General features: G+C 39.4%; 3 protein-coding genes across 3 annotated transcripts; 2 read left to right on the top strand and 1 right to left on the bottom strand.

The window, feature by feature from the left end:
* Positions 1–34,411: 34,411 nt before the first annotated feature.
* Positions 34,412–38,308, bottom strand: LOC110895378 (probable serine/threonine-protein kinase PBL7). The gene is made up of 6 exons (XM_022142692.2): positions 37,503–38,308; positions 36,824–37,081; positions 36,561–36,733; positions 36,384–36,463; positions 36,142–36,289; positions 34,412–35,090 (listed from the first exon to the last, which is right to left on the bottom strand). Exons 1-6 carry the CDS (start codon positions 38,059–38,061, stop codon positions 34,734–34,736), a joined length of 1,575 nt encoding a protein of 524 aa, XP_021998384.1. The 5' UTR covers positions 38,062–38,308; the 3' UTR covers positions 34,412–34,733.
* Positions 38,309–48,000: 9,692 nt separating this feature from the next.
* On the top strand, positions 48,001–50,309 carry LOC110893129 (craniofacial development protein 2-like). Its single transcript, XM_022140248.1, has 3 exons — positions 48,001–48,107; positions 48,637–48,700; positions 49,476–50,309. The coding sequence occupies exons 1-3, from the start codon at positions 48,001–48,003 to the stop codon at positions 50,307–50,309; spliced, it is 1,005 nt and encodes a 334-aa protein (XP_021995940.1).
* A 62-nt stretch (positions 50,310–50,371) lies between these two features.
* On the top strand, positions 50,372–50,978 carry LOC118485081. The gene is made up of 2 exons (XM_035981325.1): positions 50,372–50,816; positions 50,890–50,978. The coding sequence occupies exons 1-2, from the start codon at positions 50,372–50,374 to the stop codon at positions 50,976–50,978; spliced, it is 534 nt and encodes a 177-aa protein (XP_035837218.1).
* Positions 50,979–72,089: the final 21,111 nt, after the last annotated feature.

Here is a 72,089-nt window from a genome sequence, read left to right as displayed (position 1 = left end):
CTAGAGATAAAAACGGGTAACATCTCACTGTTGCAAAAAGTTCAAATTTTTTTTACAGATGATATGTTTCCTTTGGAGGAGATAAGAGAATTAAGAAATGATCAGCAAAAGGTACCGTTTAAATTCAGTACTTTGATATGATTTTGATTAGTCTTCAATCTGATGATAGAACGGTTAAACAAAAATATTTTCTCTCTTTCTTAGTTCATTATTTTGTAAATTTGCGCAAAAATACAAGATTTATGCATAAATTTAGGGGGAGAGAGGAACATATAGATAGATATAGAGTTTAGGGGGAGAAAATGAGAAAAATACAAAAACATTAAAAAAATGAAAAAGCCAAAAAGAGAAATTGCATGATATGGGAAGTGAAATAAATGTTTGTGTTAAAGGGTTTGACTAACACATGTAAGGTGCCATAGCTGAAAAGACTAGGATCTACTGCGATATGTCGATAGGCTTGACGCTCAAAATGATAAAAGATACTAAGTGATATAAACATAACGAACTATGTACCATGTGGGTAACATACCAATGGCGTATGATTTTATGGTCTTAATTCTTGCGTTGATAGATAGCCAACATCTGAGGTTTCGGGTCTTTATATTGTTGAATCATCCGGGGATATCTTGGTTGTCCTTCTGTTCAGAACTAAAATTGTACATGACCCCAGGAAAGAAAGTCACTTGGAATTGGCTCATTTCTATTTGAATGTCTGTATGTTGTCCCGATACACACAATTTTGATCTGATTCTGAAATCTTCTCTGAAAAAAGTCGTGTACCTCCTCTGCTGCATCCAGATACATGCTGACCTGGAGGTGCTAGGCAACGACAGTTTCTGATGCATCCAGATACATGCTGACCTAGCTGTACGTTGTCGCGCTATAGATCTAATACACCTGAAAGAGGCCCTCAAGTGCCCAAAAGAAACCCAAGAAACCTATATCAAATTGAGAAAAACTTATTTGATTTGTATATTATATCATCTCTACAAAAGATCTATTCTGTTCTTTTCTCAACCTATTTCCAGTTAAGATTTTAGAAATCTGGATTGGACTTGTGAAATATGTGGTAGGGAAGATACTTGCATGATAGAGTGTGCTGTTTATATTTCCAGGATTTGATTAGTATTTATTTGGGTGTTCATTGTTAAGAAATCAAAACATGATAAAACAGATTATATGCAGACCTAGACACAGTCAGGATATCTTAAAGGATGACATCAGTATACTCACCTGCTACGATGAATCGTTGTACTTACCTTGATCGCGGGGGTATGCCTTGGAATGAGACACACGGGTATAATAGTATAATATTATCTTAAGCATATCACGAAGTTGAAAATTGAAAGTTGAGCGTCAAAGTTTAAGTGGACAAATATATTGGCAATCGCATAGACCAGTTTGATTAGGCTCGTACTGAAAAGTGTTCCTTAGTCTGCCTAAGAACGAATTTTGATCCCATTGCAATTGTAATTGTATATTATGGTAGTTGTTTATATTTTGAGTTTTTATTTGTTTTTAGTTCTTAAAATTAAAAACTAAAAAAAAAGAAAAATTCAAAAATACAAAAAGAGTGTCTTGTTTTTCCATAAAACCAAAAATCCAAAAATAGATTGTTTTTTTTTTAAAATTAAAAAATTATAACCGTTCTTGAAGATTTGACTGATCATAAAAATTTGAAAGAGTTTGAATTGTGAAATCCGAGTACAAGTACTTGGATGTACCTAGTGTTCATATGGTACTCTCCCTGTTGCATAAGAAATGTTTGCTTATAAGTTTGTGAGCATGTGCAGAACTTGATTTCAATCAAGAACAGGGGTTGATGAAGACTGAGATGCTGTTAGTTGCTGAAGAAGCCTGAAGCAGAAAAACAACAAGATGTACCTGAGTCAGAAGAACCGGATACGAAACGTCGTCTGACAGTGAAAGTACATTTGAAGAAGTACCGTGAACCTGCTTGAAGAAAAAGACTGAAGAAGAAAAGAGCTGTTGAGAATCCTCCTCTCACATTCTTATTAACAAAGACTTTCAAGTTAAAGCTGATCATGATCCTAGTATGAAGCTAACCACAAGAGCTGAAGAAAGAGACCCAGTGCTGAGAGTTCAGAAGTCAAGCACTTCCATAACATCTGCAGCATAGTGACGACCATAGACTTCGTTGAAGACGTTGCTGAATTCATGCTATGAAGAAAATTTGATGGCATCAGTCTAGGGGGAGATTGTTAGGCCCTAAAGTGTGAGACTGACGCATCAAATTAACACAACGGGTTATGGTTACGAACTGGGCTTTACCGGGTTAGTTTATATTATGTTTTGGACCTTTATAGGTCACTTGGGCCAAGCTTTAGGCCATGTGGGCCAAGCAGGCCCAAGGGGAGCCCATGTAGGGATATGGGCTTGAGTTAGTATATATACAAGTTTCTAACTTGTTTTAGGGTTTGAACCTCATTGTTATAAAAGTTCTAAAGAAGCTAGAGAGAGGCGATTGTGGGGTAGGAACTTGTACCAGACGGTTTTGCTAGTTGATAGTAATAGAATCGTGTGCAAGTTTGAAAGTGATTCTGTATCGTGTTCTTCATATTTTCAGTTTTTCGTTTTGATTCTTGAATCATCAATTGATTGGATTCCGCACAATCAATAGGTTTTTTGATATCATTGAAAGATCCGGTTCACGGGACTTACAAGGAACAAGGGCCAAACCAAGCACCCAAGAATGGAATCGCCGAGCGAAAACACTTGACAACCTCCAGGAAGCAGCTATTGTTGCCATCAGACCTTTCTCCATCAATTAGGAATCTGATATCGTCAGTAAACACATTCCTTAAATTGTAGCAATTTTTTGAGTGTCTATTTTTTGGTTTCTAATCTGCATATATATCACCATTGCTCTTGATTTTCTTGACTGTATATCTCTTAAATGTCAACATATACACGTGTGATTTAGTTTACGAAGATTTTTCAATGCCGAGAACCTCGATCAGAGAGTAAAAAAGGTGTAAGGTTCACAATGGTGTAAAAATAAAACGGGATATACCAGGCTAGGATTTGAGTTACAGGAACAAGGGCCTAACCAACCACCCAAGAATGGAATCCTCGAGCGAAAATACTTGACAACCTCCTGGAAGCTGCTTTTCTTGCCACTAGACCTTTCTCCATCAATTAGGTATCTGATGCCGTCATTAAACACATTCCTTAAATTGTAGCCATTTTTTGAGTGTTTATTTTTTGATGTCTAACCCGCATATATATCGCCATTGCTCTTGATTTTCTTGACTATATATCTCTTAAATGCCAACATATACACGTGTGATTTAGTTTACGAAGATTTTTCAATGCCGAGAACCTCGATCAGAGAGTAAAAAAGGCGTGAGGTTCACAATGGTGTAAAACTAAAATGGGATATACCGGGCTAGGATTCGAGTTATAGGAACAAGGGCCAAACCAAATACCCAATTATGGAATCGTCGAGCGAAAACACTTGACAACCTCCTGGAAGCACCTTTTCTTGCCCCCAGACCTTTCTCCATCAATAAAAAATCTGATGCCGTCACTAAACACATTCCTTAAATTGTAGCCATTTTTTCATTGTTTATTTTTTGGTGTCTAATCTGCATATATATCACCATTTCTCTTGATTTTCTTCACTGTATATCTCTTAAATGTCAGCATAAACACGTGTGATTTAGTTTACGAAGATTTTTCAATGCCGAGAACCTCGATCAGAGAGTAAAAAAGGCGTGAGGTTCACAATGGTGTAAAACTAAAATGGGATATACCGGGCTAGGATTCGAGTTACAGGAACAAGGGCCAAACCAACCACCCAAGAATGGAATCGTTGAGCGAAAACACTTAACAACCTCCTGCAAGTAGCTTTTCTTGCCAACAGACCTTTCTCTATCAGTTAGGAATCTGATGCCGTCACTAAACACATTCCTTAAATTGTAGCCATTTTTTTAGTGTTTATTTTTTGGTGTCTAATCCGCATATATATCAGCATTACTCTTGATTTTCTTGACTGTATATCTCTTAAATGTCAACATATACACGTGTGATTTAGTTTATGAAGATTTTTCAATGCCGAGAACCTCGATCAGAGAGTAAAAAAGGCGTAAGGTTCACAATGGTGTAAAACTAAAATGGGATATACCGGGCTAGGATTCGAGTTACAGGAACAAGGGTCAAACCAACCACCCAAGAATGGAATCGTCGAGCGAAAACACATAACAACATCCTAGAAGCAGCTTTTCTTGCCACCAGTCCTTTCTCCATCAATTAGGAATCTGATGCCGTCACTAAACACATTCCTTAAATTGTAGCCATTTTTTGATTGTTTATTTTTTGGTGTCTAATCCGCATATATATCATTATTGCTCTTGATTTTCTTGACTGTATATCTCTTAAATGCCAACATATACACGTGTGATTTAGTTTACGAAGATTTTTCAATGCCGAGAACCTCGATCAGAGAGTAAAAAAGGCGTGAGGTTCATAATAGTGTAAAACTAAAATGGGATATACCGGGCTAGGATTCGAGTTACAGGAACAAGGACCAAACCAACCACCCAAGAATGGAATCATCGAGCAAAAACACTTGACAATCTCCTGGAAGCAGCTTTTCTTGCCACCAGATCTTTCTCCATCAATTAGGAATCTGATGTAGTCACTAAACACATTCCTTAAATTGTAGCCATTTTTTAGTGTTTAATTTTTGGTGTATAGTCCGCATATATATCACCATTGCTCTTGATTTTCTTGACTGTATATCTCTTAAATGTCAACATATACACGTGTGATTTAGTTTACGAAGATAGTTCAATGCTGAGAACCTCGATCAGAGAGTAATAAAGGCGTAAGCTTCACAATGGTGTCAAACCAAAATGGGATATACCGGGCTAGGATTCAAGTTATAGGAACAAGGGCCAAACAAACCACCCAAGACTGGAATCGTCGAGCGAAAACACTTGACAACCTCCTGGAAGCAGCTTTTCTTTCCACCAGACCTTTCTCCATCAGTTAGAAATCTGATGCCGTCACTAAACACATTCCTTAAATTGTAGCCATTATTTCAGTGTTTATTTTTTTGTGTCTAATCCGCATATATATCACCATTTCTCTTGATTTTCTTCACTATATATCTCTTAAATGTCAGCATAAACACGTGTGATTTAGTTTACGAAGATTTTTCAATGCCGAGAACCTCGATCAGAGAGTAAAAAAGGCGTGAGGTTCACAATGGTGTAAAACTAAAATGGGATATACCAGGCTAGGATTCGAGTTACAGGAACAAGGGCCAAACCAACCACCCAAGAATGGAATCGTTGAGCGAAAACACTTAACAACCTCCTGCAAGTAGCTTTTCTTGCCAACAGACCTTTCTCTATCAGTTAGGAATCTGATGCCGTCACTAAACACATTCCTTAAATTGTAGCCATTTTTTGAGTGTTTATTTTTTGGTGTCTAATCCGCATATATATCACCATTGCTCTTGATTTTCTTGACTATTTTTTTCTTAAATGTCAACATATACACGTGTGATTTAGTTTACGAAGATTTTTCAATGCCAGGAACCTCGATCAGAAAGTAAAAAAGTCGTAAGGTTCACAATGGTGTAAAACTAAAATGGGATATACCCGGCTTGGATTCGAGTTACATAAACAAGGGCCAAACCAACCACCCAAGAATGGAATCGTCGAGCCAAAACACTTGACAACATCCTATAAGCAGCGTTTCTTGCCACCAGACCTTTCTCCATCAATTAGGAATCTAATGCCGTCACAAAACACATTCCTTAAATTGTAGCCATTTTTTGAATGTTTATTTTTTGGTGTCTAATCCGCATATATATCACCATTGCTCTAGATTTTCTTGACTGTATATATCTCTTAAATGTCAACCTATACACATGTGTTTTAGTTTACGAAGATTTTTCAATGTCAAGAACCTCGATCAGAGAGTAAAAAAGAAGTAAGGTTCACAATGGTGTAAAACTAAAATGGGATGTACCGTGCTAGGATTCGAGTTAAAGGAACAAGGGCCAAACCAACCACCCAAGAATGGAATCATTAAGCGAAAACACTTGACAACCTCCTGGAAGCAACTTTTCTTGCCACCAGACCTTTCTGTATCAATTAGGAATCTCATGCCGTCACTAAACACATTCCTTAAATTGTAGCCATTTTATGGTGTCTAATCCGCATATATATCACCATTGCTCTTGATTTTCTTGACTGTATATCTCTTAAATGTCAACATATACATGTGTGATTTAGTATACGAAGATAGTTCCATGCCGAGAACCTCGATCAGAAAGTAAAAAAGGCGTAAGGTTCACAATGGTGTAAAACTAAAATGGGATATACCGGGATAGGACTCGAGTTACAGGAACAAGGGACAAAACAATTACCCAAGAATGGAATCGTCGAGCGAAAACACTTGACAACCTCCTGGAAGTAGCTTTTCTTGTCACCAGACCTTTCTCCATCAATTAGGAATCTGATGCCGTCACCAGACGCATTCCTTAAATTGTAGCCATTTTTTAGTGTTTATTTTTTGGTGTCTAATCCGCATATATATCACCATTGCTTTTGATTTTTCTTGACTGTATATCTCTTAAATGTCAACATATACACGTGTGATTTAGTTTACGAAGATTTTTCAATGTCGAGAACCACGATCAGAGAGTAAAAAAGGCGTAAAGTTCACAATGGTGTAAAACTAAAATGGAATATACCGAGCTAGGATTCAAATTACAGGAACAAGGGCCAAACCAACCACCCAAGAATGGAATCGGCGAGCGAAAATACTTGACAACCTCCTGGAAGCAGCTTTTATTGCCACCAGACCTTTCTCCATCAATTAGGAATCTGATGCCGTCACTAAACACATTCCTTAAATTGTAGCCATTTTTTGATTGTTTATTTTTTGGTGTCTAATCCGCATATATATCATTATTGCTCTTGATTTTCTTTACTGTATATCTCTTAAATGCCAACATATACACGTGTGATTTAGTTTACGAAGATTTTTCAATGCCGAGAACCTCGATCAGAGAGTAAAAAAGGCGTGAGGTTCACAATGGTGTAAAACTAAAATGGGATATACCGGGCTAGGATTCGAGTTACAGGAACAAGGGCCAAACTAACCACCCAAGAATGGAATCGTCGACCGAAAACACTTAACAACCTCCTGGAAGCAGCTTTTCTTGCCACCAGACCTTTCTCCATCAATTAGGAATCTGCTGCCGTCACTAAACACATTCCATAAATTGTAGCCATTTTTGAGTGTTTATATATCACCATTGCTCTTGATATACTTGACTGTATATCTCTTAAATGTAAACATATACACGTGTGATTTAGTTTACGAAGATTTTTCAATGCCGAGAACCTCGATCAGAGAGTAAAAAAGGCGTGAGGTTCACAATGGTGTAAAACTAAAATGGGATATACCGGGCTAGGATTTGAGTTACAGGAACAAGGGCCAAACCAACCACCCAAGAATCGAATCGTCGAGCGAAAACACTTGACAACCTCCGGGAAGCAGCTTTTCTTGCCACCAGACCTTTCTCCATCAATTAGGAATCTGATGCCATCACTAAACACATTCCTTAAATTGTAGCCATTTTTTGAGTGTTTTTTTTTTGGTGTCTAATACGCATATATATCACCATTGCTCTTGATTTTCTTGAATATATCTCTTAAATGTCAACATATACACGTGTGATTTAGTTCACGAAGGTTTTTCAATGCCGAGAACCTCGATCAGAGAGTAAAAAAGGCGTGAGGTTCACAATCATGTAAAACTAAAATGATATATACCGGGCTAGGACTCTAGTTACAGGAACAAGGGCCAAACCAACCACCCAAGAATGGAATCGTTGAGCGAAAACACTTGACAACCTCCTGGAAGCAGCTTTTCTTGCCACCGGACCATTCTCCATCAATTAGGAGTCTGATGCCGTCACTAAACACATTCCTTAAATTGTAGCCATTTTTTGAGTGTTTATTTTTTGGAGTCTAGTCCGCATATATATCACCGTTTCTCTTGATTTTCTTGACTGTATATCTCTTAAATGTCAACATATACACGTGTGAATTAGTTTACGAAGATTTTTCAATGCCGAGAACCTCGATCAGAGAGTAAAAAAGGCGTTAGGTTCACAATGGTGTAAAATTAAAATGGGATATACCGGGCTAGGGTTCAAGTTACAGGAACAAGGGCCAAACCAACCACCCAAGAATGGAATCGTCGAGCGAGAACACTTGACAACCTCCTGGAAGCAGCGTTTCTTGCCACCAGACCTTTCTCCATCAATTAAGAATCTGATGCCGTCACTAAACACATTCCTTAAATTGTAGCCATTTTTTGAGTGTTTATTTTTTGGTGTCTAGTCCGCATATATATCACCGTTGCTCTTGATTTTCTTGATTGTATACCTCTTAAATGTCAACGTATACACGTGTGAATTAGTTTACGAAGATTTTTCAATGCCGAGAACCTCGATCAGAGAGTAAAAAAGGCGTAACGTCCACAATGGTGTAAAACTAAAATGAGATATACCAGGCTAGGATTCGAGTTACAGGGACAAGGGCCAAACCCAACCACCTAAGAATGGAATCGTCGAGCGAAAACACTCGACAACCTCCTGTAAGCAGCTTTTCTTGCCACCAGACCTTTCTCCATCAGTTAGGAATTTGATGCCGTCACTAAACACAATTCTCAAATTGTAGTCATTCTTTGAATGTTTATTTTTTGGTGTCTAATCCGCATATATATCATCATTTTTCTTAATTTTCTTTACTGTATATCTCTTAAATGTCAACATATACACGTGTTTTAGTTTACAAAGATTTTTTAATGCCGAAAACCTCGATCAGAGAGTAAAAAAGGCCTTGGGTTCACAATGGTCTAAAACGAAAATGGGATATACCGAGCTAGGATTCGAGTTACAGGAACAAGGACCAAACCAACCACCCAAGAATGGAATCTTCGAGCGAGAACACTTTACAACCTCCTGGAAGCAGCTTTTCTTGCCACCAGACCTTTCTCCATCAATTAAGAATCTGATGCCGTCAATAAACACATTCCTTAAACTGTAGCCATTTTTTGAGTGTTTATTTTTTGGTGTCTAATCCGCATATATATCACCACTGCTCTTGATTTTCTTGACTGTATATCTCTTAACGTCAACATATACACGTGTGATTTAGTTTACGAAGATTTTTCAATGCCGAGAACCTCGATTAGAGAGAAAAAAAGGCGTAAGGTCCACAATGGTGTAAAACTAAAATGGGATATACCAGGCTAGTGTCACACCCTGGCTTTGCGGAAATGTGGTTAATTTTGGTGTGACTTCTTAATACCATAGCTTAACCATAACAAGCTATATGAAATAAAAACCATGCAAGATCATCCATAGGATTAAGTTTTAAAAATCAAATACAACAACATTGTCTTGGGACGTTGACTCAAGCAACTGAAACTACAACCTGATAACATATATCATTGTTCAGAAAACACAAAAATTAACATGAAACAAACACAGTTTAAGGACTGTGACTCGTCCAGGAAAAAGTCACATCCCCTAAACCCGGATGACCTCGTAACACCGTGCAGCGGGAAAACATAACATACCGCGCCAGATCTTTAATTTTCTGAAATACATATAAGTTAAAAAATCAACAATAATCTTGAGCGAGTTCATGCGTAAGTGAGTAAGTAAAACCTTTGTATGTATAAAATCCTGGTATGTAGCAAATAAGGAAAAAGAGATCACCAATTGTTTGCAAGGCCATTGATATGTGTGAAGTGCAAGTAGGAAGACTCAAACCTAGCGGATTTATGCGTTGGGCACAAAGTCACCCCGAGGTCCGTACTGTTGGGCCTGGGGCTGGGCTCGCTACACCCAGATAGATCTACCGCTCCTGTCCCTCGGTCCTACCCTGAGGATTAATGGCCTCAAGTTTCCGCCTGCCCACTCACATGATCTAAGTAGTAAACCTCCTTACGCTAACCATACCATGTATAAAGTACTCATAAATATAGTAACATGTATTTCACCCCCGCAGTTTAGAAAACTGAAAACAGTTAAGAGAAAAGGGGGACATGAACTCACAGTGGTGCGTCTCTACCAAGTATATCTCCTGATCAAGCAGCTGGGCGACGACCTACACGTACTAACTCTATTAGACGGACGGCCGTGCCTTAGCTTCATGGATTAAGTTTTTGGGAAATAGTTAGACAACTATTTCGTGTTTACATTTTGTAAATACTTGGTATCTATTTTCCTTCCCAAGGATGGGGGATTTAATACATGTGCGTTCGTATTACGTTATTAAGTCTCACTTAATATATATTTTATTTCTTACTCCAAAATATAAATATTCTTCCCAAAAATATTATATTTTAATATATATAATTTTCCCAAAAATAATACCTTGACAAAATACGCGTTCATAAATATTTTCTTAAAATGCGTAAGTTACGTTTTAAAGATCGGGTGGTATTAACTATACCGTTGTAACTTAAATATTTATCGTGAAGGCGTTCGTATTATTTTGGAGTTGTTAACCTTTGGTAATATTATTTTTACCCTAAAAATAATATTTGTATATTTCACAAAATAATCATAAACATTTTACAAGTGACGTTATGAAAAATATACATATCAAATATATATTTACCCCGTTTTATTTTGTGAAAATCCCACCTCTGATATTTTGTAAATAAAGTCGTGGCGAAATTTACATGTTGAAAACAAGTCAAAAATACATTCGTAACACTTGTGATGAAAATACTTTTAAGTGTTAGGTTTTTAGAAAAATTTCACCAGAGTTTCCTCTGTAACTAGAGGTGGCCACGCTTTCAAGCGTATCATTTTCTTTTATAATTCAAATCAACAATTTTCTCATTCAACCAAAACAATATCCAAAGCATCAAACTAGTCAAAATATATATAAATCGCATAAATTACATGAACTTGTGGTTTATCCAAAAATATGTAGTAATCCCATTACTTTTAGTGGATCTTTATATAAATCAACTTCGTTTCTTGAAAGTCTCGTTTTTAAAGGAATTTCATCTTTACAACTTCTTGTAAAATTTGACAAAATTAGTTCTTTGTCGAAACTTAGTGTTACACAAGTGTTTACACACTTGTGTGCTTACAAAAATCACTTTTGTTTAGTAAAGATCCGGTTTAGAAAATATGATTTCACTTGACACTTGGTTCTTTGAAAATACCACTTGTAGATCCGTAGATCTACTAGTTTTGAACACTATTTCATAAGTAAAATCGATTTTACACAAGTTCATGTTTAGTGTGTGGTAGAGTTTCATCATTTAACCCTTTTTACACTTAAACAAACTTTATGCCATGATCCATGAACATGACTAATCCGGGTTAGATGATGATCCGAGCTACCACAACACAGATCGGCACTAAATAATCACCACAAGACAAGTTTTGCAAGATTTACACAACATCATAGCTTTTAACCAACATCTTTAACTTTTTAGTAGACTTTTACATATCATCTTGCAAGTTCTTGAGTTTTAACCGTCACATTTCATTTTAACCACTTTAAAATAGATCGAGAGGGCGTTTATAGCAACTTACTACTAGCTCGAGGCTAGGGAAGAATCTAGTCGAAGAATGAGTGGATAAAAGCAATGAGAAGAGGTCCTTCACGTTTCGAATGCACCAAGTTTCCTCGTATGTGATCCTTGACACTTGAATACCCTTGAAATTGCTTGATCAAAATCGAAAGATGGATGGATGGTTGTTGTTGTTCTCGGCCGAGAGGAAGCAAGGAGAGGGAGAGAGAGTTGTTGAGTGTTGTGTGTGTATGTTATGGTGGATTATGTAGGCTACTTATAGACAAAGTTCAAGATCATTAACCAATGGATTCCATGTCTCCATGATATTAGGCAAGAGTGATTAGTTTAATCAAAAATAGGACAAGAGGTGGTCACAATGTGACCGAACTCGGTTAGGGGGGGGGGGGGTAATCCGGTTGGTTTTCAACTAAGTGTTAAGTATTAGTTAAGTTAAGTGGAGGTTAACTCGGTTACTGATGTGTTATGCATTATAGCGGGTGTTAGGGTATTCAGGGACCCTAACTGGCTCAGAAAAAGATAAACAACGTTAATGGCAATATTTTTATGTCCCGGGTATAGTCCGGTTGTTCGGTTGGATAGTGATCCGTTAAAGCGCTTAACAAAGCTTTAAAGTGTCGTTATTATTATTTTTTAGTGACACAACTTATTCCCGACACTTTGGAAAGTGTCTAGTAATATGTTTCTCATGTTTTGGCACTTTATTAGTTAACCAAATGCTGAATTTTTAGTTAAAATGCTGAATTTTGTACTTAGAGTACGTTTTAGGCACATCCGGCCACTGTAACTTATTCCTAGTGACACAGTTCTTCAACCCTTATATCCCTACACTCTCTACTAGTGTAGCAAAATATCTCTGGCTCATACAGGCCTTAGAGGCAATGTCTGCCTGATGCTGGCTATATCAGCATGTTTAATAGGTTATACGTTCATAGTGCTACTGTGCTTTTGTGCATCAAGATTGTCACTAGAGTTCAGTATGTAAATAATGGAGTGACAGCAAATAAGGTATGATGCAAGTAAGTGTACGTATCAGAATTCAAGTAGCAGTTTATCCACAATTTCAAGTAAGCATAGTAATTAAGCAGTAATTAATTATTAATTAAGTCGTACGGATACCTGATTTAGTGAGGGTTGTCACATTCTCCCCCCGTTAGAAAAATTTCGTCCCAAAATTTTAAGTTCTGCTTCTAGTAGCAGGGTTCTTGGGAAATAAGTGGGGGTATTTCTCTTTCATCCGGTCCTCACGCACCCAGGTGTATTCAGGACCATGTCTGGCATTCCAACGAACCTTGACGAGCTTGACACTGCTCCGGCGGGTTTTGTTTACTTTCCAATCCGTAACCTCAACAGGTTCTTCGACAAAATGGAGCGTGTCGTCGATATGGATCTCGTCGGTGGGAATGACAACGGTATCTTGCGTTGGACTTTTCTTCAAGTTTGATACATGAAATGTATCGTGAACACCATTCAGTTCAGCAGGTAAGTCCAGCTTGTATGCTACTAACCCAATTCTTTCCAAAATCCTGAACGGACCAATATACCGCGGATTCAACTTTCCACGCTTCCCGAAGCGTGCCACACCCTTCCAGGGTGATACCTTCAACAAAACCATATCACCTACCTCAAACTCTAGAGGTTTCCTTCTTCGATCCGCGTAACACTTTTGTCGATCACGAGCCGCCTTGATGCGATCTCGGAACTGTGCAATCTTGTCTGTGGTTTCCTGGACCATATCAGGACCAACCAATTGCCTATCACCTGCATCAGACCAACAAAGCGGTGATCTGCACTTGCGGCCATATAGAGCTTCAAATGGCGCGGCACCAAAACTGGTGTGGTAGCTGTTGTTGTATGAAAATTCGACCAATGGCAAATGCTTATCCCAGCTACCGCCCAAATTCATAACACATGCTCTCAGCATATCTTCCAAAGTCTGAATAGTTCGCTTGCTTTGTCCGTCGGTCTGTGGGTGAAAAGCAGTGCTCAAATTCAATTGCGAGCCAAAAGCTTCTTGGAAGGATTGCCAAATCCTTGATACGAACCTTCCGTCTCTATCAGAGATGATTGAGAGAGGTACTCCATGGCGCGTAACGATTTCTCTCATGTAAATTTCAGCCAACTTGCTCGTATTATCCTTCTCTCTGATAGGTAAGAAGTGCGCTGACTTCGTTAATCGGTCCACTATTACCCATATAGTGTCTTGGCGTTCTTGGCAACTTTGTAATAAAATCCATGGAGATTTGTTCCCATTTCCACTTGGGAATTTCGGGTTGTTGCAGAAGTTCCGAAGGCTTCTGGTATTCCTCTTTCACTTTAGCGCACGTTAAACACTTGCTTACATAAACAGCAACATCGCCTTTCATCCTAGGCCACCAATAATAATCCTTAAGATCTTGGTACATCTTATCCGCTCCTGGATGGATAGAGTACCGTGATTTGTGAGCTTCATCTAAAATAACCTTCCTTAAACCACCAAACAGAGGAACCCAAATCCTTTTCTCAAAACATAACGTTCTTTCATCGTTTGGCACCAATTGCTTCTCCATCCCACGGAGATATTCTTCTTCAAGGTTTCTTTCCTTAAGGGTTTCTTTTTGCGTGGCACGAATGCGCAGAGAAAGGTCTATCGGAATAATCATCTCCAAAGCCCTAACCCTTATGGGCTTGATCCTTTCTTTCCGACTTAGGGCGTCGGCGACCACATTCGCCTTCCCTGGATGATACTTTATCTCGCAGTCGTAATCATTCAACAACTCAACCCAACGTCTTTGTCTCAAATTCAACTCCTTCTGATTGAATATGTGTTGTAGGCTCTTATGATCTGTGAAGATCGTACATTTCGTACCATAAAGGTAGTGTCTCCAGATCTTTAAAGCAAATATCACTGCGCCGAGTTCCAAATCATGCGTGGTATAATTCTTTTCGTGTACCTTCAGTTGACGCGATGCGTAGGCTATAACCTTTTGGCGTTGCATCAACACGCAACCCAAACCTTGGCGTGAGGCGTCACAGTATACCACAAAATCATCCGTACCTTCCGGTAGTGCTAAGATTGGCGCATTGCAGAGCTTATCTTTTAATAACTGAAACGCTTCTTCCTGTTTGATTCCCCAATCAAACTTCTTATCTTTCTGCGTGAGGAGCGTCAATGGTTGAGCGATCTTCGAAAAATCCTCAATGAACCTTCGATAGTAACCGGCCAAACCCAAGAATTGCCGAATCTCGGTTGGCGTCTTTGGCGTCTCCCAATTCTTGATCGCTTCGATCTTGGTGGGATCCACATGAATTCCATCTCCATTCACCACGTGTCCAAGAAATTGGACTTCACGTAGCCAAAACTCTCACTTCGAGAATTTGGCGTACAGCTGCTCCTTTTTCAGCAACTCCAAAATAGCTCTTAGATGCTATTCGTGCTCAGCCTTTGTCTTTGAATAAATCAAAATGCCGTCGATGAACACAATCACGAACTTGTCCAAATACGGCTTGCAAACTCTGTTCATCAAATCCATGAAAATTGCAGGTGCGTTTGTCAACCCAAACGGCATAACTAGGAACTCGTAGTGTCCATAGCGAGTTTTGAAGACTGTTTTCGGGATACTTTCCTCCTGTATCCTTAACTGATGGTATCCAGATCGAAGATCGATCTTAGAGTAAAAGCTTGAACCTTGCAGTTGGTAGAATAAATCATCTATCCTTGGCAGAGGGTATCTATTCTTGATCGTCAGCTTGTTCAACTCCCGGTAGTCAATACACATACGGAAACTACCGTCCTTCTTCTTGACAAATAGGACCGGAGCTCCCCAAGGCGAGAAGCTTGGTCGGATAAATCCTTTGTCTAACAACTCTTGAAGTTGTGTCGATAATTCCTGCATCTCAGACGGGGCAAGTCTATAGGGTGCCTTAGCCACAGGTGCGGCGCCTGGAACTAAATCGATGCGAAACTCTACTTGCCTCTGAGGTGGCAGTCCAGGCAAGTCCTCTGGAAAGACTTCTGGATATTCCCTCACGACAGGGATGTCTTCGATATTTGGTTCTGCAGCTTTCTTATCTACAATGTGTGCCAGAAAGGCAGCACATCCCTTCTGCAAACACTTTCGCGCTTTCAGGCAGCTGATAATCCTTAATGGTGTATCACGCTTCTCTCCATGAACCACAATTGTTTCACCATCTTTGGTTGGGATACGAACAACCTTTTCGTGACAAACTATCTCAGCCTTGTTGCCTGATAACTAATCCATTCCTACTACCACGTCAAAGCTTCCCAGCTAGATTGGTAGTAGATCCAAAGCAAACTCACGCTCTCCCAATTCGATCACACAACCTCTGACCACTTCATTGGCTTCTACCAACTTTCCATTCGCCAATTCGATTGAGTAGGGAGTATCTAACTTACTAGCGGCTAACCCAAGCATATTCTTAAACTCTAACGATACGAAGCTATAATCGGCACCAGTATCAAATAAAACGGATGCATAGCGTTGGTTTACAGGGAACGTACCAGTAACAACATTGGGATCCTGGCGTGCTTCCCTCGCTTCAATATTGAAAACTCTTCCACGGGCTTGGTTCAATTCTGGGCAGTTCCTCTTATAGTGCCCAATATCATCACAGTTAAAGCATCCAGGTCTTTGCCCGTTTCCACCTCCATTTCCAGCTTGATTATTCCTTTGGTTACGATTCACAGTGCCCGCTTGATTCACATTGTTGCCTCGATTCCCATTACCTCCATTGTTTCCTTGTGGGCGATTTCCATTTCCACCCCAGTTATTGTTTCTGTTTCCAAATCCTCCTTGGCCTCCCTGGCTAACAGTGGCCCAACAAGAATCCTTCGAGTGGCCAGGTTTCCCACACGCTTCACACACTTTCAAACCACATCGGCCAGAATGGTGACGCTGGCAGGTGTTGCACTTGGGCTGAGTGCCCATATATCCCTTTCCTTTCTTTCCACTACCAGCTGCAACTTGAGCTGGCACGCTTGACTCTCCTTTCTTAACAACCCCACTAGTGCCTTGTTTGAAGTTCGAGAACTTCCGTTTGTTACCTCCTGATGACTCGACGTGAGTCTCCTTCTTTTTAGTCTCGACATCATCGAACTTGTTGAGGCGGATAGCCTCCTCAGTGAGAGCCACGCTCAGATCAATAGCCTCAGTGATTGTTGCAGGCTTGGATGAGGTCACCATACTTATGATTTGAGGAGCTAATCCCCAAATGAAGCGCTCAATCCGCTTGAATTCTGGAGTGACCATATAAGGTACCACATGCGACAAGTCATGAAACCTCTGAACATACTCTGCGATCTTCGGACCTTCCATCTTCAAATGCCATAATTCAGTTTCCAACCTTTGAATTTCAGCGCGAGAGCAATACTTTCGGCGCATAAGCTCTTTCAGTTCGGTCCATGTCATTGCGTAGGCTGCGGCTTCTCCAAGAGTATGCACTTGCAAATTCCACCAGGACAGGGCTCCATCCAAGAATAGCCCAGAAATGTAGGTGACTTGCTGGTCTGGTGCACACTTGCTCATGCGGAGAACAGATTTCGTCTTCTCGGCCCAACGAACAAAAGCGACAGCACCTCCAGTGCCATCAAAGTTGACAGGCTTGCAGTCTAGAAACTGCTTGTAGGTGCACCCTGTACATACGTTACAACATGAATGGCATTAGCAACCTTTGCTAGAGATATCCGATTAGATCATGGTATGTCTTAATGACTTAGTATTACCATGAGGTGGATTGTTGTTGCCAGTATTGCCAGAATTACTGCCACTAGTCCCTCCTTGAGAGGCGGCGTACTGTGCGATGGCAACGGCGATGACTTGCTGTAGCTCTGCCTCATTAGTAGGCATTCGCGTTTGACGTCTCGGCGGCATCTTCTAAAAGATGAGTTCACGCGGGTCAGGTCATAGTAAAGCGTACGTATATAATGATAGTAATAGTATATAACATCTCATGTTATAAACACACCAATCACATAACATCCCATGTTACAATCATATCAATCACACAACATCCCATGTTATAAATATCAATCACACAACATCCCATGTCATAAAACATAAATAATCAATCAAACAATCACATATGATGAGAATACTGCGATTGCATTGCTATAAATCGAGACCACATGGTAAAGTGTACAAGTACATAAATACATCATCATCGACTAAGGGCTACATCACCCCAGTCTAAAAGAATATCAAATCAGTGTCAATACATCCCATATACATGATCAACAAAAGTCAGAATCAGAATGCAGTCTCCAAAAGTAGCTGTGTAGTCAGAGCAATCGCCGTCTTCTCACCAATGTCTACCCATGCTGTACTAAAGATGCCCTATACTGATGGCGGTGGAGGAGGGGGAAAATGGGAATAAAACAGACGTCGCAAATGGAGCCAGTCCTCCTCCATGGCTCTCTGGGAACGCAACCAAGAAGCAACCTGCTGCTCTAGTGGCAAAAGGCGTGCAGCATAGTCAGGTAACAACGGTCGAGGGTGCTGCGAAAAAGCAGGGTGGGTCTGACCCTGACACTGGCATGGCGGTGGCTGAGCTCTCTCAAGCTCCTGAATGCGCCGTGTGAGTGCCTCCTGCTGTACAATAAACGACATCAGAACGTCCTCAATGGAATACCCCATGTGGAAAGGATGGTAGGGGTCGGTCGGTGGCATAACAGGTGGTGACGTCCAGAGAAATGGCTCACTGGCTGGATCGAAAGGTGGCACAGAGAATGGAGGAACAGGGGGAATAGCAGTAGAAAACTGTGGTATAACTGGGATAGATACCGGTACATGTCCAAAGGGATGAGCCGAAGAACCCTCTCCAGGTCGAGCTGGAGGTGTAAACTGAGGGAACGAAAAAGAGGTACTAATGTGACGTGCATCGGTGGTATGTGGGGGAATAGGTGGGAGCTCATCATCAGCGTCAATCCACCCATTCTGGGTGTGCGCATACCTGGGATCAATGTGGGTCGCGAATAGTGCATGCTTGGGCTCCAGGGGAACAGGATCAGGTAGGGGAGCAACAACAGGGTCAACGGGTGCATCAGCGATGAAAGGGGCATCAACATGATCTGCAGCAACAACATGGTCACCCTCCAATAGTGGAGCATCAACAGGGTGATCATCAATGGGTGGGTCAGCAATCACATGATCAATAATGGGTGCGCCAGCATGAACAGGGTCATGCTCAAACACTGGGTCGAGAGCGGCTACCGGCTCGGGGGCCATGGCAGGCTCGGGATCATCGAACGCCATCTCAAAATCAAACGCAGGGTCAATGGAATCAACTGGACCAACTGGGTCAACCGGGTCCTCCATAGGCTGATCCAGAGGTATAAACTCTATGTCCTGATCTGGGTCGAACCCAGGGGGAAAGACAGGATCGGAATCCTCCTCAACATCGTGGTCGAAAGCAAAGCTCGGGGCAGGGGCAACAGAGGATGCCCTATCAGGATCTGAACCGTGGGAAAAGTGCTGCGCATCCTGAGTATGCGATGGTGCGGAGGCCACAGACTCGAAAGAGTCTGGGACCGGTGAGTGTGCAGGTGACTCCTCAGCTGGAGCGTCTGCGAGTAACAAAAGATCACCAGCAGCTAGAAGGGCCTCGCCCGGAACATCATCCTCTAGGGGCTCGTCATCAAATAGATCGACGTCGTCGTCAGCGTCGGCGTCGAGGAGCATATCGTAAGCAGGATAAACGGCCAAAGGTATGGGAGCAGGGATCTCTACGAGCGGTAGGTCCCCAGCAACAGGGCCATCAGCGGGCTCGTCGACAGCGTCGGGTAACGCAAAGGGCTGGAAGTCATCCTCGTCGGTGCTAGTAACATCTGATGTGTGAACCTCGTGCTCCGAAGACTCTAGGTCGTCTGATACAATGGGTCTAGGGCCCGTGGTGTCCGAATCACCAGTGCCAGACGAGTCCATGGTGTCTGTAACACAAACACAGATATGCACAAATAATCAATCATACAATCAGATAAACACATTAGTCACCAATTAAATAATCAAATAGTTCTCCTAGTCCCACTAGCCTCCCAGCCTCCCAGACTGATCTTCCTAGTCCCACTAGCCTCCCAGCCTCCCAGACTGATCTTCCTAGTCCCACTAGCCTCCCAGCCTCCCAGACTGCTCTTCCTAGTCCCACTATCCAATTCTCCCAGCCTCCCAGACTGACTCCCTAGTCCCACTAGACAACTACCTCGGCCTCTCAGATCGAGCCTTGGCCTCCCAGACCGAGCCTCAGCCTCCCAGACTGAGCCTAAAATAATAAATAAAACGTGCTCAACATTTGTTTATAAAAACGTTTTGGATCTGGACTTAAATGGTATGCAGTAAAAATGTTTTCGTGAGAGCCCTAGTGATCATAGTCAAGACTCGAGAAGGAATCCTAGTTCGCTATGATCAGAGCTCTGATACCAAGCTGTCACACCCTGGCTTTGCGGAAGCGTGGTTAATTTTGGTGTGACTTCTTAATACCATAGCTTAACCATAACAAGCTATATGAAATAAAAACCATGCAAGATCATCCATAGGATTAAGTTTTAAAAATCAAATACAACAACATTGTCTTAGGACGTTGACTCAAGCAACTGAAACTACAATTTGATAACATATATCATTGTTTAGAAAACACAAACATCAACATGAAACAAACACAGTTTAAGGACTGTGACTCGTCCAGGAAAAAGTCACATCCCCTAAACCCGGATGACCTCGTAACACCTTGCAGCGGGAAAACATAACATACCGCGCCAGATCTTTAATTTCCTGAAATACATGTAAGTTGAAAAATCAACAATAATGTTGAGCGAGTTCATGCGTAAGTGAGTAAGTAAAACCTTTGTATGTATAAAATCCTGGTATGTAGCAAATAAGGAAAAAGAGATCACCAATGGTTTGCAAGGCCATTGATATGTGTGAAGTGCAAGTAGGAAGACTCAAACCTAGCGGATTTATGCGTTGGGCACAAAGTCACCCCGAGGTCCGTACTGTTGGGCCTGGGGCTAGGCTCGCTACACCCAGATAGATCTACCGCTCCTGTCCCTCGGTCCTACCCTGAGGATTAATGGCCTCAAGTTTCCGCCTACCCACTCACATGATCTAAGTAGTAAACCTACTTACGCTAACCATACCATGTATAAAATACTCATAAATATAGTAACATGTATTTCACCCCCGCAGTTTAGAAAACTGAAAACAGTTAAGAGAAAAGGGGGACATGAACTCACAGTGGTGCGTCTCTACCAAGTATATCTCCTGATCAAGCAGCTGTGCGACGACCTACACGTACTAACTCTATTAGACGGACGGCCGTGCCTTAGCTTCATGGATTAAGTTTTTGGGAAATAGTTAGACAACTATTTCGTGTTTACATTTTGTAAATACTTGGTATCTATTTTCCTTCCCAAGGATGGGGGATTTAATACATGTGCGTTCGTATAATTTCGAAATACGTTATTAAGTCTCACTTAATATATATTTTATTTCTTACTCCAAAATATAAATATTCTTCCCAAAAATATTATATTTTAACATATATAATTTTCCCAAAAATAATACCTTGACAAAATACGCGTTCATAAATATTTTCTTAAAATGCGTAAGTTACGTTTTAAAGATCGGATGGTATTAACTATACCGTTGTAACTTAAATATTTATCGTGAAGGCGTTCGTATTATTTTGGAGTTGTTAACCTTTGGTAATATTATTTTTACCCTAAAAAATAATATTTGTATATTTCACAAAATAATCATAAACATTTTACAAGTGACGTTATGAAAAAATATATAATATCAAATATATATTTACCCCGTTTTATTTTGTGAAAATCCCACCTCCGATATTTTGTAAATAAAGTCGTGGCGAAATTTACATGTTGAAAACAAGTCAAAAATACATTCGTAACACTTGTGATGAAAATACTTTTAAGTGTTAGGTTTTTAGAAAAATTTCGCCAGAGTTTACTCTGTAACTGGAGGTGGCCATGCTTTCAAGCGTTTCATTTTCTTTTATAATTCAAATCAACAATTTTCTCATTCAACCAAAACAATATCCAAAGCATCAAACTAGTCAAAATATATATAAATCGCATAAATTACATGAACTTGTGGTTTATCCAAAAATATGTAGTAATCCCATTACTTTTAGTGGATCTTTATATAAATCAACTTCGTTTCTTGAAAGTCTCGTTTTTAAAGGAATTTCATCTTTACAACTTCTTGTAAAATTTGACAAAATTAGTTCTTTGTCGAAACTTAGTGTTACACAAGTGTTTACACACTTGTGTGCTTACAAAAATCACTTTTGTTTAGTAAAGATCCGGTTTAGAAAATATGATTTCACTTGACACTTGGTTCTTTGAAAATACCACTTGTAGATCCGTAGATCTACTAGTTTTGAACACTATTTCATAAGTAAAATCGATTTTACACAAGTTCATGTTTAGTGTGTGGTAGAGTTTCATCATTTAACCCTTTTTACACTTAAACAAACTTTATGCCATGATCCATGAACATGACTAATCCGGGTTAGATGATGATCCGAGCTACCACAACATAGATCGGCACTAAATAATCACCACAAGACAAGTTTTACAAGATTTACACAACATCATAGCTTTTACCAACATCTTTAACTTTTTAGTAGACTTTTACATATCATCTTGCAAGTTCTTGAGTGTTAACCGTCACATTTCATTTTAACCACTTTAAAATAGATCGAGAGGGCGTTTATAGCAACTTACTACTAGCTCGAGGCTAGGGAAGAATCTAGTCGAAGAATGAGTGGATAAAAGCAATGAGAAGAGGTCCTTCATGTTCCGAATGCACCAAGCTTCCTCGTATGTGATCCTTGACACTTGAATACCCTTGAAATTGCTTGATCAAAATTGAAAGATGGATGGATGGTTGTTGTTCTCGGCTGAGAGGAAGCAAGGAGAGGGAGAGAGAGTTGTTGAGTGTTGTGTGTATGTTATGGTGTATTATGTAGGCTACTTATAGACAAAGTTCAAGATCATTAACCAATGGATTCCATGTCTCCATGATATTAGGCAAGAGTGATTAGTTTAATCAAAAATAGGACAAGAGGTTGTCACAATGTGACCGAACTCGGTTAGGGGGGGGGGGGTAATCCGGTTGGTTTTCAACTAAGTGTTAAGTATTAGTTAAGTTAAGTGGAGGTTAACTCGGTTACTGATGTGTTATGCATTATAGCGGGTGTTAGGGTATTCAGGGACCCTAACTGGCTCAGAAAAAGATAAACAACGTTAATGGCAATATTTTTATGTCCCGGGTATAGTCCGGTTGTTCGGTTGGATAGTGATCCGTTAAAGCGCTTAACAAAGCTTTAAAGTGTCGTTATTATTATTTTTTAGTGACACAACTTATTCCCGACACTTTGGAAAGTGTCTAGTAGTATGTTTCTCATGTTTTGGCACTTTATTAGTTAACCAAATGCTGAATTTTTAGTTAAAATGCTGAATTTTGTACTTAGAGTACGTTTTAGGCACATCCGGCCACTGTAACTTATTCCTAGTGACACAGTTCTTCAACCCTTATATCCCTACACTCTCTACTAGTGTAGCAAAATATCTCTGGCTCATACAGGCCTTAGAGGCAATGTCTGCCTGATGCTGGCTATATCAGCATGTTTAATAGGTTATCCGTTAATAGTGCTACTGTGCTTTTGTGCATCAAGATTGTCACTAGAGTTCAGTATGTAAATAATGGAGTGACAGCAAATACGGTATGATGCAAGTAAGTGTACGTATCAGAATTCAAGTAGCAGTTTATCCACAATTTCAAGTAAGCATAGTAATTAAGCAGTAATTAATTATTAATTAAGTCGTACGGATACCTGATTTAGTGAGGGTTGTCACAGCTAGGATTCGAGTTACAGGGACAAGGGCCAAACCCAACCACCCAAGAATGGAATCGTCGAGCGAAAACACTTGACAACCTCTTGGAAGTAGATTGGCTTACCACCAGACCTTTCTCCATCAGTTAGGAATCTGATGTCGTCAATTAACACATTCCTTAAATTGAAGCCATTTTTTAGTGTTTATTTTTTGGTGTCTAATCCGCATATATATCACCATTGCTCTTGATTTTTTGACTGTATATCTCTTTAATGTCAACACATACACTTGTGATTTAGTTTACGAAGATTTTTCAATGCCGAGAACCTCGATCAGAGAGTAAAAAAGGCGTAAGGTTCACAATGGTGTAAAACTAAAATGGGATATACCGGGCTAGGATTCGAGTTACAGGAACAAGGGCCAAACCAACCACCCAAGAATGGAATCGTCGAGCGAAAACACTTGACAACCTCCTGGAAGCAGCATTTCTTGCCACCAGACCTTTCTCCATCAGTTAGGAATCTGATGCCGTCAATTAACTCATTCCTTAAATTGTAGCCATTTTTTGAGTAATCCGCTTATATATCAGCATTGCTCTTGATTTTCTTAACTGTATATCTCTTAAATGTCAACATATACACGTGTGATTTAGTTTACGAAGATTTTTCAATGCCGAAAACCTCGATCAGAGAGTAAAAAAGGCGTGAGGATCGCAATGGTGTAAAACTAAAATGGAATATACCAGGATAGGATTCGAGTTACAGAAACAAGGGCCAAACCAACCACCCAAGAATGGAATCGTCGAGCGAAAACACTTGACAACCTCCTGGAAGCAGCTTTCCTTGCCACCATACCTTTCACCATCAATTAGGAATCTAATGCCGTCACTAAACACATTCCTTAAATTGTAGCCATTTTTTGAGTGTTTATTTTTTGGTGTCTAACCCGCATATATATCACAATTGCTCTTGATTTTCTTGACTGTATATCTCTTAAATGTCAACATATACACATGTGATTTAGTTTACGAAGATTTTTCAATGGCGAGAACCTCAATCAGAGAGTAAAAAAGGCGTGAGGATCACAATGGTGTAAAACTAAAATAGAATATACCAGGATAGGATTCGAGTTACAGAAACAAGGGTCAAACCAACCACCCAAGAATGGAATCGTCGAGCGAAAACACTTGACAACCTCCTGGAAGCAGCTTTTCTTGCCACCAGACCTTTCTCAATCAGTTAGGAATCTGATGCCCTCACTAAAAACATTCCTTAAATTGTAGCCATTTTTTGAGTGTTTATTTTTTGGTGTCTCATCTGCATACATATCACCGTTGCTCTTGATTTTCTTAACTGTATATCTCTTAAATGTCAACATATACACGTGTGATTTAGTTTACAAAGATTTTTCAATGCCGAGAACCTCGATCAGAGAGTAAAAAAGGCGTAACGTTCACAATGGTGTAAAACTAAAATGGGATATATTGTGCTAGGATTCGAGTTACAGGAACAAGGGCCAAACCAACCACCCAAGAATGGAATCATCGAGCGAAAACCCTTGACAACCTCCTGGAAGCAGCTTTTCTTGCCACCAAACCTTTCTCCATCAATTAGGAATCTGATGCCCTCAGTAAACACATCCTTAAATTGTAGTCATTTTTTAGTGTTTATTTTTTGGTGTCTAATCCGCATATATATCACCATTCCTCTTGACTTTCTTAATTGTATATCTCTTAAATGTCAACATATACACGTGTGATTTAGTTTACGAAGACTTTTCAATGCCGAGAACCTCGATCAGAGAGTAAAAAAGGCGTAAGGTTAACAATGTTGTAAAACTAAAAGAGAATATACTGGGCTAGGATTCGAGTTACAGGAACAAGGGCCAAACCAACCACCCAAGAATGGAATCGTCGAGCGAAAACACTTGACAACCCCCTGGAAGTAGCTTTTCTTGCCACTAGTCCTTTCTCCATCAATTAGGATTCTGATGCCGTCACTAAACACATTCGTTAAATTGTAGTCATTTTTTGAGTGTTTATTTTTTGGTGTTTAATCCGCATATATATCACCATTGCTCTTGATTTTCTTAACAGTATACCTCTTAAATGTCAACATATATACATGTGATTTAGTTTACGAAGATTTTTAAATGCCAAGAACATCCATCAGAGAGTAAAAAAGGAGTAAGGGTCACAATGGTGTAAAACTAAAATTGGATATATCGGGCTAGTATTCGAGTTACAGGAACAAGGGCCAAACCAACCACCCAAAAATGGAATCATCAAGCGAAAACACTTGACAACCTCCTGGAAGCAGATTTTCTTGCCATTAGACCTTTCTCCATCAATTAGGAATCTGATTTCGTCAGAAAACACATTCCTTAAATTGTAGCTATTTTTTGGGTGTTTATTTTTTGGTGTCTAATCCGCATGTATATCACCATTGCTCTTGATTTTCTTGACTGTATATCTCTTAAATTTCAACATATACACGTGTGATTAAGTTTACGAAGATTTTTCAATGCCGAGAACCTCGATCAGAGAGTAAAAAAGGCGTAAGGTTCACAATGGTGTAAAACTAAAATGGGATATCAAGGGCTAGGATTCGAGTTACAGGAACAAGGGCAAACCAATCACCCAAGAATGGAATCGTCGAGCGACAACACTTGACAACCTCCTGGAAGCAGCTTTTCTTGCCACCAGACCTTTCTCCATCAATTAGGAATCTGATGCCGTCACTAAACACATTCCTTAAATTTTAGCCATTTTTTGAGTGTTTATTATTTGGTGTCTAATCCGCATATATAGCACCATTGCTCTTGATTTTCTTGACTGTATAACTCTTAAATGTCAACATATACACGTGTGATTTAATTTACGAAGATTTTTCAATGCCTAGAACCTCGATCAAAGAGTAAAAAAGGCGTAAGGTTCACAATGGTGTAAAACTAAAATGGGATATACCGGGCTAGGATTCGAGTTACAGGAACAAGGGCCAAACCAACCACCCAAGAATGGAATCGTCGAGCGAAAACACTTGACAACCTCCTGGAAGCAGTTTTTCTTTCCACCAGACCTTTCTCCATCAATTAGGAATCTGATGCCGTCATTAAACATATTCCTTAAATTGTAGCCGTTTTTTGAGTGTTTATTTTTTGGTGCCTAATCCGCATATAAATCACCATAGCTCTTGATTTTCTTAACTGTATATCTCTTAAATGTCAACATATACACATGCGATTTAGTTTACGAAGATTTTTCAATGCCGAGAACCTCGATCAGAGAGTAAAAAAGGCGTAAGGTTCACAATGGTGTAAAACTAAAATGGGATATACCGAGCTAGGATTAGAGCTACAGGAACAAGGGCTAAACCAACCACCCAAGAATGGAATCGTCGAGCGAAAACACTTGACAACCTCCTGGAAGCAGCTTTTCTTGTCACCAGACCTTTCTCCAACAATTAGGAATCCGATGTCGTCACTAGACACATTCCTTAAATTGTAGCCATTTTTTGAATGTTTATTTTTTGGTGTCTAATTCGCATATATAACACCATTGCTCTTGATTTTCTTGACTGTATATCTCTTAAATGTCAACATATACAAGCGTGATTTAGTTTACGGAGATTTTTCAATGCCGAGAACCTCGATCAGAGAGTAAAAAAGGCGTAAGGTTCACAATGGTGTAAAACTAAAATGGGATACACCGGGCTAGGAATCGAGTTAAAGGACCAAGGCCAAGCCAACCACCTAAGAATGGAATCGTCGAGCGAAAACACTTAACAACCTCCTGGAAGCAGCTTTTCTTGCCACCAGACCTTTCTCCATCAATTAGGAATCAGATGCCGTCACTAAACACATTCCTTAAATTGTAACCATTTTTAAGTGTTTATTTTTTGGTGTCTAATCCGCATATATATCACCATTGCTCTTGAGTTTCTTTACTGTATATATATCTCTTAAATGTAACATATATACGTGTGATTTAGTTTACGAAGATTTTTCAATGCCGAGAACCTCGATCAGAGAGTAAAAAAGGCATAAGGTTCACAACGGTGTAAAACTAAAATGGGATATACCAGGCTAGGATTCGAGTTACAGGAACAAGGGTCAAACCAACTACCCAAGAATGAATCGTCGAGCGAAAACACATGACAACCTCCTGGAAACAGCTTTTCTTTCCACCAGACCTTTCTCCATCAATTAGGAATCTGATGCCCTCACTAAACACATTCTTTAAATTGTAGCCATTTTTTGATTGTTTATTTTTGGGTGTCTCATCTGCATATATATCACCGTTGCTCTGGATTTTCTTAACTGTATATCTCTTAAATGTCAACATATACACGTATGATTTAGTTTACAAAGATTTTTCAATGCCGTGAACCTCGATCAGAGAGTAAAAAAGGCGTAAGGTTCACAATGGTGTAAAACTAAAATGGGAGATATCGGGCTAGAATTCGAGTTACAGGAACAAGGGCCAAACCAAACACCCAAGAATGGAATCGTCGAGCGAAAACACTTAACAACCTCCTGGAAGCAGCTTTTCTTGCCACCAGACCTTTCTCCATCAATTAGGAATCTGATGCCCACAGTACACACATCCTTAAATTGTATTCATTTTTTGAGTGTTTATTTTTTGGTGTCTAATCCGCATATATATCACCATTCCTCTTGATTTTCTTGACTGTATATCTCTTAAATGTCAACATATACACGTGTGATTTAGTTTACGTAGATTTTTCAATGCCGAGAACCTCGATCAGAGAGTAAAAAAGGCATAAGGTTCACAATGGTGTAAAACTAAAATGGGATATACCGGGCTAGGATTCGACTTACAGGAACAAGGGCCAAACCAACCACCCAAGAATGGAAGCGTCGAGCGAAAACACTTGACAACCTCCTGGAAGCAGTTTTTCTTTCCACCAGACCTTTCTCCATCAATTAGGAATCTGATGCCTTGACTAAACACATTCCTTAAATTGTGGCCATTTTTTGAGTGTTTATTTTTTTGGTGTCTAATCCGCATATATATCATCATTACTCTTGATTTTCTTGACTGTATACCTCTTAAATGTCAACATATACACGTGTGATTTAGTTTACAAAGATTTTTCAATGCCGAGGACCTCGATAAGAGAGTAAAAAAGGCGTATGGTTCACAATGTTGTAAAACTAAAAGGGGTTATACTGGGCTAGGATTCGAGTTATAGGAACAAGGGCCAAACCAACAACCCAAGAATGGAATCGTCAAGCGAAAACACTTGACAACCTCCTCGAAACAGCTTTTCTTGCCACCAGACCATTCTCCATCAATTAGGAATCTGATGCCGTCACTAAACACATTCCTTAAATTGTAGCCATTTTTTGAGTGTTTATTTTTTGGTTTCTAATCCGCATATATATCAGCATTGCTCTTGATTTTCTTGACTGTATATCTCTTAAATGTCAACATATACACGTGTGATTTACTTTACGGAGATTTTTCAATGCCGAGATGTTGGGTCAATATGGAGAATGATGTTATCAATTGCGCCGACATTATTTAGCATATTTATTATATTGTATAGGATGACGTTTTTATTTATTTTAGTCGGACGTTTTAGCGAGTTTAGTAGGTTTTCCAAGCAAGAGGCGGCTTTCTTAGAGGATAAGGCTCAGAGGCTATATATAGAGTACTACACCTCACTTGGAGGGTGTGCATTTGTGAGCCACCACCCCGAGGGAGCTCACCCGGGGTGGATAATTATCCTGGTATCTATTTTTCACTATCAATGAAACATTTCTATTATTCAATCCTTCATCTATCTTATCCTTTGTTCTTGGCTCGAATCACCCGTCTCCGTATTTATACCGAACCGAGACGGAAATTAGATCGTTTCGGACCTATCATTTGGTATCAGAGCCACGAGTCGTTTCAGTTTCGGTTTGGTCGGATTTACACCGGAAAACCGCCTGAGACGTTAAAATTATGATCTATGGCTGTTTTGGTTGAAATTTTAGGCATAGATCTGAAAGTTTTGATGTATGGCCACAAATTCTCTCATTTTCATTTTTAAGTTTGGTGTTGGATTTTCATGGCTGTCACCTTCCATATTTGAAAGAGAATAGTGGCGTAAGGTGCAAAATGATGAGGTCAGGGAGAAACTGAGAAGAGAGAGACCAAGAAAGCTTTTGGGTTGTTTCGGTTTCGGCGACTTTATTTGTGTTTTATACAATCTAGCGTATTTGTTCATCATGCTGTAGAGAGACGGGGAAGAAGATGGTGGTGATTCTTTCATTCCGATGTCATAAGATTCAAGTTTCTGGTGGCTGGAGATGGTTATTGTAGTTAATATTAGGGGAGTAATCTAATAATTTACATCGAGATAGTGGGTAAACGGGCAACAAGCTGCGCCGCTACCCCTTTTTGAATAGCAAAACTAAGCCTTTTAAAAACTACGTCCATAGATCTCGGGGTCATAACATTACTATGCATGACCCTTTGAACTCGACTAAGTAGCACCACAGCCTCTGGCGCCAGAAAACCAAAAGCATCAAAAGCAAATGGGATAAACACGTGCTGGTTGTCAAGGCACGCTTTCTCATGCTTGATCACTTTACCCGAAGCAGCCTTTAAAGCAGTCTGGCCCACTGTGAAAGCACTACTCCCTAAGCCCACAAGCGGGGAAACCCCTGTTAAATCCACACAGGCGTGTTTTCCTCCAACCCATCCAAAGACCAGAATGTCGGTTGGTCGAAGGGTAGATCTCCCTTCCAACGGGTCTGTTAAGAAATTAACGGGTGCCTCTTTCTTAGCCGAAATACCAGCGCACCTAAATATGTCAAAAAGGACATCCCTAACCAAATCATGTCGGTATTTGAACCCCGGGAGCTCTCTGCAATGAACTGCATGCTCACCAAAAGAATCCAAACATGCCTTATGACAAACTGGGCATACCTCATCAACTGGGAATAAAGGAATCATGAGGCGATACTTAAGGATAGTACGGTACTCCACCGGCGACATATGCTGGCCTAACCCATCTATAGGTATAGCAAGAAGAAAATCTTGTGCATGTAGTGCTCGGAGACACTCAAAACGGCTTTTTGTCTAACGGTCAAGTCAAACTATATTTCGATTTCGTGGACAATTTTACTAAAAAGAGCACTCGCCAATGCATGTTGGGCTTTAGGAGGGGCGGTGTCCTTATTAGTGAAACCACTGAAGTCAAAGCTTGGAATCGTATCACGAAGACAAGCCAAAGCACAAACATAATCAGAATCCATACCGCATATGCCACTATCTCTTAAGATGTGGTCCTGTAGCACCCACGATTGGGCCCTCGATGCCACAAAAGCGTAGGATGAAGCCTCTACAGCCGAATACAACCCCAAACCTCCAAACCTAATAGGTAGAGAAGCAAGTCGCCACTAGAGGTCTCCAAAGAAAGGACCTCCACAAACCACCAATTCCTCAATCGCCTCACGCAAACCTTTGTGAAAAAACACCGATGCATCTTCCATGTGTACTGGTTAGCATGTCCTCAAGCCAAAGAAAAGTTTGGCGATGCCCAGGATCGAAGCAAGAGTAGTTCACTCTGCGGGTCACCTAACTTCGGTAGAAGACACATCAAATCTACTGCCTTAGCAGCTCTTTTCTTTGCCAACCCGCTAATAAAGCTTGCGTCTCTACTAACAGCCCCCCCCCCCCCCAAGAAGCTTCACCCCCACTAATGGCCTCCCGATGTCCTTAGGAAATAACCCTTCACGAAACTTGCTACCATCACAAGAAGGCCAAAATAGCTCAGTTTTCTTAATATTAAGTTCAAGACCCAATGTTAGACCCGACACCCTAATGATGTCCAACACTCTAGCCACCTCTTCTGAACTTCCAATGACAGTCCCATCATCAAGATACCAAGCATGAAGGAGAAGCTTGCATTTGTCTCTAATCTGATGCACAAGGTGGTGCAAAACAAGAGCGAAAAGAAGTGGTCCCAATGGGTCCCCTTGCTGAACTCCCATGGTAGACCAAATGTGCCCATCTCCAAGATACAATCTTGCTGGCTGCTCATATAGAAATTCCACCCACAAAGAAATAGAAGGGCACCTCATCCTGACTTCACGAAGTAAGGCTGATCTATCCACCTGGTTAAAAGCATTAGAAAAATCTACCATAAGCATTGCAAGAGACCCATCAGTGTGACGTTCACTTAGAACTTTATTGTTGATGGTTATTTACCGGTGGAGATGTAAATCGATGGCAGATCTGTGTTTTGATGAAGTTTCTGATCTGACAACTTTAATCGTTCCACTGACAACTTTATGATGGGTTTTATTCTAACGGTGACATTATCCTTATGTTTTTAATGAAACACGCATAGTTTGTGTGTGTTTTGCGGATTAAAAAATACAAAACGGTGTTTGGTAGTTAGAGAAACAGAGAAGAGAGAGATGGAGTGTTGAGATGTCAGATGGAGAAATATGGGCGGAGATAACGGTTCAACTTGTCGGAGACGATGGTTAACAATGATGATGAACAAAAGAGTTGAAACTCGGTTTCCGAAATGAAATAACAACGGTGAACTACTGTGGTTCCGGTGAAATTGGTGTCATTCCGATGATGTCGGCTGGATTCACTGCAGCTAGGGTTTGCAAGGTCACATTTTCGCGACCTCCTCGACCTTCACAAAGGGAATGGTATTTCGGACAACAGACGGGACCTGGTTCATGGTTTGGTTTTAATCAGTTGCTGGTGTATTTGGAAGGTTAGGAATGCTCTAGTTTTCGACTCGACCCCAATCAAGATAGATAAAATTTTCTCCGACATTAAGGTGCTAGGTTTCTTATGGTTCAAAGCTAGATCTAAACATAAGGATATGTCATGGGATAAGTGGTTCAAAGCTGTAAATATGTGATTGTTTTGTTTTCTTTGGGTCGGCCCGTTTTGGGTCGGTGTCCCGTTAATGAAGTATACCTTTCAAAGAAAATGATGTTTGGGCCGAATGATGGTCCAATCATTGATTTCATGATTTTTCAAATTTGGACCACTGGATACTAGGTAATGTCCACTAATTATTCCTTTGGTCCACTGATAATTGCACATTGGTGATGACGTCTGAGGTCAGGTCGATGTCGGCTGGGATAAGATTTGCGGGTAGGTTTCTTTGTTTTCATGGGCTAGGGTAGCAAGGCCCAATGATTGAAATGATTGGTGCATTATTTTCAGGGCCCATAGAAGATGATGGGTGTTTGTTGCAACGTGAATTTATTGTTGGACCAATTATAGTGTCTGATGATATTTTTTTTTGGAATATTCTTTGGACCTTTCCACTGAGCATGGTGCATGATACATACAAGTATGGAACTTAAATGGAATGGGTTTGACAAAATTTGGTGGGTCACGAATTGTAAATGAATGCTATGGATCATTTTAGAAATTTTGGGTTACTTTTTTTTGGGTCGGGTTCTTTAATTCGTATCTTCGGGCCAGGAGTAGATTATTTTTATGGGCCAGATTTTAAAAGTGTATTAGTAGGCATAGAGTGTTGATTAGTTTTGGCCGGGATTTATCGTATTTTTTTTGGGCTGCGAACAAGACTTGGCCAGGGATTTTATTATATATTTTGGGTCGTTGATTGTTATGGTATTGGGTGACTTTAGCGGAGGATCAGGAGCTAAACGCAATCTGACAGGATTGAAGATCCTTACAAGGAAGCTAATTATTTAATTTTTATCATTGAAGTTTGAACCCTATCACATGCCTATTACAATTGTATCTTCAAAAGTAAGATAAGGAGCTTTGATCGACAAGATATAGGAGGGTCTACATTTGCGGGGGAAAACGACAATGAAGATTTTGGGTATTTAGCCGATTTGTGAAGATTCGAAGACGACGTCGGATTTATTTTTGAAGATCATTTGAAGAATTGATAGCATCATTCTCGGAGGAATATTGTTGGGTCAAAATGGAGAATGGTGTTATCAATTGCGCCAACATTATTTAGCATATTTATTGTATTGTATAGGATAACGTTTTTTATTTATTTTAGTCGGACGTTTTAGCGAGTTTAGTAGGTTTTCCAAGCAAGAGGCGGCTTGCTTGGAGGACAAGGCTCAGGGGCTATATATAGAGTACTGCACCTCACTTGGAGGGTGTGCATTTTAGGGAGCCACCACCCCGGGGGAGCTCACCCGGGGTGGATTATTATCTTGTACCCATTTGTTATATTCGATGTAGTTTTTCATTGTTTAATCCTTTGTTCATCAATATTTCATTGTTCTTGGTTCACCAAATCACCCGTCTCGTATTATTTACATGGATTATGAATCACATAAAGGTTTTATTTGACTCAAAATTGGCAAAATTTCAATAGAATTCAGAGAGAAGTACTCTTTAATTCTTTCACAAAATTGAAAACACCAAACAATCCGGTGTTATCTCGGGTGCGAAAGTCATCTCAGGCAGTACACACGTTGTTCCAGTTGTTGTATACTAGGAGACAAACGTGTTCGTCTAATAAGAGGTGCGAAAGCTGTTTTAAGGGACACGTGTTAAACATGATTCTCAACTAATGCTAACAGATTAGTTCGCTTGTTTTGCAGCCAAGAACTCATTGAAGACATCGGTTTGACTCCTTTTCGTTGATGTAATGTTCATTTTACACGGTTTGGTACTAGATGTTTTTCCATATAAATAACGAGAGCATCGTTATTAATTTATTATTATTTTATTCAAAAAGTTTAGATTTGGTTTTCTCAGTTATTTTGTTCTCCCTTCCTATTAAGGTCTTAGTTCATGGTAACCCCCAAAATTTGTATGCATTAGAAGGGTTATTACAGGAAATAAGACATTTTATAACAAAAATGGTCAGAACTCAGAACGAATATTAATTACTGAGAACCCATAATTCAAGCAAACATTTTTTCACAAGAAAATAACAAAAAGAAAATAAAATAAAATAAAATAAAAAATTGCCATAGTAAGCCTGTCAATTTCACAAGAGAACAACAAAAAGAAAATAAAATAAAATAAAAATAAAAAATTGCCATAGTAAGCCTGTCAAATAAAAGGCATGACCAAGATGATCTCAATTTGCATACATGTAAATTAGTCTTTTTTTTTTTTTTTTTTTTTTTTTTTTTTTTTACCATGATTCAACTACAAGATCTATATACAAACTCTCTATCAACCCTTTTCAAATCCTCATTTTCTGTACTCTTGTTAACTTCAACCAAACTTGCACCTTCAAAAAGGATGATTTTCGTTCTACAACCGCGATCATCGACAGTACAAATGATCATGATCATCTTCAAACTCTGTAACGCCTAGCATTGCCAAAGCTAAATGCGAATTCAATTCATTCTTTGTTTGTTGAATCTGAGGATAACCTTCGGTAGCATAGTTGTAAGAAGATAAAGGGGTCGCGGCTGGTGTTTTCCTTAATCTTGGATTTGCTTCGACTCCTTTAAGGATAGAAAGTATTGCATCCATGTTTGGTCTTTTTGATTCTTCGTTGTGTATACACGCGTGTGCTGCTTTTATCATCCTCGCAATTTGGTCTAAGTTTCTTTGAGTGAATTTGATGCGGCGATCCAGTAGTTCCGGTATAGATCCTTGTTGTAATAACGGTTTCGCCTGAAAAAAATTAAATAAATTAAATTAAAATGTTGAACAGAATCTAAATCATTCAACAATGATAGTGGTGAAATGCATTAAGGTAGGGATGTTAAATGAGTTGTGTTCGCAGGTTGGCGGGATGAACACTTGAACCCAGACCCAAACATGAAAATTTGTCACGAACCCAAAGACGACACGGACCCGAAATCGTGTCAGGCACATGAACCGGAAAATGACAACAGTTTTCACAGGTTGAAACAAACTCGACCCATTGTTTTTTTGAACGGCAAGGAACGACATGCCAACCACCGTGACACCGGGCGTTGTGGCCAAGGTCAACTACCGCCGCCAGCCCCTTGGCAGTTGGCTCTCCCTAGATGCGCGGAAACCCGACCTCCACCCGCCCGAAGGCACAACAGTGGAATAATCGGTAAAACCTCGCCTTCCATCCAAGTCGAACCGGCGCCACCCGTATTCGCTCTTCACCTGGATGCCGCAGAAAATAATGAGGAGAGTGGGAATCGAACCTGGGTCACAAAGAACACCAATTCTTTCCCCAACCACTCCACCGCTACCTCATTGGCAACTCGACCCATTTAACCCAATTTTTTTTGCCATATTAGTACTCTAAAATTAACATTAAAATTAATGACAAATAATACAAATGTATACAAAAAATTATGTTTGAACTTTAAACTATAAAACCTAATGCTTACTTTAAGTTACAGAACAAAATATATATTATTAAAAAGTTTATAAAGAAATAAATGGGTTAAACAGGTCAAACCGCGAACCAGCCAAGTCGACGTGAATACGGCCCATTTAGCTATAAACGTGATCATCAGCTCTACCCAAAACTGACTCGAACCCATTTAGATTAACCCGAACCCATGAATTTCAAGTTATGTTTGTGTCATGTTTTGTATCAATTAGAACTTGAAGAATCATACCAAGATTATCAGTTGTTTAAAAGTATAAATATGTAATTTGAAATATTTAATATTATTATTATTATTATTCTTCAACTGCTTGATTATCAACTATAACAACTTGAATCATGAAAGCTCACCCACAAAACCAAGTTCTCTTCTCCGGCTCCTCTTCTTGATTCAATCGGCTTACGTCCTGTTATCAACTCCAAAAGAACCACCCCAAACGCATAAACATCGGTTTTATCCGACACTTTCCCATGTTGGAAATATTCCGGAGCCAAATACCTTTAAAACAAAACAAAACAAAAACATTGTCAATCATCAAACTAGGCAACCAACCAAAAGCAAATACGCCTACAAAAACTTGATCAAAACATACCCGAATGTCCCTTTCACAGTTTTGCACAAAAACGGAACCGAAGGAGCAGAAGTCCACGTAGCTAATCCAAAATCACATAACTACACCACACCAAGTAAATAGTAAATTAAAAATTATTAATCTTTTTAAAAACAAAGCAAACAGCCGAACATATGATAAAGTAACTTGTTTATTAACCTTAGGTGATTTTCTTGAAGAAAGAAGGATGTTTGAAGGCTTAATATCTCTATGAACCACACATCTTTCGGTCCCATTATGCAAATACCTCACAGCTTCAGCGACCCCAATAGCGATCTTATACCTTACTGACCACGGAAGCTTTGATCCGCCATTTTTAGCGGTTCTTGTTTCTACAAAACGGGTATTTTTTATATTTAATAAAGATTCAAACGTTAAGGTTCAAGATCAGGAACAAAACACAAAGGTTATAGAAATAGTACCGCGTAGATACCGTTCTAAGCTTCCACCTGAAACATACTTGTAAACTAAGAACAACCCGCCTTCTGCATCAATACAAAACCCGACCAGCGGACAAATAAACTGGTTATGAAGAGAACTCGCTATCATTAATTCTCGACAAAAAGCCTTTGGGGCCTCTTTATCCTCTTTGTCCAGTTTCTTGATTGCTACTGTAGTTCTTAAGATCCCAATTCTTCCCTTGAACACATAGCTCAATGCACCTCTTCCCAATACCCTCCCTATCCAATTCAAATCAGATCCAAATTAAAAATCTAAGCAATTTACATCATCATCATCATACTCAGTAAATCCCACCAACACAAAGCTAAGGTATGGTCTGAGGATGAGGGTAAGATGTAGACAGCCTTTCCTCTACCCGTAGGAATAGAAAGGCTGCTTCCAGTAAGGTCCTCGGACATAAGGCACATAGCACTCAGTAATCGAGACAAAGGCCGATTAGTGCATGTACCCTTTTGTCTTTCGGCTATCAACGCCACCACCAGATGATGCATCTTAAGGTTATTTTCACGAAATTAGTAAAATAACGTTAAAATTAGTGCAATTTACGATTTACATTATAATTTTAAAAAAATTAAAATTAGGTAAAAAAAAAAAATGTTGCATTTAAAAACCAACAAAAATCCAGAAAAATCAACAAACCTTTGGAGAAATTTCTTGTGGCAGAAACAATTTCAGCAAAACTGAATCTAACAAGGGTATGAACCACAGGCGAAATACTCCTCTCCAAACTCTCAATCCTCCTCCACTTCAACTCCTGAGATCTTGGTTCAATCAACCCATTATCCAAATTCACCATCAAAACAGTAGAACTTGAAGAGCCAACACTCAAAGACTCAAGCTCAACTTGCGAACACAAACTAAACCTAAAAGAAGAATGCACAGAGTGCGGTTCACCATTCCCAAATTCTGCAACACACCCACCAGACTCTGCAAGAAGCCAAGCCTTATTGTGTTCAAGATTGTTCACCATTTTGGTTTTTGACTCATCTTTCTTGTTAACTGTTGGGAAAAAGCAAGAAAGCCCAAAACCCCATATGATTTTGTGGAAAAAGTTGTTGAATTTGGGGACAACTTCTTCGTTGAAGTGGTAGATTTCATCATCATCTTCAAAGTTTAAGGTTGTTGTGGTTAAAGATTGAGAATTTGGAAGTGGGTGTGGGTGTGGGTGTGGGGTTGAAGTGGTTTGGGAGACACCCATTTGGATGAAAATGAAATGAAATTGCAATGATGGCAATTAGCAACAGAAATCAAGAAACTAAAAAGGGGGAAAGTTGCTTGCTTGGAAGTGGAGGAGAGAATATGTATTTAATTTATGGAATCAAAAATAGTGGGTGTGTAATATAATGTAGGTGGTCTATGTAGGATTAAATTAAGTGAATTAGTTGGGAGAAATGTGGGTGTGTTTGTGTGAGAGAGAGAAAAGGGGATGGATTGTCCATTGAGATAGGTAAAAGAAAGAGAGAGGTGTGTTGGATTATTATATTGAAGAAAGAAGAATAAAAAGTGTGACAGTTGAAGAGGGATTTGTTCAGGCTGTTGATGTAATATGGACAAACTAGAACTTAAACAAGAAAACACAATGACACAATTTTGAATTTTTGGTTGTTTTCGTTTTCAATGTTGAGACTCTGGGGTGTGGGGTGTGGGGTGGGGGGTGGGGCGGGGATGCCCTTCAACGCCAGCTGTTACACCTTGGGTTGGCGTTGAGCATGGTTTTGCCCCTTTGGCGTGTATATTCAGTCTGGCGTGGGGCGGGGGCAGGGTGACTTGGCTGGTTTTGGTTGGCTAGTCTAATATGGCAGGCTTTGGTTGGCCACTTTAATTAAAAAAAATCGCATAGCTGGTCACGCCAAGCTAAGCTACGACACACCACACCCCTCATTTTTTTACCATAAGCTTGTGGATCTCACACTCGCTACGTATCAAACAATGCCCCAACCCAAACCCCTCCACTTCCCACAGTCTTATCTTGCTTGTTTTTAAAGTTAAATATAAAAATGTACAATTAGCTTTGTATAACGTTTTTAGGGTAAATTAGTTTAGCATTAAAAGAAGTTATATCTTGGGTGATATTTTTAGGAGTTAATATTCACACACTTCTCCTCTCTGTATCTCTTTATATATATACATAAATATATATAGTGAGTGAGGGTGGGGTTCGGCTACAAAGTCCATTTTTCCTACAAAGTGTACAAAGTCATAAAACACCACAATTTCAGCCTTAAAACACACTCAAAACCCACAAATAACATAGTGAATATCACAAAAACACAATATTCAAACCCTAACAATCCACAATAACTTCAAACACACCATCGTAGAACTATAAACATAAAACACAACATGATAATCAACATAAAACACACTAATGTTACTCATTCGAAAATCAAAGCCTTATCATCCAAAACATAACACAAAACCCACGAATATGACGTTTTAGTAATATTCTCTTTGTTATTTGTGGGTTTTGAGTGTGTTTTATGACTGAAATTATGGTGTTTTGTGACTTTGTACACTTTGTAGGAAAAATAGACTTTGTAGCCAACTCCCACCCTAGTGAAAGATAGAGTGAAAAAAGATACGAAAATAAGATATGGGGATGTGAGAATGGTGGGTGCCTATTTATTTTTAACTTTGCTTTATTATAAACTATAGGTTATAGTTCTGTGTTTTACACAAGTTAAATAATGAAAATTGTTTGTTCGTAAAGCATAGTAAGATAAGCAGGTACATCTGATAATCATCACATAAGTTTGTAACATTTTCTCTATATCTAATCCGCTTCTAAAGTGTTTAGCTCTCGTCACAATCATCAATTCTTTAGAAAACTTTTTAATTAATTTTACATTGTTGGCATGTGAAGTAATGAAATACGTTTAATTAAATGTATTATAAAACTTGTTGATATTTGCATCAACTATAAAGTATTAAGTAACCAAAACTAAACACAAATCATATTTGGATAGATATACATTTCAAAATCATTTGTTTTACAAATAATATAAAATAATTTACGATTATATGAACCATTTGTTTTGCAAGTCAAATCTGGAAATGAGGATTATGTGTGTATATCGAAGTCTATTGTAATCTTTGTTAATCTTAGATATTAATATACACAACATATATTTGTTGTCATTCTTCATATAGAATGAACAAAAATTTGGTAATTTAATTCAGAAATATCATCATCACTATAAATCTAATATATTTTTTTTGAGGAAAATATACTTTTGGTAAGATTTAATTTAAAACAATTATGAATAAAATATTTATTTTCTAGTATGAGAAATATAATTTTAAATTACCTTTTTAAATTAAAATCGATAATTATCATGTTTATTTGAACCTAATAAATTAATTAGCGATAAATGGAAAAATAAATATATATTTTAAGCGGGAAAACCACATAGAGATCACCCCATATAGTGTCATATGTCCTGTGTTTGATTTCTTTTATTATAAAGTATACATATAGATAATATTTTAGATATTAGATATCTATTATCTATTATTTAATAATATTATGAATATGATTACTAAATTAATAGAGAGAATGTCATGTGTCATTTAGTGAAATCTTTTATTAGTATCATATTTAACATTAAACATGTTTAAAAAACAGATTTATCGTATTTGAATACTTAAGTTTGGAGACACTGAAAATTGTGATGAATACTAATATGTACCCACTGTGATATTAGAACCATGGCGCCCCCAACATCGATTCTGAGGCATTATGGAAGGGGAGAGGGTATGGGTCAATTTGCCAACACCATAACGAGCGCTAAAGTGTTAGAAAGGGGTCCATGTTTCTTATAACTAGTCATATTTTTTTAATTTCTTTTTCTTTTTTTACATAGTTAAAGGGTTTTAAAGAAAGGTTTATTTCATACCGTGGAAACTAAAAATAAAGCTTCTCATTTACGTGACGATGATATGGCTTGATAAAGCCTCTCGAGGCTTCTGTCCCACACCATGAGCCTAACAATAGAGTCATAGAGATACAAAGATACTAAAAGAATTTGGATTAAATTGGTGATCTGATTGATTACACATCTTTGCATATCGTGTGAACCACAGCAAATTAAACATTCCCACAAATTACTATTCTGTAGAGAATGTGGATGCATATAACTGAATTTTACAATCAATAAATTTCTACACATATTGATTATGATGGCTTATGTTTAACAATAGGGCTGAATATCGTGTATACCTGTACATGATAATACACGAACACGATTATACACGATACATGAAATTCTATACACGAACACGAACACGACACGATAAGGTTTCGTGTCCAATTTTTCATACACGAACATGAAATATTTTTTAACAGGTATACATGATAATTACATGTTAATACCTGTTTACGAATGTTTCAATAATTACATATCTAGGAACCTTTTTAGTGAAACATAAGTTTCCAAAAGTTCACAATAAGCTTAAATAATGCATAAACTCATAATCCGTAACAAATTTGAAACAAAATCCATAAATGACAAATCACAAAAGGTTTAAATAATTCATAACATCTATTCAAAACAACGTAAAGTTCATTGGAATGAGAATGAGAAGGGTTAGGAAAACTAGAAAGATAAGTGATAAATCAGGTTTTCAAATCAAATGGTCACACTGAATTATATTTTTTATTATATTAAAATTGTTAACATATATTAACAAGTACTAAACAGGTAAACATGTATTTTACCTGTTTAGACACGAAAATTAACAGGTATTTTCGTGTCTACCTGTTTAGTACATGTTACCTATTAAGGCCATACACGATACCTGTTAACTTCGTGTAGGTTCGTGTCTTGTATTCATGTATTTGTCTAAAATTGCCGGACCTATTTAATAACTTTATTATATACTATTTTTTTAAATATTATATACTATGTTTATTTAAATTTCAATCTCATCCATTATACTATGGCTCAATTCGTCAATCACGTAACGAGCACTAAAGTGTTCACAAGGGGGCAGTTTCTTTGTCTAACATTAACCAAGTACCATTAATAATGTATTGTGGATTAACTAAACATCTAATACGAATAATTAAAAAATAAAAAAAGGTAGCATGTGATTGGTTCCCACATCTATGGGCCCCACCATCGTTCCCATTAACATAGTTAGGCTACAGGGTGTGGTATAAAGCCCCTAGGGGCTTTATCACGCAACCTCACCACCACGTCACACAGAGGGTCTTAAAGTCTCTTTCTTTAACTTGCATGCAATTGTTTAAAGCCCCCCTTAAACTATAGCGCCCCCCTTTAAACTATATTCACCTCGATTCCTTCAATTTGGCTCGTTAGCACAATGGTGAACACCCTATAGCGCCCCCCATATAATTTCGATGGTATGGTTGATGGCGCCTAGGGGCGCCAAAATAGTTAAGGTGGCAGGGTGGCGTTAGGCCACACCCTGTGGCCTTAATGGGTTAATGATTTTCCCATTCTATTCCCATTCACGAGATCACGGTCGGCGTTAACTAGCCGGTGTGAGTTAACCGTCACCAACATCCTAGATGACATCGTTAATGGGTTGTTAGTGAACCCACAACACCAAGTGGAAGATTTACTAAAGTCCCGTTACCAAAATTCAGGATTTGAGCAACTTTCATAATCCAACAACATCCTATGATCCGGGGGACATAGTATTTTTTTTTTTTTTTTTTTTTTTTGAACGGCAAATTTGGATCACTGACGGACCACTGGAGTATCATCGTGCCACCAACAGAACCACCCGATCATATCCATCTCCACTAGACAATAATGCCTATACACCAATTCAAGAGGAAACCCAATAAATCTGGGAAAAACCCCCTTTATGGGAATCGAACTCATGACCTAATGGTCATAAGCCTTATCCCACCACCAAGATACCACTAGGCTATAATGCCATGGGTAGGGACATAGTATTTTAATGCATAGATTTCCATACTAATAATTTACAACATTTTTATGTTTTATGGTCTTGTGCAATATGCTTAGGGAGTTTTTTTTTAAAAGAAAAAAACTGATTTTTCATTTCTAACTCAAAATTTCTCATCTTTTTCAATTTAACCCTAACATTTTTTTTACTTTCAACTTTAGTCCCCCATACTTTTCATCATTGCAAGTTTTTAGTTTTACGTTTCGCTTTAAATTTTGCTTGTTAACACGCCGCAACGTGCGTGTGGGGTTCGATGTTTTTTCGACTATGTTTTCCCGTTTGACACTTTACAGGCCAGTCGCGATGCGTCTCTTTTTCCCAGTTTGAAAGGTTTGTCGCAACGCGCGGGTCCTAGATAAACTTAGTTATTTTTTCTATGTTTACGTTTCGGTCTAATTTTTTCGCATTAACACGCTGCAACGGATGTGCATGGTTCAACGATTTTACATCTGCTTATTATTGGGTTTTATTTTTTCCTTTTTATTTTAATTTGTTTTTACAAGCTTTCCAGTGTTGATGGTCACTGACAGTGGTGTGACATTGGTGCTACTTGACACAGTTTTACGCCCCTCACCACAACGCGGGGGTTCTTAATACTAGTTAGTGAAATTACATTTGATCTTACATCGATTCATCTCATTCTAACCACTTGACATACTACTAGACTAACGAACGTACATGCCTCAAATATGTTTCAATTTAACCACTTGACATAGTATTTTAATGCATAGATTTCCTTACTAATAATTTACAACATTTTTATGTTTTATGGTGTTGTGCAATATGCTTAGGGAGTTTTTTTTAAAAGAAAAAAACTGATTTTTCATTTCTAACTCAAAATTTCTCATCTTTTTCAATTTAACCCCAACATTTTTTTACTTTCAACTTTGGTCCCCCATACTTTTCATCATTGCAAGTTTTTAGTTTTACGTTTCGCTTTAAATTTTGCTAGTTAACACGCCGCAACGTGCGTGTGGGGTTCGATGTTTTTTCGACTATGTTTTCCCGTTTGACACTTTACAGGCCAGTCGCGATGCGTCTCTTTTTCCCAGTTTGAAAGGTTTGTCGCAACGCGCGGGTCCTAGATAAACTTAGTTATTTTTTCTATGTTTACGTTTCGGTCTAATTTTTTCGCATTAACACGCTGCAATGGATGTGCATGGTTCAACGATTTTACATCTGCTTATTATTGAGTTTTATTTTTTCCTTTTTATTTTAATTTGTTTTTACAAGCTTTCCAGTGTTGATGGTCACTGACAGTGGTGTGACATTGGTGCTACTTGACACAGTTTTACGCCCCTCACCACAACGCGGGGGTTCTTAATACTAGTTAGTGAAATTACATTTGATCTTACATCGATTCATCTCATTCTAACCACTTGACATACTACTAGACTAACGAACGTACATGCCTCAAATATGTTTCAATTTTAAAAATCATATTTTGTCACTTGTCGACCAGTTGACTGTTTGAACCTTTCACCCTTTTAATACCATATTCTTGATTTTATTTACCCAATTAACGTTATTTTAGTTTATAAAAATATTGCTGCAACCACTTGAAAACCTTTTCATCACACTGGTTGGCCAATTTGACTAACAAACAGTGATCAAAGAAATAAACATAATATAAAACATAAATACAGTCTAACACCTTAAATCTCTACGAGAAGTCGAGAAGTAATCTTTAATGTGTGATATTAGACCATCCGTAGTGGGGCGGTATTTTTAAAAAAAAATTGGAAAAAAACGCCCCAAAACGCCCCATCCCCCACTACACTAGGCGTTATAAGGCTTTTCTTTTTTTTTTTTTTGAAAAAAATGGGGTTAGGCGTTTTAATTAAAACGCTGAAGGTGCATTGGGCTTGAGACTAGTAGTTTGACTGGCCAATCACATAATGACTAGTAGTTTCTTTTTTTTTTTTTTTAATTCTAAAATTTACACACACACGATTGCATGGGCGTTATTGGAATAATGCCCCATGCTGACTGGGATGACACGTGTCGAATAATGTTCCATGCTGACTGGGATGACATGTGTCAGTAACCATCAACACTGGAAAGCTTTCAGTGTTAATTACTTATATTTAATTACTCGGTGTCTTGATTTTAATTGTATAGATGTCTTGATTACGATGATATTCACAGACTATGTAAACATAAGGCTATGCGGTATGGTGATGGTTCATCCTTGGAGGATGATCTGCCACATAAGTGTCACGTAGATCGGGTGTGAGGATGGGGCAAAGAGGATGGAGGTAACGAAATAGGGGATGGGCCTAATATATATATATATATATATATATATATATATATATATATATATATATATATATATATATATATATATATATATATATATATATATAGGGTAAGGTTCATGCGAGAACCACCTTTATTGCGAGAACCGCGAGAACCAATGTGAACACAACCTAAAATAGCTAAAAAAACCTAACCCCTCCCCCCCAAGCTAAATGCTAAAAAATAAAACCCCCAAAAAACCTAAAAAAAACCTATCCCCCCCCCCCCCCCAGCTAAAATGCTAAAAACTAAACCCCCAAAAAATCTAAAAAAAATCAAAAAAAAAAAAAATCTAAATTTTTTTAATATTTTTTTATGTTAAAATCGCTACTTTTAGTAGAAAAAAAAAATTGCTACTAAAAGTAGCGATTTTTTTATAAAAAATATAAAAAAAATTGTGTGTTTTTTAGCTATTTTTTGGCATTTTTGGTTGTGTTCACAGTGGTTCTCGCGGTTCTCGCAATAAAGGGTGGTTCCTAACGAATCTTTGTCCTATAATATATATATATATATATATATATATATATATATATATATATATATATATATATGAGTTGTATGTATATGTGTGTGTGAGGGGAGTTTGTCTTTTTGTGGATTGTCTTCACCGTCTACACCCCGACGATTTGGACGACGCCGCCGGGGGAGGGGGGGGAGCATTGGGGGGAGGTACGGCGCCGGTCCTCGACGATCCCAGGCCGAAGCCCACACCGTGCAGCCTAATATACTTAACTAACTTTTATTAGTGTCCCGTGGAGTTCGGTTTACTCATTTTATCAGGTGGATATGGATATACAAAGGCAAAACTGAATTTGATTAGATACAAATAGAGATCACGAAAACAAAATTTGGATATGGCTGGCTCCACAGGATCCATATTATATGACATCCATTGTCATGTCTAGGTGGTACGTGTACTATGGTTAAAGATGATGTTTGAATACAAATATAAAATAATAATTAATTATATAAGATACAAAAATAAAGTTGTCATCTAATTAAAATTAACAAAATAAAAATATACTTGTAGGTGTGGATACTTGAAATTGGTAAATTTGGACCTAAGATGAGTTTTTCTCATGGAAAATGAAGCTTTAAAACTTAAGTACGCTTTGTGAATGATGACAATCACCATTGAATATTATTTGGATATAAATTTCTGTTGAAAATATGCTCAATTTCAATGGGTAAGAAAAATGTTGATTTTGACCTACTAGTTAAATCTAGAAATGGTTTACCTAATAGGTAAACTATGGCTTGGAATAGTTTTTAGATGTACGTTTGTGTGTTTTCATATAGAAAGATGTCATATTTTGATGAATAGATCATTATAAGGACGTAAAAATGTTAGGCAAAGGCCAAAGTTGAAAAAATAAATGTGATTTTTGAAACAAAACCTCTTATGTACATAACTTAAAATATGAGGAATTGATTAAAAAAAAATTTATCAACTTAGTGATTTCGGTTATAAAGTGCTAAATGCATCGAAATGATGAGTGGTTATTTTACACTAATAATATGTTCCCTTGGAATTAAACTTTGATCGGAGAAAGATCTGACGATAATTAGTCTGTAAAGGGTCAAACGTTGGTCAGAGAAATTAAAACTTGCCCTGAAAACAGGCTTTGGTAATCCGTCAGTAATGTGTCCATTGGTAAGTCTCCGTCAGAGGCGGAGGATAGTGGGTGCTCGGGGGTGCACCCGCCCACCCCAATATTTCGGTTAGAAGTGTACAAGTTCCGATTTTTTGTCTGAAAATTTTAAAATTATATAGGATCGTCCCCCAGATTATTTTTCCTAAATTGTATATTCTAAATATTTATAAACTTTGTATATAAATGATGGGTAGTTTGGTAAATATACACTTTGTTTTATTTGGAACTATTATTATTTGACCCGATTTGAATCGAATAGCCAACCCGACCCGAACCGAAACATAACGATAGGAAAAAAAGTTTTTTGGGTCCCATTACTTTACGCCCACTCGAAACTTTTGGTCAAGCTCCGCCACTGGTCTCCGTCCTTATTCCATCGGAAAGAGCATCACCCACATCCAGTATACTAACAAAGTTTCATGGACAAATTCTCATCAGTGGCCATTTCTCTTATGAGATTCCGACGGATTTGTCCGTTGGTGAAGCCCCAGTTTTCTGGTTGGACCATTAATTTCTTCTAAAAATCCTCTAAAAGTTGGAGATGGTATGATATATTCTCTGTATGTTATCTAGAAATACATTTCATACGATGAGCAAGGGGTTGTTTGCTAGCCTCTTAATGATTCCATTAAAAGGCTAAGGGGCTGTTTGGTAGCCTCTTAATGACCATTCAGATGCTACCTCTTAATGGTTTAAAACCCCTGAATGAATAAGAGGTAACCTCAAGTATGAATGGTTAAGAGGTAACCTCTGAATGGTAAATCATCACATGTCACATTCTTCTACCTTATCATTGGTAAAATTCTTAATGGTTCCATTAAGAGATAGCCTCTTAATGATCATTTAGAGGCTACCAAACAGCCCCTAACTTTGAATTGGTTAGAGGTATAATATGTTTGATTAACTTAAAATACATATCTTAATGGTTCATCAAACCTCTTAAAGTTTTAGAAACATTTTGATCCATTAAAGTGCTACCTTTTGATCAGTAAGGACTCTTAATAACTCTACATAAGATTGACAAGCAACCTCTTAAATTACTTTTCATAGTGCACAATACTTTCTTAGACATAGTGTGTGTTTATAACCACTAATTATAAAATCCATTTCAAATTTGTGGCGTAATAAATGTAGAGGCATTCGAACCAATTGACTATTTAGGAAGAGTTAATAATTTATGTGGTAGTTATACAAAATGAGGTGTTATGGGGGAACATTAGATCATCACTAATATTATCATAATGGAATATAATAATGACACAATTATGACATACCCAACTACTACTAATGCATGGGATAGGGGACATGGGGCCCATGAGCTAAGAGAGGAAAAGGGCCAGTTTGTAAGGTGCTGCTTATCTTGGAGATTTATGTTATTATTATTAATGAATGAATACTACTGCTTCTATTATTATGAGTTAGTTAATTAAAGGACAATAAATAACGAATTAAATTGAGGTGCAAATAACAGAAAAGGGAGAGGCAGGTAAGTATTATCTTGTTTACCTATATTATTAGTTATATCCAAACAGACAACTTTATAACGGTTTAACAAGTGTCACTGGAAAATAGTTATAGCATATCAGTTAATGACATGTCAACGACCATGGGAGTAGTGGCGGACCTACTTATAATAAGGGGTAGCCTCCGCTACCCTTTGACGATCTGACGGTAGTGTAAATTCTAAAAAAAAAATTGACGTTTTTACGATTTCGTTACCTTTTTTTTTTTTTTGAAAAATTACCATTATAAGGATTTTCTAGATCCGCTACTACATGGGAGGACCAGGGTCCGTGTGTTAATTTGTATACATTTGTCACATACCTTTATTTAGATGCATACGAGTAAGTATAACGGTTTAAAGTTTCTTCTTTCAGGCTACCGTGGACGTTCAAGCTAGGTTTGTTGCAGGCTACGGGCGCGTTTCTTGCTCAGAACCAGGTACAGACCATACAGGCTGGTCACTAAAGAGGACATTTTCTCCGTCGAGGGTCTCTCCGGTCAGAATTCGATACCGGCGAGTTCATTTTCTCTGTTGTATTCGGTGCTAGAAGTAACAGAACCGTATCTTTTTCTCCGGCGAGTACATTTTCTCCAGCGTATTCTGTGTCGGAATACACAAAAAAAAATTCCTTTTTCTGCGACCATTTCTGTCTTTCTCTGTCTCCGATTCTTCACCGGCGAGTTAAAAAAAATTTTTATGCTATATTAGTCGGCGACAACCAGGTGCTTTCTTTCCTGTATGTATACACACATATAAATTACATATTTCTATTTGCATCTGCCCTTATATATTTTATTATATTAGAACATAATAAACCGTTCAATTTATTTGCTTGCTTGTGCACCCACCCTTATTTGTGTGCTTGCTTCAATTGGTTTTCAAATAATTGAGGAATTGGGGAACTTCAGCGGTTCACGTCTCGGGAATTGGGGTACTTCTAGCGGTTCACGTCTCGGAAATCTCTCTCGGGCCAGGTGCTTTCGTTAAAAAAAAAAAGAAACCGAATATAAAGTCTAATAATAATAGCAGACATTTTGTGTGCCTCTTGTGTTGCTTATTGTGTTTTCGTGTTAACTTTGTCGCACGCTAAGTGTATTACTTGGTCATAGTCATCTACGCTGTTTATTGTCATTGTGTGCTTGCTTTTGCGGATTGTATAGCTTTGCCCTTTGTGTACTTTGTGTTGCCCGTTGTTTGGTACCTTGTGGTTAGTTGTTAGTTGTAATCATAGACAATAGAAACCATGACTTTTACTTGAGATCATGTCCAAGGACGAGAGGTGCAGGTAAGGGTAAAGTTAGAGGGTGTAGTTTACGGGTGGCGTCTTGGAACGTAGGAACTCTTAGTAGTAAATTGTTGGAAGTGATAGACGCACTTAAAAGACGTAGGGTACAGATAGCGTGCCTCCAGGAGACTAGGTGGAAAGGACATAGAGCAGAAGAGCGAAATGGGTATAAATTGTTGTATTCCGGGTCGGATGGGGCCAAGAATGGAGTAGGATTTTTGGTGTCTATAGAATTGCATAAGAATGTAATCGAGGTGATACGACACAATGATAGAATTATGGTGTTAAGGTTAGTATTAGGTGAGCAAGTAGTGACAGTGGTATGCGCCTATGCACCGCAAGTGGAACTAGGAGAACAAGAAAAAAAAGAGTTCTGGGATTGTCTAGATGTAGTAGTAAGGGCCATACCTAGGGAGGAGAAAATTTTTATAGGAGGAGATTTTAACGGGCACATTGGTAAGGATAGTGATGGCTTTGAGTTGGTACATGGGGGTTTTGGTTTTAGCGATAGGAATGACCCTGGTAGAGACCTTCTAGACTTCGCCGCAGCCCACAGCTTAGGTATTATAAACTCGTTCTTTAGGAAGAGGGAATCTCATTTGATCACTTTTAGTAGCGGAGGACGTAACACGCAAATCGACTATCTTCTGATGAGGCAAGAAGATCGACGGATGTGGAGGGACTGCAAGGTTATACCAAGGGAGACTGCAGCGGCTCAGCACCATTTGCTGGTAGCAGATATAGCCATAAAAGAAGGCTAACTGAGGGGGAGAGGAAAACCCGACCTAGGATCCGTTGGGGAGACCTGAAGGGAGAAAAAATTATGGTGTTTAGAGATAAAGTTAACTTGATGACATCGATGCAACCAGGTGACGACGCAAACCGGATGTGGGAGGATATGGCGACTACGATTACTACGGTGGCAAATGAAATGCTAGGGGTTACAACAGGAAAGACTAGTGGGCATAAGAAGTCCTGGTGGTGGAATGGAGACGTGCGTGCCAAAATAAAGGCTAAGCAACAGAGTTTTAGAGATCTTTTGAGGTGCACAGTAGAGGAGGAGCGACTGAGGGTGAGGGAGATATACAAGAAGGCAAAAAGGGAAGCGAAAAAGGCGGTGACCGAGGCAAAAAACACAGCATATAAACAAATGTATGAACGTTTGGAAACGAAAGAGGGGGAGCATGATATGTTCAAGATCTCAAAAGCTAGGGAGCGAAGAAGACATGACCTAGGAGTAGTAAAGTTTATCAAGGGAGAGGATGGAAGTGTTTTAGTCAAGGCACATGACATTAAGTTGAGATGGCAAACCTACTTCCATAATCTCTTCAACGACGGTAGGGCATACCAAGAAGATAGCAGCAATCCCAGGACCCACAGGCGACAACAGAATAATTGCTACTGCAGGAGGATCACACATGAAGAGGTGAGGATGGCACTTAGGAAGATGGAAAGAGGCAAGGCAGTAGGTTTGGACAACATACCGATTGAGGTGTGGAAGTGTTTGGGGGAAGAAGGAGTCCGATGGTTAACACTTTTTTTCAATAGTATTTTCAAGACTGGAAAAATGCCAGATCAGTGGAGGAGTAATGTCGTGGTGCCTTTATACAAGAATAAAGGAGATGCTCAATGTTGTGGGAACTACAGAGGAATCAAACTGCTAAGCCACACTATGAAGCTCTGGGAGAGGGTAATTGAAACTAGAATTAGAAGAGAAACGCAGGTTTCAGTAAACCAATTTGGATTCATGAAAGGGAGGTCAACTACAGAAGCGATACATATTCTAAGGAGATTGATGGAAAAAATATAGAGCGAAGAAGCAAGATTTACATATGGTGTTCATCGACCTTGAAAAGGCATATGACACTGTCCCACGGCAACTGATTTGGGATAGTTTGGAGGGTCGAGGGCTACCTAGGAAGTATATAGACATAATTAAGGACACATACGATAGAACGGAAACTAGTGTCCGCGCGCCTGTAGGGGATACAAACTTCTTTCCTGTGGAGGTAGGACTCCACCAAGGGTCTGCGTTGAGCCCTTTTCTTTTTGTGGTGGTCTTGGATGAATTGTCCAAGTTGATTCAGGAGACGTTTCCGTGGTGCATGCTTTTTGCAGACGATATTGTATTGATTGCAGAAACTAAACAGTGTCTGAATGCGAGGGTGGAGGAGTGGCGAGTCGCTTTAGAGGGCAAGGGCCTAAGGATTAGTCGATCTAAGACTGAGTATTTACACTGTGATTTCAGTGGTGTAGCCGATGACGATGACACCCAAATCACCATTGAGGATCAATTGGTCCCGCAGGCAACTAAATTTAAATATTTGGGGTCGTTTGTACAAAGGGATGGTGACATAGATAGTGATGTTACCCATCGCATACAGGCTGGCTGGTGTAGATGGAGGGCAGCCAGTGGAGTATTGTGCGATAGGAGGTTCCCAACTAAACTAAAGGGGAAATTTTACAGGGTAGCAGTTAGGCCAGCTATGCTATATGGAACAGACTGTTGGGCTATCAAGAAGACGCAAGCGCGCAAGATGGAGGTAGCAGAGATGAGGATGCTGCGGTGGATGTGTGGACACACGAGATTGGATCGGATAAGAAATGAGGTTTTTAGGGAGAGATTAGGAGTGGCTAGTATAACGGATAAGATTAGGGAGGGGAGATTGAGATGGTTTGGGCATGTGAAGCGGAGGCAAACGACAGCACCAGTTAGAGTAGTGGAAACCCTTACTGTGGAGGGGAGGAGAGGAAGAGGCAGACCCAAACTGACATGGGAAGAGCAGATTAGGCATGATTTACTAGAGTTGCATCTTTCTGAGGACATGGTCCAAGATAGGACTTCGTGGAGGCGTAGGATTAGGGTTAAGGACTTCTAGAGGATTTTGCAGTAAGGTCCTAGGTGTATTTTAGGGTCATATGTTTTTCTTATTCTCTAAATGACTTTACCGGTGATTGACTTCTTGTGTATATGCCTGAATGATGTTGTATGCTATTATACATGATGTACATTATACTGTGTTGCTCGGATCTCTCTCTTGGTATAGGTGACTTCTATTTTCTATATTCTTTGACTTGATGTGTTGGTTTGTTGTCCGTTTTGGAGCCGAGGGTCTCTTCTGGAAGCAGCCTCTCTATCCCTAGGGATAGAGGCAAGGTCTGTCTACATCCCACCCTCCCCAAACCCTATGAGTAGCTTTGCTATTTGTGGGATTTACTGGGTATGGTTGTTGTTGTTGTTGTTATACGAGTAAGTATAAAACACCATTCATGTAACCAATTTATCTAAACGAATTAAAATGATTAGCAAACAAGTAAAAATGGGTTATGGGTTACAAAAGGTCTAAAATTGTCGTAAATAATTTTCGGCGTTGAACTTATAAACTATATATATTCATTTATAGTCTTTTACTGTTGTTTTAAACGGGTTGATGACTGATGAACCGACTAATTAACTTTTAAGACAATCTGAACACAACCCATTTATTAAAAACATTAGATATTTCAACCTAAAATCTAATTATCTTTATTTCTTGTTTCAGGAGATTGGCACCCTTAACTAACTGTAACAATTAAATACTAACCCAATTAACATAGCCGAAATATAAACAGTACATCAAATACCCTTATTTATTTGTTATATGTATAAATGAAATAATATAAAGATATGTAGTTTGGTGACCAGCCAAAGCCGCCAGTCCACCACCTTTGTAACACCAATCTTGACAACTCATTTTAGCTCCATCTAGTTTAGTTCAGGGCCTTTAGCTACTCGCCTACCCCCTCTCCAATCCATTGAACCTCAATAACATATAGCCAAACAATACCAAAGGGGAGTGTTCCAGTGGTATCCGGATGACTTTCTGTAGAGGAGGTCATCGGTTGGAGTTTCGTTTGTGATAAAATTTCATACATGAGACATAGGTTTTATTAATATGGGTCTTCGGGCTTTCCCTTGGAGTTGGTGACGGGCCAGGTTATGAGCGTTGTTTACATGATGGCCGGGCTTTGTTGGACGTTAAAAAATATAGTCTCACAATACTAGCTTGGCTCGGCTAGTGATACTAGCTTGGCTTAACTTCCAAAGTTGGCAAAGTGATATTGGGTAATGTTAGTTTCAAAATTCAAAGAAGAACGGAGTTGTTTAAATGTTAGTTTCAAAATTCAAAGAAGAACGGGTTTGTTTAACTAGCCACTTGAGAGATGGGGACAAGTGAATCCATTGGTGGCACATGTTATATTTATATGTATAGTAATAAAAAAAATAAACACATGCCATGAAATTAGGAGATAATATTGGTTTAAAATTTATGGGAGCAAACAAACGTGATGATGATTCCAAGATAAAGTTTGGACTTTATCTAGAGAAAATGTATTCTTGAAGTTTAGAAGGTTATAAAAAGAAAAAAAATCCTAAGTAAAATACTAAAATTAGCCTATTTCACCAAATCATTTATATTAAATATAACCGCTTAAATAACTTTGTACTAAAATAGGTATTGATTACTCGATCAAGTTTTCTTCATCATAGAAAAGTTTTATCGTGGTTAAATTTGTTTGTACATATTTATTGATTGTTGTTCTCAATTTCATAATAGTGATTGGTGGTTGTAAGAGGCGGAACCATAGGGGGCCAGGATGGTCCATTGACCCTTCGAACGGCCAAATCTCAGTTGATCGGAGCATACTGGACAAAAGCCGTCTTAGTAGTTTGACTCTCGGACAATGTCTCTTGAGTCTTGAGAGTAGTACTGTGAAGCAAGAAGAGTGAAAAATATGTGATCATCGAGTTTTTCTCTGGCATTCCGATGGACACCTCTTTGATATCTGGTTGTCTTTTGGGTAGACTCGTAGAGAAGATGATGAATTGATGATCTTATCAAAGATTAAAAAAATAATAATAATTTTTCAGTTTTCAATTGTTGTAGTTTTAGTGCCTAGCGTCTTGCTAGGGTTGAATAAAGTTTTTTCGGTTGGTCGTTCAAAAAAAAAAAGAATTAATAATAATTATTTGTGGCAATCAATGGGGTGGTAGTTCATTGGCAAAGATAAAACCTTAAAAACACCTAAGTTGAGAAGGGGAAGTTTTGAATTCAAATCTCACAAACAACAATAGGAGATTAAAGAAATTACCGGTTAAGAAAAAATAATTATTTGTGTTACACTTTGTTTTGTGTGTATTTACGGGAAAAGACAAAAGACAACTTGCTAAATTTACCTCACAAACTTATTAAAGTTTATTGTTTCTTTTTTTTGTTTATATTTTAAGCTTTTTGATTACAATATTTAGTTACTTTATATAATTATTAGAGTAAAATGCACGGATAGTCCCTGTGGTTTGGTAAAATTTCACTCTTAGTCCCTAACTTTTGAAAATTACACCCGTGCTCCCTGTGGTTTGACAGTTTGTTACTCGGATAATCCCTGGAGTGGATGGGGGGTTAGTTTTCTCCGTTAAATCCATGTGAAATTACAAAATTACCCTTGCTTTTATTAAAGTATAAAAAATAATTCAAATACACACACATTAACATAAACATAGACCAGATTTTTTTTCCACCCTTTAACTTTCCACTAAAGCCACTTCTATCCCACCACAAACACCGCCCGCCGGCAAATTCTCCGGCGACGTCATTTCACTAATTCTACCAACACAAAAAACACTCAAAATCATCAAATTATTTAACTTATATACAAAATTCTATAACAGCAAACCCTAATCACGCGTTTCTGCTCAATCCGGTCACGTTAGCAAATACACCGACGTTATCTTTTTTTATGCCGGAGATATGATCGGAAAGGGTTACTTCCTTTGTTTGCAGACTTAATCTCATCGGTTACTGACGTCAGCTCACCATCATTGTCGGCACCGACGACTTTTGCAGTTTTATCAACTTTTTTCACTTTTTCACCTTTCTTCTTCGTCGCCGGAAAATTACAAAAATCGGCAACCGGATGGTGGTGTTGTGGGGGGTGGGGGGTGGGTGGTGGCAGGTGGTTGTGCTGGTGGCGGCAGGTGGTGATGGGGGTTTGCCAGAGAGAGAAAGAGAGAGCCATGGTGGAAAAAAATCTGGTATATGTTTATATTTATGTGTGTGTATGTGAATTATTTTTTATATTTTAATAAAAGCAAGGGTAATTTTGTAATTTCACATGGATTTAACGGAGAAAGCTAACCCTCATTCACTCCAGGAACTATCCGAGTAACAAACTGTCAAATCACAGGGAGCACGGGTGTAATTTCCAAAAGTTGGGGACTAAGGGTGAAATTTTACCAAACCACGGGGACTATCCGTGCATTTTACTCTAATTATTAATTTATTTGGGGGAAGGATCCACTAAAAAGTGGATTTTGCTTAAGTAACATAAGAAGGATTGTGATGATGACATGTGTCACTTCTAATAAGTAGGAATGAAGGGCATTTTGGTTCTTATAAATATGAGTGAAAATGACATGTGACACCCATTTTGTTTTTAAATATATAACAAAAAATTCTAGTACAAAAAAATCTAGCATAAAAAATCTATTACAAAAAAAATACAGCACAAAAAATATACTACAAAAAAATATAGCATGAAAAAACTCAGCAAAAAAATGTAGTACAAAAAAATTCAGCACAAAAAATTGAGAAAAAAAATTAAGACAAAAAAATTTAGCACAACAATACAGTAAAAAAATCCAGAACAAAAAACGTTATACAACATAGTAATACAACACATTTTAGTGGGTGTTTTTAGTCTTCATATTTTATATAGCAATATGGTACTCAAATTAGAGATAAAAAGACGCTCGATTTTACGGTGAAATTTTTATGAAAAAATAATGTCGTATAAAAAAGTTATGAACGTTTAAAAATGGGGGTGGAATATGCATGTGCATTGCATGTGGAGAGAGAAAGTCAATAAAAATTTTTTTCCCAAGATACCATTGCACTCCTCCTTTCTTCTACACTTTCATCTTAACCATTAATTTGAAAAATAAATTGTTAAGATTCCTTCTCATCCTACTTAGGGGGTGGGGGTGGTAACTAGTGATAGAATTCTATCACTCACAAGCATCCAATCAACTCCTGCCATGTCATCAACCATTATTCTATCACTCACATCTTTTTTTAGTGGCAATGGTCATCACTCACAACACCTAACAATAAAACCCCCACACCCCCTCACATCCATCCATTTTTCATGCGTTATAAAAATAACGGAGAACCATCACGTTGAACCTATCACTCGTGAATGTTTTGGTGGCGGTGGACATTTTGAAACTTCCACGCGTTATGGAGTTTTATCACGGAAGTTCAACGTAGTGGCCCCGCTCCCCTTAGGCAAAATAAACTTTTTATTTGATCTCAACCCATTTATTTGATATAGAGTTTATTATTTTTATAATTTATTATTATTTTTCAAAATTATATATAACTAGTTCATTGTAAAGAGATGCTTTTTCGAGAATACACTTTAGCAAACAAATTCAACCAAACTAACTTAGGTTTAATCTAATTCATTAAGCTTTAATAAAAGCGAAAGGTAAAAAAAGTTATAAGATGTTTAACTATTAAAAAATGTTATTGCTGCTAATTCGACGTTGAGTAATGATGATTCAATTAATATTAATGAGAAAGTAAAGCGATGGGCGACCACGCTTAACAAAAACCTTTCTCAACCAAAAGACAAATTTTCTAATAAGAATTTGGCCGACGCCAAAAGAAACTTGATTTGATCATTTTCGTCGGTTGGAATATAGTGCACTAAACGAGTTAATGCACACCAGCGAACATAATAAAAGTATGATTCGACCCCCCAATTAAAAAGTTCTGGTTCCGCCACTGATGATTGCTGAGATCATGCGTGAGGTTTTCCTTCTTTTTCTTATTTTTTTCTTCTTTCTTTCTCCTAACAATTCTGAATTAATTTGAGAGCTCCATATTGCTTCGAACTAAATCTTACCTTCAACTGCATTCGCCCCTATGAAATTCGAATCGAAATGCAATAATCTGACAAGCAATATCGTTATTGCAGTATCACACACCTCATGCGACAGACAACGTCAAACACATTATTTTTTTGTTACATCCATGTTATTTCAACAATTTATTTAAAATAAAAATCACAAAGATAAAAAAAAACATCCGCCTGAAGACTGTCGTGAGTGTCATACAAAAACCTAAATAACTATGTAGATAGTGTAAATAGGGTATTGAACCAGAGGAGTATGGTGGAAAGCGTTGTTGATTAAGTATAAAGAAATTAATTGCAAAAATGTAAAAATCGGTTGTTTAATTGTTCGATTAAACTAAGAATTTTGTAACAATAGGCGAAAATAATGGTTCCTTCGGATATCAGATTCAAAATAGACTTCAATGGTGTGTTTGATTGTTACAATCACATAGACATGATTGCATAACTCAATTAATCGATTGTAATTATCTAAAGACTACTTACTTCGATTGCGAAACAACGGAAGGTTATCACATAAATAATCAATTGAAATTACCAACCCTAACCCCTATCAAATATATCCCAATTACTAGAATTCTTGGGAGTTGAATGAATTAGAAATAAGGTTAAATAAATTCAATCGTTTACAATTCAATCAATCAAATCAAATGGTAAAAAACATCGAATGCTTAGATTACCAAGTTCAAACACAATAAAAAACACATAAAATTGTCTACTTACAAGAATCTTCCACCCTAAGGAAACCACTAAGAAATTAGCCGCTCATGTTGATGATTCGGTCTTCAGAAACTTGAATAATGGTTGAATTCATCTTCAGCACGGTTAATTCGGTAGAGAATATGATGATCAAAGGTGAAAAATATCCCAAAGTTGAGTTCTTGACCCCCAAATTCGTCTCCCCAAAGTCGTCTATATAGTTAGGGTTTAGAAAAACCCTTAAATACCCACAAAAAGGCAATGCACGCGCCCCAGCTTGATCCCGCCGTAGCCTATGGTCCGCTGACCGTAGGTTACGGTACACCTTGGCTGCTGAAAACAAATGCTGCTAATTGTAGGTTACGCATCCAAGCCGTAGGTTACGCCGCACACTTGTTGGTGAAGACAGATGACGCCAACCGTAGCCTATGCTCTCCAAACCGTAGGTTACGGTACAATATGTCTGATTCTTTTTAACATACAAGGCTGACCGTAGGTTACGGAACCCCTACCGTAGCCTACGGCAGGATTCTGCACTCTCATTCCTTCACATGTATAACTTTCAACGAATGACCACGAGGCCCCTGAACTTTATTCTTCTGCATTGTTCATGCTTCCAAGCTATTTTTTAGCCCGAAATAAATCCTGAATAATGTAATATACCTTGATTATCATCCACGGGCATTCCGCTCCATCTCTAAACACTTTAAGTTCACCGAGTTAAGCGATTAACCTGCAAAACCACAATCTCTCGTAGTTATCACATTAAAAGCATGTAATCACTTAAAACGCAATAAATCACATAAGATAAGAACATTAACGCTCGGGTTTCACCCTCTCCATCACATTCCCACACTTAACCTTGCTTGTCCTCAAGCAACCATCAAAAACATCACTCACCACATTAATAAATCACTTTCAAATCCCTTACCGTTTTAACAATTTAAGATCCCAAGTCATACCCGTCCCATAGTGTCGCAACCCCCGACCCCTACCCCGGGAGTGGGCGGCCGCGAGGACAGTATTAGTGGTATCGGTGTTTATTAGTTTGGCAGCGGAAATTACATTAGGACCGTAGTTAGTAAATAGTTTATCAGAGTGAAACACCAACTTTTATATTTAATAAATACATGGGAAACCCCAAGTTTCTATTACAACATGTTTATAGGGATAAACCCTAATTTATTGAAATAAAACTTCTTTCTTGTTTAGGTAACTTTTATAGCCACTTTTCTAAGCCTCCAGTGCTCTCCAGCTGGCTTCTATTTGGCTTTCACATTTTGTTACCTGAAACGCGTTTTAAAAAGTTTTATCAGTAAGAAATACTGGCGAGTGAATCCCAGTTTAATCAAAACAATTTTATCATTTTTACAGTATTGAGGGCATCCGCAATTACATTTGTTTACATCTATCAAATTACCACCCACGGTACTGTCAATGCTGACTTGTGGTCATGCTACTACTCACAGTGTAGTAACAAGTAATGTATATAAAACCCCAACATACCGACAATAATTGTAGAATCACAAATACTCAATCACTGTTAAATTTCAATTAAAAACAATTGAGGTTTTGTAAAAACAGTTTACAAAAAGGGGAATAACTCACATTGCTATTTTAGATAATTCCTGGTGACTTCCTGGTTATAATCTATTAAATTAAACAATGCACACACGTTAGTAAGATAACCCAATTTACATTAGCTATACCCTCCCCCGAGACAAAACTCCAACGACTGAGTCAGGCAGAGCCTTGACATGCGTTACGGAGCTCTAGATCAATCAGGCAGAGTCACTAGTACGTAACCGAGGGTTATAATACTTACAACGAGGCAGAGCTTCGCTATTTAGGGGTATAATACCCGAGTATTATTGCTATTATATCGAGAGAAGAAAAGAAATTTGAGCGACTGACTTCTAAGCTCGAACGCCCAATTTATAGGGCTGATCTGATGGCGGCTCGCGGCCGGCGACCAACCTGGCCAAGTCCTTCGCGGCCCCCGAGGACTATAGGCTAGGTTCTAGCTTTGCTGACTCAACGCTAGCCTCGACACGCATCACGACACGTGGCGGCACCGGGTGCGGCCTGGTGGCATTGGGTCGCGACCCGCGACTCCTTTGCTTATCTGGGTCGCCCCCTGCGAGGACTTACCAGATTTCGTTTTATTTGATTTTTGTAAAAATAAAGGTATTCCGGGTCCATTTTTCGTATACGGGGTGTATTTTAGGACATATAAGGGTGTTTTAAGGATTTTAGGAGGGTTGTTATATCCTCCCCCACCTTGTTTTAGAACTCGTCCTTGAGGTCTACTGGAACAGGTGTAGATATTTCCTCTGCATCTCTGATTCGAGCTCCCAAGTGTACTCTGGTCCTCTCTTGGAATCCCATTTCACTTTGACTAGAACTAATCTCTTGTGTTTAAGATTCTTGATCTTTCTATCTTCAATCTGTAGGGGTTTCTCTACAAACTTAAATTTCTCATTTACCTCTATGTCCTTAAGAGATACCACTAATGATTCATCCGCTAAGCACTTCTTGAGATTACATACATGAAATATGTCACACCCCAACCGATGGCGGAATCATCGGGGCGCGGCACTGAGTGAAACAGATTGTTCAGGAGTTTCCACAACAACTATCATACAATTCAGTTAAATAACACGTCCCATACCGTGTCCCAAATAATAACAAGTTATCATAGAAATCAACTAAACAATATGGGAACTGTTCCGATAACTCAGATTCTTAATTATTACAGACCGAATTTAAATATTGTTTTAAGACTTCTAGACGGCTAACTGTAGATCTTACTGACTACAGGTGCCAGTACAAGATCTACAGATAATTATGACCCTGGAGCAGGTATGTGGACACTGTCCTAAGGTCACAGGCTCCTAGAAGCTTATTATTGCCTCGCTTCCCTAGCACGCTAGTAGCTTAAACACCTGTCACATACGTTAAAATAAAAGTCAATACATATAATGTAAAGGTGAGTACACAAGTTTGATATAGCATATAAAGTTCGAAAAGTTTACGCATAACCAAGCACGTACACAAGGGCAAACGATGCATGTAAATTATCAACATGGGACCATCGATACCAACGACTTCGAGTTGACTGTCCGAGACAGTTCGCAATACATGATTACCACCGTAATCCATGCAAGTAATTGTCCTTAGCAACCCCCGCGTGAACGGGTGCTGAGTCCAAACTATAGTACTACGTTGCTAAAGCAGGTAGATAGCACTCCACGTGTAAACATAATAAACAGCGATCATTTAGTAAAGTAATACATGCAAGTAGGTTAGCGTTCAAATAGTTTGTGTTGTTCGTGAATTTGATAGATTACGTATGTAACACCCAAAAGTGCTGAAAGCAAAAAGGGATCGAGTATACTCACAGTGGTTGGTCGTGGATTGAAAGGAGCACTGAGAATAGGTTAGCCTGAATAGTTCGATAACACAACGATGAGTAACGCGAAAAAAGTAAACAATGTACTTGGATCGAGTAGGCCATTCGATCGGACGGCAGTTCGATCGAGTGGGCTGTTCGATTGGTTTGAAAGTCCGTTCGAACATCCATTCGATCGGCCGGCTGGCTCGATCGGCTGGTTCCTTCAAGTGGATTGTTTCTTCCTTTGATGAGAAAGATGTGTTTGTGTATGATGGTTTGTATTACCTTTCAAGTTGGCCGATCGAACAGTCCGTTCGATCGGTTGGTCCAACCGATCGGTTAGCAGCTGGGGTTTGGCAACGTGTCACTCGATCGGGTGGCATGCTCGATCGGGTGACATTCCAATGTTTCGAAAAGGTTAAGTGTTGAAGTATAGTATCTCATGATTCGAGTAGTAATGATTACAATCGAGTGGCTCGATCGATCGAATAGAACTCTGTCAATATTACACTTCATGAGTTTGTGGGTCTAAGTGCTAGTCGATCGGTTAGCCTAGCCGATCGGCTGGCGTAGTCGTTCGGTTGGGCTGTTCGATCGAACAGCCTAGCCGTTCGGCCAGCTTCTCGATTCGGTTAACCTATCACTTAACACTTGGTTAGTCCCTTTAATTGTTGATGTTTTAGAGATATTTTGACTACGAGTTGAACCACAAGGCTGAAGTCCCTACTTAGTCTACTGACCCGAGCAGGAATCACCCAAGCTCGGCCAGAGGCGGTTTGGAACTTAAGTTTAACGTTTAACCCGAAATCGGTATATCTCTCGGTAGAACCCGAATCTTGAACCATGTGTTTGTTTAGATTGATTTGTAAATCGGTTCAAGTCTCGTTTTCACCTTTTTGAGTGTAAAAGAGTTGAAAGATAGATGAAAACCCATCTTCCAATCCTTTTCCACCGTGAAATGTTAAGATCTTTGGTAGATTTTAGGTTATTTATGTGGAAATCGGTTAGATCTAAGCTATTCATGGTGGAATGATGTCAAAACTTAGTGTTCTTGAAGAACACATGATGACATCACCCAAGAACACCTAGATCTTGGTGATTTCATGGATGAAATCCAAGTTTTGAAAGATAGAAAGATGTAGAATCGATTAATGAACAAAAACGTACAAGGATTAGAGCGAAATACTTACCGGTTTGAGAGAAATCTGAGATTTAGTGAGAAGAAGAGGCTGGTCGGTCAGAGCTTTCCAAAAGTGGAAAGTTTGACAAGGACAGCCCTATTTATAGGCTTCCAAAAGAGGAAAGGGTCAGCTGATCGAACAGCATCCCTGATCGAGCGGCTGCCCGATCGAACAGCCTGTTCGATCGGCTAGCCTGTTCGATCAGGTTGTCCTGTTCGATCGGCTTGCCTGGTTTTGAGTGTTTCGCGACGATTTTTGATATTTCGAGTTCGATAGTTGAGGAGTAGAGTAGGATAGAGTTTCTATTCAAATTACTTTCAGTAGTCGGGACTATATTTAACATACAAGCATCCTTACAACCTATTTTCAAGGTCGGTTTCGATTGAGTTTGATTATCCTTCGATTCTTGATTGATTCTGATTGATTCACCACACTCTTTAACATAAAGTAAGCATGCACAAGTAACACGTAAGGCACACACACACGTATAAAAGCATTAAAATTATCCACACTTGAGCTCGATGATTGATTTGATTAGCTTGATTATTGATTGACTAGCTTTATTGCATTATTACTTCCTATCATTCACAGTCGGTCGTTGATCCACAGTTCGATTATCGGCCGATTAGTTTGATTATACAACACTTACTCCAAATAATATGAAAATCAAAATGAAACTAAAATGAAATTAATCTTTATTGATCTTTAATTCCAATAACAGTCAACCCTTGACTTTGACTTTGACTTTGGGAAAACACGGGGTGTTACAGTCTCCCCTCCTTTAGGGAATTTCGTCCCGAAATTAGGCCGAGAACCGTACATCGCCGTGTGATTTTACCAATTTGATGCTTCAGATCTATCTGAACAACTGCGGGTACTTGGCCTTCATGTCACTTTCGAGTTCCCAAGTGAACTCCGCGCCTCGTTTGCCTTCCCATCGTACTTTTTACAATAGGAATGCGAGAGCGTCTGAGTTGCTTGGTCTGTCGGTCCATGATTTCGACAGGCTTTTCCACGAAGTGTAGCGTCTCATTGACCTGAAGATCGTCGAGTGGTATTATTGCGTCGTGGTCGGCTACGCATTTTCGAAGGTTTGAAATATGGAAAGTCGGGTGGACATTGCTGAGTTCCTCCGGTAATTCGAGTTTGTAGGCAACTTTACCGATCCTTTCCAGAATCTTAAAAGGTCCAACAAATCGAGGCGCAAGTTTCCCTCTTTTGCCGAATCGGACTACTCCCTTCCAAGGTGATACCTTTAGGAGCACGTAGTCGCCAACTGCAAATTCGCGGGGCTTGCGTCGTTTATCGGCGTACATCTTTTGTCTGTCCCGGGCCTTCACCAAGTTTTCCCTTATCTGGTGGATCTTGTCAGTCGTTTCTTGCAGAATCTCGGGCCCAGTCAATTGTGAATGACCGACCTCGTGCCATACAATAGGCGAGCGACATCTCCTACCATACAAGGCTTCGAAAGGTGCCATTTCGATGCTGGAGTGATAGCTATTATTGTACGAAAATTCGACCAACGGTAGGTGTTTGCTCCAACTACCACCAAAATCGATAACACACGCACGGAGCATGTCTTCAATAGTACGAATCGTTCTTTCAGTCTGCCCGTCGGTTTGCGGGTGGAATGCGGTACTCAAATTCAGCGTCGTACCAAGAGCTGCTTGAAAAGTTTCCCACAATCTCGATGTAAACCGAGCATCGCGATCAGAAATGATGTCTCGAGGCGTACCATGATTCTTAATGATCTCGTCGGTGTAGATTTGGGCTAGCTTGGCCACCTTATAGTCTTCTCGTATTGGCAGAAAGTGGGCTGATTTGGTTAGACGGTCGACTATAACCCAAATACTGTCGTGACCTGATGGCGTGGTCGGAAGCTTAGTTATGAAATCCATAGCTATGCTTTCCCACTTCCATACGGGTATCGGCGGTTGTTCGAGTAAGCCTGAAGGTCTTTGGTGTTCAGCCTTGACTCTTGCACAAGTTAAACAGCTACCAACATATAGAGCAATATCCCTTTTCATCCCAGGCCACCAGTACTTGTAGCGAAGGTCCTGGTACATTTTGTCCGCACCGGGATGAATGGAATATCGGGATTTGTGGCCTTCGTTCATGATGATCTTTCGCAAATCTGTCCTCCTCGGAACCCAGATTCGGTCCAGATAATAGAATATCCCGTTGGCTTTGCTCACGAGCTGAGTTCCATCGTGATAGATTCGTTCTTTCTTCAACGTACGCTCGTTAAAGCAAGCGTGTTGTGCTTCGCGGATGAGAGCTTCGAGGTTATACTGAGCCTGGATGTTTCGAACACCTATCACGTAATTCTTTCTGCTGAGGGCGTCTGCAACTACATTCGCCTTGCCTGGGTGATAACGGATCTCACAGTCGTAGTCGTTGAGAAGTTCTACCCATCGGCGTTGACGCATATTGAGTTCTCTCTGGTTAAAGATATGTTGTAGGCTCTTGTGATCGGTGAAGATCGTACACCTTGTACCATACAGGTAGTGTCGCCAAATCTTTAAGGCAAAGACAACTGCGCCTAGCTCAAGGTCATGGGTTGTATAGTTCTTCTCGTGGATTTTGAGCTGTCGAGATGCGTAAGCTATAACCTTGTCTCGTTGCATGAGAACACAGCCAAGTCCAAGGTTTGAAGCATCACAATAGACAACGAAGTCATCGCTTCCGTCCGGCAGTGTAAGAACTGGTGCATGGCACAGCATGTGTTTGAGGGTTTGGAAAACAGTCTCCTGCGCGGTTCCCCACACAAAAGGCCTGTCTTTATGAGTAAGGGAGGTAAGCGGTACAGCAATCTTTGAGAACCCCTCGATGAATCGCCGGTAGTAACCAGCTAATCCGAGAAAAGAGCGAACTTCTGACGGATTCCTTGGCGTAACCCATCCCTTGACTGCCTCAATCTTTGCAGGATCAACGTGTATACCCCGACTATTCACAATGTGACCCAGAAATTGAACCTCCTCCAACCAGAACTCACACTTGGAGAACTTGGCGTAGAGTTGGTTTCCCTGAAGCAACTCGAGAACCAATCGCAAATGCTGTGCATGTTCGGCCCTCGATCTGGAATAGATCAGGACATCGTCGATAAATACAATGACGAAACGGTCTAAGAACGGTTTACACACGCGATTCATCAGATCCATGAAGACCGCGGGTGCGTTGGTCAAACCAAAAGGCATGACAACAAATTCGTAGTGGCCGTATCGGGTTCGAAAAGCGGTTTTGGGTATGTCTTCCTCTTGAATCCGCAACTGATGGTAACCTGAACGTAGATCAATCTTGGAGAAACACTGAGCACCTTGTAGTTGGTCAAACAGATCATCGATTCTTGGTAAGGGGTATCGGTTCTTGATGGTCAGCTTGTTCAATTCCCGGTAATCGATGCACATTCGGAACGACCCGTCCTTCTTTTTGACGAAAAGGACTGGTGCGCCCCATGGAGAAGTGCTCGGGCGAATGAAGCCTTTTTCAAGTAACTCTTGGAGTTGGTTTGAGAGTTCTCGCATCTCAGATGGAGCGAGTCGATACGGAGCTTTGGCCACTGGGTTGGCTCCTGGAACAAGGTCGATTCGAAAGTCGATATCACGACTTGGAGGTAATCCAGGAAGATCATCAGGGAACACCTGAGGAAATTCTCGGACAACGGGAACATCCTGACTTCAACTTTCCTTTTCTTGTCCGTCTCTGCTACAACAATGTTGGCCAAGAAGGCTCGATATTCCTTGCGGAGATATTTGCGAGCTTGAAGACATGACATGAGCTTGAGATCTTTTGCAGTAGTTTCACCATAAACACATAGAATATCACCACTAGCTAGCACAAAACGAATCATCTTATCGGAACACACAACTTCAGCACGGTTTTCACGAAGAAAGTCCATGCCTACTATGACATCGAAACTTCCGAGCTGCATTGGAATGAGATTAATCGGGAATATATGATTGTTGAGCTCGAGAGTACAATCACGGAGCACAGAGTTGACAGCAATGGTTCTTCCGGTAGCGACTTCTACTTCGAAGGGTGACGAAAGATAAGAGCGCTTACGTCTAAGAAGCTTCTCAAATTCAAATGACACAAAGCAGTTATCGGCTCCAGTATCAAACAAACATGATGCATATATACCATTCACAAGGAACGTACCATTGACCACGTTGTTATCAGCTTGAGCCTGGCGTGCGTTGATGTTGAAAGTTTTGGCGTGAGCGGCTTGTTGTTGAGGCTGCTGTTGTTGTTGCTGGGGTTGTTGAGCTTCTTGTTTCACCACTCTGTTCGGGCACCGGTTTGCGAAGTGGTTAGGGTCACCACATGCAAAGCAGGTCCGAACATTGTTTGCCGGGGCCTGTGCAGCTTGAGGAGCTTGAGGAGCTTGAGGAGCTGGTAGCAGGGCTTGGTTAACAGCGGCTTGAGCTTGCGTTTGACGAGGACCATAGCGGCAATTCGCAGTGAAATGCCCGTAAACGTTGCAGTGGGCACAGTAACGGCAGGCCACACCCACCGGGTGATGATAAGAACATGTAGCACAGAGTGGGTGGGGGCCGGTGTACGCACGCTTAGCCGGCGGCGCATTGATCACTGGCGCAGTGCGCTGTGGTTGTTGCTGTTGTGGCGGTACTGACTGAAGAGGAGCAGCATTGGTTGCGGTGGCGCAACTCTTGTTCTTCTTTCTTCTTCTCGAGGACTTGGAGGCTTGAGCAGTAGGGTTGTCGGTTGATGCGGTAGTAACTTGATGCAACGACTTGGATGGCTTATCCCAGACACCAGCCTTAACTCGCTTGTCGTTAATCTCGGCAGCGAGTAGGTAGGTTTCCTCGATTGATGCGGGTTTGGCGGCGAACACAAAATCTGCAACACAATCCGGAAGAGCACGGATGTATTTCTTGATGGTCATCTCGGGAGTCTTGACCTGGTCTGGACAGATAATGCTCAGTTGTTTGAAACGGGCGGTGAGACCAGCGTTGTCGCCCTCCTTCTGCTTGATGGTCCAGAACTCATCCTCCAATTTTTGGCGTTCGTGGGGAGGACAGAACTCGTCCAGCATGATAGCCTTCAGTTCCTCCCACGTCAGCTCGTAGGCAGCGTCGTTCCCGCGCTTATTCCTTTCGGCTGTCCACCAGTCCAATGCCCGCGACTGGAAGACACCGGTAGCATTGAGAGTTCGAAGATGATCCGGGCATCCGCTTTGACGAAGGGTAACTTCCACTGAGTCAAACCAGTGAAATAAGCCTGTAGGGCCCTCTTCACCGGTGAACTCCTTAGGTCCACACGCCTTAAATTGCTTGAAACTGAACGGAGCTTTGCTGGATTCAGTGAGGGTTCGGGATTCTTCCGACGACTTGCTGGTGTTTTCGTACACCTCGCTGACAGCTTTCGCTACAGACCTTGAGATGAGCTTGGCGAGACGTCGGTCTCTCTTTTCCTGACGGGAAAGGTTTTGGCGAGTTCTTGATGATGACGATATGGTCTGCAATAGACATCGCCATAGGGCTCAACACAACGAATTCGAATCTCGCACGTCTTAGTTTACTAAAGCTTAGAATCACGTCGCATCTCGCGTCACGTAACACATATAAACACATAAGCACATAATCATAGAGGCACATAAGCACAGAAGCAATTAGAGCACATAAGCAATTAAGCAAATAGAGCACTTAATTTCCTAAACACGTACGCACTTTTATCACAGAGGCTGTCAGAAAACAGAAACCTATAACCACAAGTCGAGTGTCGTTCGTTTTGCATATCGGATAGCATCACATTGTATCGTCTAACTTAGTCGTATAGCGTAGCATAACACACTGGTTTCGTTTAGATCACATCAACAGGGGTTTGAATCGAGATAGGATAGCAACAAAGTCACGCAGATTGATAACAAATGGAGCAATCAACGAATCTTTAAAACACGTAAACAGGTAAATCATATAAAATCAACGAAGCAACACTCAAAAATGGATTGTCTGCGGCTACTAGACTTTGACTAACCATGGCAATTTGACTATTCACAGTTGACTTGTCGTCACTTTCGACTGTAGGGGACATGTTTCTGCCTCGATTCTTGGGCATTATGCATGCGCATTCTAGGCCATACTCGTGAGTTCAGGTCGTTGGAGTCCGTCAATTGTCTTGGCGAGATGAAATAAAGTTGGAATAACTGCCAAGGTTAGGGTTTCACCCCTAGCTTAGCAATTTCTTCCTTGTTTTAAGAAAATTTAGAGGAAAGTTTTCATCAAATTACGGGTTTCAGCCCTAATTTGGTATAATTCTCCCCCGTTTGTTGATAGAAATTTGCACAAAGTAATTGGCAGAAATTTGTAATTCAGGCAGGAATTCGCGGGTTTCACTCCTAATCCCGTCCAAACTACAAAATTTGGCTCGGAGTTCGGATGTAATGATAGAATAGAAGGAAACAACATAAAATAAGCACATAATCTTGGTCTCTTGGTTCCTAACTATAGTCTAGGTCTCTAAGACAGCGATCCGGACTAGATCGTGTCTAACCTAATTCCCTATAGTTATGGCTCTGATACCAATCTGTCACACCCCAACCGATGGCGGAATCATCGGGGCGCGGCACTGAGCGAAACAGATTGTTCAGGAGTTTCCACAACAACTATCATACAATTCAGTTAAATAACACGTCCCATACCGTGTCCCAAATAATAACAAGTTATCATAGAAATCAACTAAACAATATGGGAACTGTTCCGACAACTCAGATTCTTAATTATTACAGACCGAATTTAAATATTGTTTTAAGACTTCTAGACGGCTAACTGTAGATCTTACTGACTACAGGTGCCAGTACAAGATCTACAGATAATTATGACCCTGGAGCAGGTATGTGGACACTGTCCTAAGGTCACAGGCTCCTAGAAGCTTATTATTGCCTCGCTTCCCTAGCACGCTAGTAGCTTAAACACCTGTCACATACGTTAAAATAAAAGTCAATACATATAATGTAAAGGTGAGTACACAAGTTTGATATAGCATATAAAGTTCGAAAAGTTTACGCATAACCAAGCACGTACACAAGGGCAAACGATGCATGTAAATTATCAACATGGGACCATCGATACCAACGACTTCGAGTTGACTGTCCGAGACAGTTCGCAATACATGATTACCACCGTAATCCATGCAAGTAATTGTCCTTAGCAACCCCCGCGTGAACGGGTGCTGAGTCCAAACTATAGTACTACGTTGCTAAAGCAGGTAGATAGCACTCCACGTGTAAACATAATAAACAGCGATCATTTAGTAAAGTAATACATGCAAGTAGGTTAGCGTTCAAATAGTTTGTGTTGTTCGTGAATTTGATAGATTACGTATGTAACACCCAAAAGTGCTGAAAGCAAAAAGGGATCGAGTATACTCACAGTGGTTGGTCGTGGATTGAAAGGAGCACTGAGAATAGGTTAGCCTGAATAGTTCGATAACACAACGATGAGTAACGCGAAAAAAGTAAACAATGTACTTGGATCGAGTAGGCCATTCGATCGGACGGCAGTTCGATCGAGTGGGCTGTTCGATTGGTTTGAAAGTCCGTTCGAACATCCATTCGATCGGCCGGCTGGCTCGATCGGCTGGTTCCTTCAAGTGGATTGTTTCTTCCTTTGATGAGAAAGATGTGTTTGTGTATGATGGTTTGTATTACCTTTCAAGTTGGCCGATCGAACAGTCCGTTCGATCGGTTGGTCCAACCGATCGGTTAGCAGCTGGGGTTTGGCAACGTGTCACTCGATCGGGTGGCATGCTCGATCGGGTGACATTCCAATGTTTCGAAAAGGTTAAGTGTTGAAGTATAGTATCTCATGATTCGAGTAGTAATGATTACAATCGAGTGGCTCGATCGATCGAATAGAACTCTGTCAATATTACACTTCATGAGTTTGTGGGTCTAAGTGCTAGTCGATCGGTTAGCCTAGCCGATCGGCTGGCGTAGTCGTTCGGTTGGGCTGTTCGATCGAACAGCCTAGCCGTTCGGCCAGCTTCTCGATTCGGTTAACCTATCACTTAACACTTGGTTAGTCCCGTTAATTGTTGATGTTTTAGAGATATTTTGACTACGAGTTGAACCACAAGGCTGAAGTCCCTACTTAGTCTACTGACCCGAGCAGGAATCACCCAAGCTCGGCCAGAGGCGGTTTGGAACTTAAGTTTAACGTTTAACCCGAAATCGGTATATCTCTCGGTAGAACCCGAATCTTGAACCATGTGTTTGTTTAGATTGATTTGTAAATCGGTTCAAGTCTCGTTTTCACCTTTTTGAGTGTAAAAGAGTTGAAAGATAGATGAAAACCCATCTTCCAATCCTTTTCCACCGTGAAATGTTAAGATCTTTGGTAGATTTTAGGTTATTTATGTGGAAATCGGTTAGATCTAAGCTATTCATGGTGGAATGATGTCAAAACTTAGTGTTCTTGAAGAACACATGATGACATCACCCAAGAACACCTAGATCTTGGTGATTTCATGGATGAAATCCAAGTTTTGAAAGATAGAAAGATGTAGAATCGATTAATGAACAAAAACGTACAAGGATTAGAGCGAAATACTTACCGGTTTGAGAGAAATCTGAGATTTAGTGAGAAGAAGAGGCTGGTCGGTCAGAGCTTTCCAAAAGTGGAAAGTTTGACAAGGACAGCCCTATTTATAGGCTTCCAAAAGAGGAAAGGGTCAGCTGATCGAACAGCATCCCTGATCGAGCGGCTGCCCGATCGAACAGCCTGTTCGATCGGCTAGCCTGTTCGATCAGGTTGTCCTGTTCGATCGGCTTGCCTGGTTTTGAGTGTTTCGCGACGATTTTTGATATTTCGAGTTCGATAGTTGAGGAGTAGAGTAGGATAGAGTTTCTATTCAAATTACTTTCAGTAGTCGGGACTATATTTAACATACAAGCATCCTTACAACCTATTTTCAAGGTCGGTTTCGATTGAGTTTGATTATCCTTCGATTCTTGATTGATTCTGATTGATTCACCACACTCTTTAACATAAAGTAAGCATGCACAAGTAACACGTAAGGCACACACACACGTATAAAAGCATTAAAATTATCCACACTTGAGCTCGATGATTGATTTGATTAGCTTGATTATTGATTGACTAGCTTTATTGCATTATTACTTCCTATCATTCACAGTCGGTCGTTGATCCACAGTTCGATTATCGGCCGATTAGTTTGATTATACAACACTTACTCCAAATAATATGAAAATCAAAATGAAACTAAAATGAAATTAATCTTTATTGATCTTTAATTCCAATAACAGTCAACCCTTGACTTTGACTTTGACT

The sequence above is a fragment of the Helianthus annuus genome, chromosome 12 (genome assembly GCF_002127325.2).
Source record: "Helianthus annuus cultivar XRQ/B chromosome 12, HanXRQr2.0-SUNRISE, whole genome shotgun sequence".
Lineage (NCBI taxonomy): Eukaryota > Viridiplantae > Streptophyta > Magnoliopsida > Asterales > Asteraceae > Helianthus > Helianthus annuus.
Note: the sequence above shows the minus strand (reverse complement) of the source record. Positions and strands in the feature narration are given on the sequence as shown.

Coding starts and splice junctions, on each gene's coding strand:
- LOC110895378 (XM_022142692.2), bottom strand. CDS start 38,061: ATGGGTGTCTCCCAAACCACTTCAACCCCACACCCACACCCACACCCA. Junction 37,082..37,502: donor CACAAGAAATTTCTCCAAAG/GTTTGTTGATTT, acceptor TGAATTGGATAG/GGAGGGTATTGGGAAGAGGT. Junction 36,290..36,383: donor ACTGTGAAAGGGACATTCGG/GTATGTTTTGAT, acceptor TTTGTTTTAAAG/GTATTTGGCTCCGGAATATT.
- LOC110893129 (XM_022140248.1), top strand. CDS start 48,001: ATGGAATATAATAATGACACAATTATGACATACCCAACTACTACTAAT. Junction 48,108..48,636: donor GAAAAGGGCCAGTTTGTAAG/GTGCTGCTTATC, acceptor TTCTTCTTTCAG/GCTACCGTGGACGTTCAAGC. Junction 48,701..49,475: donor CGTTTCTTGCTCAGAACCAG/GTACAGACCATA, acceptor CCTTGTGGTTAG/TTGTTAGTTGTAATCATAGA.
- LOC118485081 (XM_035981325.1), top strand. CDS start 50,372: ATGGTGTTTAGAGATAAAGTTAACTTGATGACATCGATGCAACCAGGT. Junction 50,817..50,889: donor TATCAAGGGAGAGGATGGAA/GTGTTTTAGTCA, acceptor CAACGACGGTAG/GGCATACCAAGAAGATAGCA.